The sequence below is a fragment of the Elephas maximus genome, chromosome 3, assembly GCF_024166365.1.
Source record: "Elephas maximus indicus isolate mEleMax1 chromosome 3, mEleMax1 primary haplotype, whole genome shotgun sequence".
Lineage (NCBI taxonomy): Eukaryota > Metazoa > Chordata > Mammalia > Proboscidea > Elephantidae > Elephas > Elephas maximus.
This window is the reverse complement of record NC_064821.1, coordinates 24,791,809-24,855,666: the sequence shown is the minus strand read 5'-3', so window position 1 is coordinate 24,855,666 and position 63,858 is coordinate 24,791,809. Positions and strand designations below refer to the sequence as shown.

Genomic DNA, 63,858 nt, shown 5'->3' with positions numbered 1-63,858 from the left:
TGAGAAATATTGCTTAAGGGTATTATGATTATGAGATTTATGAAATTTGAGTCCTTTCTTGTGAATTCCTTGAATCCAATTAAAGCTGTCTCAGCTAGGATGTTCTCTCCAGAGAGACAAATATTAAATGAGATATGGAAATGGTATAGAAATCCTCATTCTCCCTAAATTAATTGATCAATTTACTGCATTTGCTGACATCACTCACTGAATCTACAAATGAGAAAAAAAAAGAAGTCTGAACTTCATATATAACATCCGTGCAATTTACAGAGAAAAGTGAGAATACAGGTGTGATTCCTCCTGAGGACATTCCAGAACATTCACTCTTTTCCTCACTCATCTGGTAATCTAACAAACCCTCAGAGATTGGTAGAACATAGAACAGTTAGGCTAATTATGAGCTCTCTGAGTTGCAGTCTCAAAACCATATAAATAAGAATTATTAGCCTGTGTCTCCAGCCATTCCAGGAGCCCGTTCCAGTTCAGCAGGCCACATATGTGTCACTTCCTCCCAGAGTCATCATCCTCATCAGGACGCCCATGCCTGAGTCTGTCTTCCTGACATCCTTAAGGAAGGAGCCTCAGCCCTCGTCACCCACCAGCCACAGGAGGAGCAGTGGACACACACTCCTTGGCCATGCCCCAGTGGAGACACCATGCCCAGTGAGTGCTGAGGGAAACAGGAGCACAGGAGGGACTGTCAAGAGCATTGTTTTTCATCATCAGGCCCAACAGCACAGTTAGGGTAGTCAGGATGGAGAACCCAGAATAAAACTGTTCAGCTAAGTGGCTTACGAAGTTTATGTTCTTTGTACTGTTGGTATCTGAACACTTTCACTCAGACTTCTGCTCTTCTCTAACACCATTTCTAGCTTCCATAGGCATTACCCCCATCAAAGCAGGAAATAAGTCCCTCTAACCTGTCCCCTACTAAAAACAAAAACAAAAACCCCTGAGCTGCCCTATAAAGTTTCCAAGGAGTGCCTGGTGGATTCGAACTGCTGACCTTTTAGTTAGCAGCCATAGCTCTTAACCACTATACCACCAGGGTTTCCAAGCTATCCCCTAAACCAAAAAAAAAAAAAAAAAACATTGCTGTCAAGTCAATTCCTACCCATAGTGATCCTAAGCTTTCCTAAGTTATCATGAAGTTGAGGATGATGATAATCATGGTGATGATGACAACAACTGCAATACCACCAAACTATGTTGAGGACATCCTTTTACCAAGCTCTGAGTTCTACGTTATGTAGCTTTTTTTCATTTCATCTGCACAATCACCTCCAAGATATAGATGCACAGATTTTTAGTATATTATAGGTGTGGAATGGAGAACAGCAATTTTATGTAATTTAATCAAATTTTGGTGTAGAAAGGGGTGAATTCAGGTATGAACCTGGGCAGTGAGACTCCACTCACAGGACACCTAGCCAATATTCTAACCTCTTAGCACAACCTTCTATTTATCCAAATGGTTCATCCCAGGTGGAGGGCTTACAGGGAAATGACAGCCTCACTCCTTTCTGCTTCCCTAGAGCCTACAAAAGTCCTGATCGGAATGCATTGACACAGTGGCTGTGACAATGGGCTCAAACATAGCAATAATTATGAGGATGGTGCAGGACTGGGCAGCATCTTTTTCTGTTGTATATAAGGTCACTATGAGTTGGGAAGGACTCAAAGATGTCTAACAACAACAACACAGCGTACACCACACTTGGCACAGTGTAGGCTACCAAAACAAGAAATTTTTGTTAAATATTGATTGTCCTTTTTTAATTCACATGAGCAAAGTGTAGTCAATTTGTTGTTCACATACTGGCTGCTTTTTTGCTTCTGCTTTCCTCCCTTCCAGAGGTGTCCAGCAGGACTAGAGGGAAGAATGAGACTCAGCGCTCTACAGAGTTAGGATGGACTCCCTCCTACCCAGAATTTGGCTCAAATGTTGAGGCTAATGAGACCACACACATACCTACCAAAAGTGGATGAAAAGGCTTATTACTCAAAAAAGAGACTGTCTAGGGAGACTCTGGCAGGCTCCCAAGGTGGTCCAAATGTGGCTTGAAAGAGCAAACAAAGGGCCTGGAAATGGATTTTTTTGTGGTTAGGAGATGAATCTGGCCTGAACGTTCTAGCACATCGGCAGGGCTTTGCCCGGTTTGAATCTATTGCCAACGTCAAAAGAGAGAGCACCTGGACTGTCTTATCAGCTTGCCCAGATGTGGGCGGAAGGCAGGGAGGGTGAGATTTAAGAGCTGTCAGCCATAGAACATTCAAACAGAGGCAGTTTTTTTTTTTTTTTTTTTTAATTAAATAGCTCTTATAGGATGTTTATAAATAGCCCAAACAAAGGATTTTGTTGTTGTTGTTGGGGAAAATGTTTAATATATTTTCCATGCCAATAAAAAATTAGAATCCAGTATGTTTCGAAAGCCTAAAGAAGGTCAAAGGAATTTATTGCATTGAATTTTGACGAAATATAATATGTTTTAGAGTGTTTTAGTGTCCTTTAATTAGACTGATTTTATTCTTACAGGGAAAAAGATATTTTATTCTTACAGGGAAAAAGATATTTCTTATTCCATACATTTCCTTCATTAAGAGGGTGTCTTAGTCATCTAGTGCTACTACTACTATAGCAGAAATACCACAAGTGGATGGCTTTAACAAAGAGAACTTTATTCTCTCACTGTCTAGTGGGCTACAAGTCCAAATTCAGGGCATGAGCTTCAGGGGAAGACATCCTCTGTCAGCTCTGGAGGAAGGTTCTTGTCATCAATCTTCCCTTGGTCTGGGAACATCTTAGCACACGAGTCTCATGTTCAAAGGATGTGCTCTGCTCCTGGTGCTGCGTTAGTGGTATGGGGTCCCCTTGTCTCTCTGCTCACTTCTCTCTTTTATACCTCAAAAGAGATTGGCCCAAGACACTATATAATCTTATAGATCTCATCAATACAACTGCCATTAGTCCATCTCATAACATTATAGTGATAGGATTTACAACACACAGGGAAATCACATCAGATGACAAAATAGCAGACAATCATACGATACTGGTAATCATGACCTAGCCAAGTTGACAGATATTTTTGGAGGACACAATTCAATCCCTGACATAGGGATGATATTTTACTGACTGTATGGATTTGGTGTCTCTAGATGTTCTTGCTCCTCTAATATTCTTCAGTTGAGTGTCTCTAAAGTGGGTATGGATAGAAAAGGATGAATAATAGTACAAAAATGAAGGAGAAAGAGTCCTATGAAGAATGGGTTTGCCACAACTGAGAAACATTGCTGAATGCGGAGCTTGGTCCTTAAGTGTGAATGCTTTACTTGTGAATTATCTGAGTTAAAAATAGAAACACAGAGCTAGGTGACCATTTGCTTGTTTCCTTTTACAATCCTTTATCTTCTTTCCCAAAAGGTGTCTCTGCAACATGGAACCTCAGAATCTTACACGTATCTCTGAATTCCTCCTGCTGGGTCTCTCAGAGGATCCAGAACTGCAGCCCCTCCTCTTTGGAATGTTCCTGTCCATGTACCTGGTCACAATGGCTGGGAACCTGCTTATTATCCTGGCTGTGATCTCCGACCCCCACCTCCACACTCCCATGTACTTCTTCCTCTCCAACCTGTCCTTAGCTGACATTGGTTTTGCCTCCACCGCAGTCCCAAAGGTGCTTATGAATATTCACTCACACCAAAGAGACATCTCTTATTCAGGCTGCCTGATTCAGTTGTCTTTTTTATATCTTTTTGGATGTCTGGACAGTCTACTTCTGATGGTGATGGCCTATGACCGGTTTGTGGCCATCTGTCATCCCCTGCACTACCCAGTCATCATGAACCCCCGTCTATGTGGCTTTTTGGTCCTGGTGTCAATTTTCATCAGTTTTTTTGACTCCCAGCTACACTGCATGATGGTGTCACAACTTACCTTCTGCACAGATGTGGAAATCCCTAGTTTCTTCTGTGACCCTCCTCAACTTTTCAATCTTGCCTGTTCTGACACCTCTACCAATACCATATTAATGTATTTAGTTGGTGCCATATTTGGTGGTGTTCCAATCTCAGGGATCCTTTTCTCTTATACTCGAATTGTTTCCTCCATTCTGAGAGTCCCATCATCAAGTGGAAAGTCTAAATCTTTTGTCACTTGTGGCTCTCACCTGTCAGTCGTTTGCCTGTTTTATGCAACAGCCGCTGGAGTATACCTGAGCTCAGTTGTCTCACATCCTGTCAGGACGGGTGCAGTGGCCTCAGTGATTTACACTGTTGTTACCCCCATGCTAAACCCCTTCATCTACAGCTTAAGGAACACAGACATCAACAGAGCCCTGCAGAGACTTCTTAGCAGAATGTCTTAATTTGAAGACCTGTGGCTTTTTTTGTGGTGAGTGTGTTAGATTTGGCAGCAGAACCAGACATGCGGTGCTGCAATACTTGCTCCTTTGGTCTCATAATTTGTGTAGCCCCATGGATTTCATTCCTCTTGATTTTTCATATCACAATATTATATTGCTTATTCGGGACATTTTTTGGGACTGCACAATGTTCTGGAACCTGCTTTACATCATAGTGTCTCCCCAACTGAGTCATATGACACTCATAGAGCCTTCTGTATTTATCATCTATGACACAGGCATCCTGCGGAAATGCAGTTTCTTTAAAAAAATACAATCCTCCACCCTTTCCACAGTTCATGACCTGTCCATAAAACTTTTATATCTATCTTACTTATTTAAACAATTTGGGTGTGATAATGCTTGTTGTTGTTTTTAGGTGCTGTTGGGTCAGTTCTGACCCATAGTGACCCTATGTACAACAGAATGAAACAATGCCCAGTCCTCCACCATCCTCAGAATTGGTGTTGTTATGCTTGAGCCCAGTGTTGCAGCCACTGTATCAATCCATCTCATTGAAGGTCTTCCACTTTTTCACTGACCATCTACTGTACCAAGCATGATATCCTTCTCCAGGGACTGGTTCTTCCTGATAACATGTCCAAAGTAAGTGAGATAAAGTTTTGCCGTCCTTACTTCCAAGGCGCACTCTGGCTGTATTTCTTCCAAGACCAAATTGTTGGATCTTCTGGCAGTCCATGGTCTATTCAATACTCTTTGCCAACATCATAATTCAAAGGCAGCAATTCTTCACTCTTCCCTATTCATTGTTCAGCTTTTGCATGCATATGGAGTGATTGAAAATATCATGGCTTGGGTCAGGTGTCCCTTAGTCCTCAAAGTGATTTCTTTTTAACACTTAAAGAGCTGTTTTGCAGCAGATTTGCTCAGTGCAATACATTGTTTGATTTCCCAAATGTTGCTTCCATGGGCATTGATTGTGGATTCAAGGAAAATGAAATCCTTAACAGTATCAATCTTTTCTCCATTTATCATGACTTTTCTTATTGGTCCAGTTGTGAGAATTTTTGTTTTCTTTATGTTGAGATGTAATCCATACTGAAGGCTGTAGTCTTTGATTTTCATCAGTAAGTGCTTCAAGCCCTCTTTGCTTTCAGCAAGCAAGGTTGTGTCATCTGCATATCACAGGTATTCATAAGGTTTTCACTGGCCAATTTTTTCAGTAGTAGACTTCGAGGTCCTTCTTCCTAGTCTGTCTTAGTCTGAAAGCTTCGCTGAAACCTGTGCATGAAGGGTGACCCTGCTGGTGTTTGAAACGCTGCTGGCAAAGCTTAGAGCATCACAGCAATACGAAAGTCACCACAATATGACAGACTGACAGACCTGTGATCCTTATTACTCTTCCCTCAATCTTGGCTTCATATTGGTATCAGCTTGTGCACATTAAAAATACACATCGCTGATCCGTAAAAAAAGGAACTACATGAAATCCAATGGTCTATATTTACCCTAAAACAAGGATGAGATGCTAAGGTAGGGAAGGGGAGGTAGATCAACGGAAACAGAAGAAAAAGAATGAAAATAATGAGAATGTTGACACATTGTTAAAAACATAACTAATGTCATGGACAAGTTGTATACAAATTTTTATATAGGAATCAAATTTACTTCGTAAACTTTCACCTAAAACACAATAAAATGTTTTAAAAAATACTCATGCCTGAGCGTCAACACCAGAGAGTCTGGTTTATTTAGAGTGGGGTGTGGGGTAAGACAGAGTATTTTTCAAAGCATCCTGGCAGGTACTAGTGGCAGCCAAGGTTGAAGACTACTGATCTCAGTGAAACCATAGTTCAAAAATGACTAATATGTCTTGTGTCCTTTATTCCTCATGAGAAGATGCTAAAGATCTTAAAGTCATCAGAGCTCACAAGAGAGAAGATATGAGGGAACTTACCCTAGCAACTGGCAATATAGCTTTTCTCTCAATATTCCTGGTAATATTTCTTCATATATCTTCTCCTTCTACACCATATTGTTGTTATTGTTAGGTGCTGCCTATTCGGTTTCTACTCATAGTGACCATATGCCATAGAGCAGATCACATGTGCTGGTTATTGAGCCCTTGTCTCTCTGCTCCAAATTCCCCTTTCTGTACTATATTTTGTGATGCCAGTGTGGAAATCTTTATACCACTGCTCTGATTTTCCACCTGGTTTTCTTGCCAGGCTCTTTCTATAGTCATCTGTCAAGATAACCAACCCCTGCTCCAGAAAAAAAAAAAAAAAAAGTAGCCCAAACTTTTCACTATTCTCCCCAACCTGTTCTCTATTCTCCTTATCCTTTGGTGTGGTTGCTACTTCCTGCAGGTAGTATCTCTGTGTTACCACTTTTTTCTTTTATACCTTTCATTCTTTCAGTAACTGTTTAACTAATTACCTAAATTAAATCATTTTCATTAAAATAACTAGTGTGGTTTCTTCTTGATTGAGCTCTGATTGATGAGTCATAACATGGAGAATAAAGATACATTGTCATGTGCCTGCAGTTGGAAGCTTACAAAACTGCTCAGGGAAAAGTTTGGTTGTAAATTATATGCCTTAGAGAAGGGTGTACAATTGAAGTTGAAGCTGGAGATACCATATTTCCAGTTGTTATATGACTCTAATTGTGCCTGAGAATCATTAAGTTACCCAAGTCACTATGAATAACTTTAATTTTATCTGTTTTTCATTACTCTAAGATAGAAGAGGGTGATGTCCCCAGCAAAGGGGGTCCTTTTATCTATTTGCAGACTGCTTGGAATTCCACTTTGTAACCATGCTTCACTCTCTTCTGTCTTGGTGAATCTGTCTTGGGGCTTCTTCTGTCTTTCCTTTAGAGATGCCACACATAGCTCCTGATACAGCAACGTGGGCTTCGAAAGTCTGTGCAGCAACTACTTTCAATTACTCTGCCTCTTACCACTAAGCTGAATCTCCAGTCAACTTTGCTGATGAGGACCTTTGTTACTGGAAGTGTGCCTCAAGCTGATGCCTGACAGCAGACCTTACAATTTTATCTTTGCATAGTGAGACCTTGGGCAGTTTTAGGGCAGGAACTGAGTACCATTGGTCTTTATACTCAAAAGCTACCTTAGTTAGGGCATCGATTGGGTATATCTACACTTTGTTTAAAATTGAAGCAGTCACTCACTGACTCACAAGAAAAAGTGAAGACGTTTTGATATCAATACACCCAGTACTGGATAGTCTACTAGCCCTTCTATATAGATTTCTGTTAACTCCTAAGATAATAAATGTATGCTTTTTTTTTCATTACGAACATTCAATGACATCAATTTTTTTTCAATTTAATAGTACATGCAAGATTAAAAACCATAGAATAATGGGTGGATTTTTATAAGTTCACAAATAACATCACCACCACCGATATTTGCCATTGAGTTGATTCCAAATCATGGTGACCCATGTGTCTCAGAGTAGAACTGTGTGCCGTAGGATTTTCAACAGCTGATTTTTTTGGAATTGGATCACCAGGCCTTTTTTTCCAAGGCTCCTCTGTGTGACATTGAACTCCCAACCTTTAAGTTAGCAACCAAGCACGTCAACTGTTTGTACCACCCAAGGACTCCATACTGATCATAAGGCGGGGCGGGGGGTGATAATACTAATGATGAGGATGATGATGTTACTACATTATCAGGAGCCTTTGCTTAGGGCTTCATCGTCCCACGCTCTGAGCTAAAAGTTCCATGTAACTTATTTTCTTGCATCTGCACCACCAGCTTCCAAAAGGAGTAACACACATCATTGTCATTTTACAAATGAGAATAGGGACACACCCTTTTTATATAACTTGTACCAGGTCTTGGGCTAGAAAGGGGTGAAGCCAAGTTTGAATCTGCACAGTTTGACCCCAGACAAAGTACACCAGGCCATATTCTGCCCTGTCCACCTACAATGCCATTTCTCTTCCCTGGTCACTGAAAGCTATTAATTGTACTCTTCCAGAGGGTATCCCCTGCTGCAGTAACTATAGGAAGGATATCAGAGATCACAGGTGGCAATCACAGAAAGAATTTGCAGATGATAATTCTGGGCAGACCACTCTCTTTTCCCCTGCTCCTGGGCTTTGTCTTAGCTATCCACTTCTTTTATTCTTTAAATGTAGCCCCTCTCAGTATCAAAGGGAGCCATATCTCAGAGTCTTGAATTCCATTTCTAGTCAGGAATTTCAAATCAATTAAAAGGTGTCAGAGATTGAAAACTTAGTTTTGAATTCTTTCTGCTCTACTTGTGAAATGTGTGCCATGGAGCAAGTTCTTTGTATCTCTAGGCCTTAACATTGTCATCTGAGCCAATGCCTAGTTGGTACAACTTCAGTGAATAATTATTAAATAAATAATGAAAGCTATCTTTGTGGTTTGATATATGATGGATGCATGATGTAATAGTAAAACAAAATTTAGATTTATGGCCTTGAGCTTGTGGCCTTGAGAACTCAATGCTGAGAGCTCGTAATTAACCAAAAGAATTCATGTTATCATAACCCTTGAGGACTTGTTGATAATAATGGATGAGGGAGAAGAGAAAAACAAATGTCCTTTTCTCAGGGGGAACTTGCCTATCCTTCTCACTTCCACATTGCAGGGATCTTTAAATATTATTATTTATATTATTAGTCTGAGATTCATACTATTCGACTAAAATATCTTGCGATCTAAAGGTTTGGTTTTCTCTGGATCCCTAATAGAACATTTTATTTTCATTTTTATACAAGTAGATATCAAATGCTTGAAAGGAAACAACTGAGTTTCATTCATTTCTGATTTCCCAAAGCCTATCCTGTGCTTGGCACAGATTAGGCAACAATAACGACAACAAAGCTGTGTTAAATATGGAATAGACCCTTCCTTGGTTCACGGAGTGTAGGCTGTGTGGAGTTCACACACTGAGCTTTCACCCCTCCAAGTTTGTCCCATAGGACTGGAGACAAGATAAAATAGGACATGAGTGTGTCTATATTATGGACTGTTTATGGGACTTATTATTGCCCATTTAATAGAATGTACAATATTCAATTACTTTTCATAAAGATGAAAAAAAAAAGAAGAAGTAAGAGAAGGGGGAAATAACTTACGGTGTGGACCTAAATGCATTTTAAGATTTCAATGCATTCTATTTTCAACTTCCTTGGGAAATGACAGGCATCCACCACTCTTGTATAATCAAAGGACATTAAATATTTTCTGGGGTAGTATTTCATCAATAAATACACGACTCCCATAATGACTCAAACTCTGATTAAATAAACAACAACCAAATATTTATTAAGTGCCAAAGCTTCATTAGCTGCCACATCTATCTTGGAGATGCGTATTATTCTCCCCATATCCAGCTCAGAGACGTTGAGAGATTTACATGCACTCCAAATGTAATGTCTGAAATATCTGGACTCAGATCTTGGTTTCCTGATTCCTATTGCAATCTTCTGTTTCCTTAGCCGGAGCAGAATGATTGCATTTCTTTTCAAACCTGCTTTGGTTCTAGATGACCAAATGGAGGCTGAATGAATGATTCTTCTTCTTAAACAACTTGGTGAGTTGGTCTGTGAATTAAGAGAATGGGCCAAATGGTTTACAGGGTACATTATAGCTCAAATCTTGTTTATTGTAAGATTGTCTTGAAATAGTAAAACATTTTACTGCATACCTTGATAATCTCTGAGATATGGAAATACTGTTTTGGGTATACAGGATGATAATTTTTATCTGGAGCTATCATGAAATGACCATTAGTAGCGCAACTTCATGGATGTTTGTGATTCTCTGCCTTGAAAAAAAGAACATGTAGTTGGTTGTCTTATTATTCTTTTGGGTAAATAAATTTTGGTAATCCAGAGTAAATTTAGACATGCATTTATTTATATATCTCAAACAACTATACTCCAAGTACACATCATATAGAAATTCTCACTTGTGTGATGTGAAGAGTGACGCAAGAATTTTCATAGGATTGTCACAACAAGAAATGGGCAAGTAAAATGATGTCCCTCTCTCAGATAATACCATGCATCATATGTACTTCACAGGGACACTTTCAACCCGATGATGTAGTAAATGGAGACTTTTGGGAGACGAGGTGTGTAGTATATACTATTTAGGCACATTTTCAAGAAAAATGCTTATGAATACACAAGTCCATACTAATATTATGGAAACATTGAATGGAAGTGTACCCGCCAAATACATGGCAGTGCTTGCCTTTGACAGACAACTACCTGGAGGAAGGGCATCATGCAGGGATATCTACAATATTCAAGTTTTTATTGGTAATATTTTAAGTGCCTATAACATTTGGGCTTTAAAGCAAATACTGTCAAATATTTCTATTTTTAATATAACATTTAACATAATATGGTCAGTGAGTGTAAATCTAAAAAAAAAAAAAAAGAAACAGGTAACATTATTGGAGTGCTTACTCAGTGCCTGGCAATGTTATAAAGTAATGGTTCTCAACCCTGGTTGGGCTTTTGGATGACCAAGGGATGCACATGCAGACAATCTAATTTAACTGGTTCTTGGCTGTGCCCAGATGATTAGTACATTTTATAAGATCTGTAGGTGATTATAACGATCAACTAGCACTGAGAAGCACTGGTTTCAACATTATATATGTATTATTTAATTTCTTACAACAACCGTAAAAGTTAAGTTCAATTAAGATGAATGTTTTTATGAATGTGCAAACTACCCAGGTGTTTTTCGTATTGTTCTCTGCTATTTTCAGCCTTACTTTCCCAAATTAAATCATACTGTGATATTCTAATAAACATGAAGACCTGAGTTGTCATCAGGAAGCTGAAAGGAGGTAAATTGCAATCTCCGTATCAGAAGGGGTTGACTTGAAAAGCTCTTAAATCGGCATAAGATGGCTAGGTTTCGGGTATGGCTGTGGTAACCCCCTGATTCTAAATATTTCAGCTGTAAATACGAGAGTTGGTTTAATGAGAAAATAACGCTTGGCACATATTTAGGATGGTAAATACATTTGATATACTTTTTCAAGCCAATACAGAATGGAGATAAAGTGAACTCAGCACCAAGTTTCCTGAGATGATTTAGCAGTGATACAAATACATTTTGAAACATAGGAAAACAGTGGTTCTTAGAAGTTAATTATTGTTTACTCATCGATATATGTACATTAATGCCATCTTTGCGTTCAAGGATGCTGTACAATTTTGCACATTTCGAAAACACACTTTTATCAAAATATGATGTCCACTCAAGCCAAGGATTAGTATTTATATTTGAGAGATTTTTAGAGACAACCTACATATTTGAGTGAGTACATATCTCTATGGAAGATGGATGTCAGAAAACCAAAGAATGAAGAAAATCCCTGAGGGACAATGTTATCTGCTGTGCCACAACTGCAGTGCAATATCACAAATTTGCAATGCGCTCCCAGGTTGTACCTGATTTCCAAAGAACCAGGAGGACATTAGAAAAAGGCATCAGTAACTAAAATTGATTGCTCTGTAAACAGCATGTCCTTCTAATCAGAGCCTGAACACACATACACACAATAACACATGGAAAGTGGATTTTATTACATACAATACAAAGAGGACAGTATACAAGAGGAGAGCAGGCCCCCTGGCTCAAAAGCTGTCCAGGCAGAGATGATTGCTTTTTCATGCACACTCCATTTTGTGTCATGGCTGAGAGACTTAAACAGGGTAGTGATATGACCCTCCTATCTCCCCTAGCTTCTGAAATTGTCATAGTGGATACACTTTCTTCCACGCCTGCTATCTACCTGCCCCCCATTTGGCATCATAACCGAGGAACAAAATGGAACCTACCTGTAGTTTCCTAGAAACCTGCCTGCTGCCAATCTCCCCCTGGACAGGTAGGGCTGTAAGCTCAAAGGTACACATGCTGCCCATTAGCATCATAGCTGAAGAGATGGAGAAAAAGCCCTCCCCCAGCTATGCTATACCCCCAGTCTGTATGACCTATTACATGGAAATTTTTCTTGCCTGACCACCTAATGAAAAGGCACTCAGATACCTTGGCACCTTGCCTGGGATTCTATCTCCTTAACCCTGCTAACATTTGGACAAACATTTATGTGTGTGGGGTCGTGGTATAATGGTTTGTTTCGAAAGCCCATAGAGGCTAACAGGGGAGGAACAGGGAAGACCACAGGTGTTGGCTCATCCAAAGGACTGCTTACTCACAGTCTGTGAAGAGAATTGGCATACAAAAATGATCTCTGATTAGAAATTCTTTATTTTAACTTAAAATCCAGTTAATGTGGTTCTATCTCTTATTGGTTGTTTATAAATATTCCAAATCAGAAAATATACTGCATTACATATGCATGAAATAAAGCGCATTTGGTCGTGTTGCTGTTGCTAGCTCCCGACTCATGGCAATCCCACCCATAACAGAAGGAAGTGCTGCCTACTCCTGTATCATTCCCATGAGCAGTTGCAGGTGAGACTGTTGCAATCCATAGGATTTCCATTTGGCCATTTTGGAAGCTGATTGCCTGGATATCCTTCCTCCTATGTCTTAGTCTGGAAGCTCAAGGAAATCTCTTCTGTATCATAGCAACACGCAAGCCTCCACTTTCATTTGGGTGGTGGCTGCGCATGAGGTGCGTTGGCTAAGAATTTCAACTGGGCCTCTGACATAGGAAGTGAGAATTTGACCACTGATCCACAAATGCCCTCCTTGACCGCTTCATGGTGAACTCTAATCGATTTTTTTTTCTTAAAGAGAAAAAGATATTAAATATTCTCTATGTTATTAAATGCCAAACCTCCAGCAGATGAAATTTAAGGTACTCAGACCTTGTTCTCCTGACTCCCACCCTAGGCTCCTTCCCCCCACCAGAGCTGATTTAGTGTTTTTCTTAATACATTTGTTCAAACATCTCGATTGGTATGGCATCAATTCCCGGAGCCTCATTTTTTCACCAATGCCTTCAGTGAAGCTTGAACCTCTTCTTTCAGTACCATCGGTTCTTGATCCTATGCTGCCTCTTGAAATGGTTGAACACATGTCAGTTATTTTTGGTACAGTGACTCCATTTACTCCTTGCATCTTCTTTGGATGCTTCCTGCATCATTTCATATTCGCCCTGTAGGACCCTTCAATATTTTAACTAGAGGCCTAAATTTTTTTTTTTTCAGTTTGAGAAATGTCGAGTACGTTCTTCCCTTTTGGTTTTCTATCTCCAGATCTTTGCACATTTCATTATAATACTTTAAATTGTCTTCTTGATCTCCTCTGAAATCTTCTGTTCGGCTCTTCCACTTCATCATTTCTTCCTTTTGATTTAGCTACTCAACATTCAAGGGCAACACTCAGAGCCTCCTCTGAGATCCATTTTGGTCTTTTCTTACTTTCCTGCCTTTTTAAAGACCTCTTGCTTTCTTCACATGTATGATGTCCTTGATGTCATCCCACAACTTCTCTGGTCTTCGATCATTAGTGTTCGATGACTTAAATATATTCTTGAAATAGCCTCTAAGGTGGGATATGCTCAAGGTTGTACTTTGGTTCTTGTGGACTTGTCCTAATTTTCTTCAAGTTCAACTTGCATATGAGTAATTGACGGTCTGTTCCACAATTGGCCCTTGGCCTTATTCTGACTCCTACTGAGCTTTTCCATTGTCTCTCTCCACAGAGGTAGTCAGTGTGATTCCTGTATTGTTGCCATTTACGTTGTTGTAAAAATGTATTTGCAATGAAGTTGTTGGTCATGCAAAATTCTATCATGAGATCTTCAACATCATTTCTGTCACCAATGCCATATTTTATAACTACCAATCCTTCTTCTTTGTTTCCAACTTTTGCATTCCAAGTGCCAGTAATTACAAATGCATCTTGATTGTATGTTTGATCAATTTCCTACTGCAGAAGTTGGTAAAAATCTTCAATTTCTTCATCTTTGACCTTAATGTTTGGTGCATAAATCTGAATAATAATCATATTAACAGGTCTTCTTTGTAGGCATATGGATATTATCTTGTCACTGACAGCATAGTATTTCAGGATAAACCTTGAAATGTTCTTCTTGATGATGGATGCTACACCATTCCTCTTAAAGTTGTTATTTCCAGCATGGTAGACCATATGCTTGATCCAAAATGACCAATACTAGTCCACTTCCATTCACCAATGCCTAGGATATCAACGTTTATGCATTCCATTTCATTTTTAATGAATTCCAATTTTCCTAGACTCATAATTCATGAATTCCACATCCCAATTATTAATGGATGTTTGCAGTTGTTTCTTCTCATTCTGAGTCATGCCACATCAACAAGTGAAGGTCCCAAAAGCTTGACTCCATCCACATCATTAAGGTTGACTACTTTGAGTAGGCATCTCTCCCCCAGTCATCTTTTGAATGCCTTCCAACCTGAGGAGCTAATTTTCCTTCACTATTTCAGACAATGTTCCATTGCTATTTGTAAGGTTGTCACTGGCCAGTTTTTTTCAGAAGTAGACTGCCCAGTACTTCTTCCTAGTCTATCTTAGTTGGAAGCTCTGCTGAAACCTGTCCACCAAGGGTAACTCTGCTGGTATTTGAAATACTGGTGGCAAAGCTTCCATTACCTCAGTAACACGAAAGCCACCATAGTATGACAAACTGACAGACACATGGTGGGGTTCTAATTTAGAGTCCAGCTTATGTGGTTCTAGTTGTTGTGAACACTCTGCAGAATTAGGATGGACACCCTTACTTCCCCAAATTTGGTTCAAGCAGTGTGACTGATAAGGCCACACTCACACAAACTATATGAAAAGGTTTATCACTCATATAAGCAGGCTATCTAGGGAGACCAGGGCAGGATCTCATGCTGGTCTAAATGTGCCTTAAGACAGCAAAGAAAGTGCCTTGTTGGAATTGTTACTGTGGTTATGGGTGGGCCAGGATTGAGAGTTCCAGCACACCAGCAGGGCCTTGCCCAATTTGAATCTACTGCCAGGGACAAAAGAGTGAGCACTTGGGTTGTTTTATCGGTTTACTCAGGGGTAAGGCAGAAAGCAGCAGGAAAGTGAGGTTTAAGAGCAGTCAAATATCCCCAAAAATGAAGGCAGAGGTTTTATTACACAGCTCTTATAGGGTATTTATAAACACTCCAAATCGAAGGAACTTATTGCGTTGCCTTTTGAAGAACTAAAATACATTTTACAGCAGTTTAAAACTGTTTGCCTAACAACAACAACAACAACAAACCCTAAGCCCATTGCCCTTGAGTGGATTCTGACTCACAGAGACCCTACAGGACAGAGTAGAACTGCCCCACAGGGTTTCCAATCTTTATGGAAGCAGACTGCCAGATCTTTCTCCTGCAGAGTGGCTGGTTCAAAGCAAAAAACTTTCAGTGAGAAGAGTGCTTACCACTGCAGCATTAAGGCTCTGTTAAAAAAAATAAAAGTTGCCATCAGTCAGACTCATAGTGACCCTATAAGACAGAGTAGAATTGCCCCATAGGAGCAGTGGTGGATTAGAACTGCTGACCTTTTGGTTATCAGCCGTGTTCTTAGCCACTGTCACCAGGGCTCCAGGGAGCAGTTTAAAAACCTGTTGCCGTCGAGCCTCAACCCTATAGGACAAAGTACAAATGCCCCATCGGGTTTCCAAGGCCTTAATCTTTACAGAAGCAGACTGTCACATCTTTCTCTCACGGTCTGGCTGGTGAGTTTGAACTACTGACCTTTTGCTTAGCAGCCAGGTACTTTAATTACTGCTCCACCAAGCCCCCTTTTATAGCTACTTAGTGTTCACTCCCAACACATCTGTCAGTTTGTCATACTGTGGGGGCTTGGGTATTGCTGTGATGCTGGAAGCTATGCCACCAGTATTCAAATACCAGCAGGGTGACCCACAGTAGACAGGTTTCAGCTGAGCTTCCAGACTAGGACAGACTAGTAAGAAAGCCTCGGTGGCCTACTTCTGAAAAGAAGTATCCCGTGAAAACCTTATGAATAGCAGCGGAACATTGTCTGATAATAGTGCCGGAGGATGAGCCCCTCAGGTTGGAAGGCACCCAAAAGATGACTGGGGAAGAGCTGCCTCCGCAAAGTACAATCAACCTTAAAGGCCTGAATGGAGTCAAACTTTCAGGACCTACATCTGATGATGTGCACAACTGAAAATGAGAAGAAATAGCTGCAAACATCCATTAATAATCGGAATGTGGAATATATGAAGTATGAATCTAGAAAAATTGGAAATTATCAAATATGAAATGGAAAGCATAAACATTGATATCTTGTGATTTTTTTCAATGTTTCTAGTAGATGAGTGTGTACTTCCAGCATTGCATCTGTTTTTTAAACATCTCAGGTAGTAGTCTGTCATTTCCTGGAGGCTTGATTTTAGCCAATACTTCAGCACAGTGTGGACTTCTTTCTTCAGTACTGTTGGTTCTTGATCATATGCTACCTCCTGAAATTGTTGAAAGTAGACAAATTCTTGTTACAGTGACTGTTTATTCCTTCCATCTACTTTTGATGTTTTGTGTGTCCTTCAATATTTTGCCCACAGAATCTTTCAGTATTGCAACTCAGGCTTGGATTTTTTCTTCGGTTCTTTCATCTTGATAAATGTCCAATGTGTTTTTCCATTTTAACTCCAGGTCTTTGCACATTTCATTTGAATACTTTGTCTTGTCAAGTTGCTCTTCGAAATCTTCTGTATGCAACGGGAAGTTTACAAATGTACTCCTGAAAAAGGGTAGTTGCCAATCATATGCCTCAGTTAGGAGTATACATTTGGCGCTTAAGATGGTGGATCATATTTCCAGTTTCTGCGTGAGTGTAATGGTAGCAAAGGGAGGTTCATTCTTTTCTCTAGTAATGGCCTCTTTGGGAATCTACTTTGTAACCATACCTCTCTGTCTTCTGTCATGATGAATCTGTCTTGAGGATCCTTCTGTCTTTCACTACATGGATATCCGACCGTCCTTTGGAGATGCTACACATAATTCCTGACGTAGCAATGCGGATTCTGAAAACCTGTGCAGTAACTATGTTACTCTACCTTTTACGGCTAAGCTTACATCTTCAACCAACTTCACTGATGAGAAACTTCGAGATCTAACGTGTGATTTAACCTAAATGCCTGACAGAAGACCTTACAATTTTATCCTGACAAAATGAGTCCTTATGCAGTTTAAAGGTCGAGACTGAATATCTTTGTTCTATATACTCAGAATTTTGCTTAGATTTGGTACATATCCACTTTGTTTAACGTTCAGTGTATTACTCACTGACTCAAGAAAAAGTGAGGACATTTTGATATCAATACATTAAGTATCTGATGTACTATTAGATCTTCTGTATAGACCTCTGTTAATTCTTGAGAGAATAAATGTATGCTTTGTTTTTATTATTATGAATGTTCAATGACATCAATTTTTTTCAGTTTAATAGAATATGTAAGATTAAGAATCTAAAATTATCATAAGGGGGTGATAATGATAATTGATGAGGTTAATGGTAAGAATGATGATGTAACTACATTATTAGGAACCTTTACTGGGGGTGTCCTGGTGGCAGTCTCTGAGCTAAAATTCCACGTAACTCATTTTCCTACATCTTCACCACTACCTTCCAAAAAGAGCAACACAAATTATTAGCATTTAACAGATGAGGACAGGAGGAAAACTTTTTATGTATCTTGTACCAGGTCATGGACTAAAAAGGGATGAAGCCAATTTTTAATCTAGGCAGTCTGACTCCAGACAAAGGGTACCTATTCAATATTCTTCTCAGCCCATCCACCCTGTTATTTCTGATTCTCTGGTCACTACAAGCTATTCATTGTGCTCTTCCAGTGATTGTCCTTTGCTGCAACAACTACTGGAAGGATAGCTGAGATCACAAGTGAGAATCACAGAAAGAGGTGGTAAATGATAATTCTGGAAAGACCTCTCTCATGCCCCTACTCCTGGATTTTGTCTCAGCTATCCACTTACTCATCCGTTCTTGTAATTAACTCCTCTCAATCTCAAAGAGAGATATGACTCAGAGTCTTGGACTCCCATTTATAGTCAGGAAACTGGAATCAATTAAGATGTACCTTTGAAATACCTTTGATTAAAACTTCTGGTCTAAATTACTTGACTCTTGTGATCTATAGGATTTTCACTGGCTGATTTTTTGATCATTGAAGTTGGTTGGCAGACCTTTCTTCCTCCACTGTCTTAGTCTGGGAGCTTCAGTGAAATCTATTCATTATCATAGAAATATGCAAGCCTCCACTTACAGATGGGTGAAGGCTGCATATGAGGTGTGTTGGCTGGGAATTTCACCAAATTCTAACACAAACATGGGAAGTGATGATTCTACCATTGCCCTCCTTAAGTGATTCATAATGTCCTCTAATTCAAATGGTTTTTTTCTTAAAGAAAGAAGGATATTAAATATTCCATATGTTTCTTTCATAAAGATATTTTACTGTCTTTATAGATTTGTTATCAGAAAATGTCCTTAGTATTCTAACATTCTTCCACCCACTGTCCTTATAGTAGATGTGTGTCAAAACAAATGAGTAGTGGAGAAACCAATGAGGAAAGAGTTCTGAGAAGAATGGGTTTGTCACAGCTGAGAAATACTGCTGAAGATTCTGAACATCATATTTGAGTGCTTTACTTGTGAATTGCTTGAATCCAAAATATAGACCCAGTGCTGGGTGCCTGAATACTTCTTTTTTACAACGCTCTTTTCCACAAACTGACTTAGCTAGGATGTTCTCTTCAGAGATAGAAATTACAAATGAGATATGGGAGTAGTATCAGATTCTCAGTATAGACACTCTCATTCTTCCTAAATCATTCCATCAATTTGCTGCATTTGTTGATATCAAAGTCACTCACTTATTCTTCAAATTAGAAAAAAGAGAGTGTGAACTTCATGCTAAGATCCCTGCAGTTTAGCAGATAGTACTGAGAATACAGGTTTTTTTCCTCCTGGGAAGAGGAACAGCCCTGACTCTTCCAGGACATTCACTTTTTTCTTCCTGCATCTGTTAACAAGGCCTCAGAGACTGGGAGAACATAGATCAGTTAGGCTAATGATGAGTTCTGTGAGTTGCATTCTCAGTACCGTTCGATTATAAATTATTAGCCTGTGTCTCCAGACCTACAGTATGCCTGTCCCAGCTCAGCAGGCTATATAAGTGTGTCTCCTGCTCCCAGAGTTGTCATCCACATTAGGCTGCCTATGCCTATGCCTATGCCTGAATCTCTCTTCCTGCCAGTCCTGAGGAACAAGCCTCAGCCCTCATCGCCCACCAAGCACGGGAGAAGCAATGGATTCACACTCCTTGGCCATGCTCCAGCAGAGACACCATGCAGCCCAGTGAGTGCTGAGGGAGACAGGAACAAAGGAGGAACAGCTAAGGTTATTGTTGTTCATCATCAAGACTAACAGCACAGTTGGGATAGTCAGGACGGAGGGCCCAGAATAAAATGTTTCAGTTATATGGCTTATGAAGTTTATGTTCTTTGTAGTGCAGGTATCTGAGGACTTTCATTCAGACTTCTGCTCTTCTCTAACACCATTTTTAGCTTCCACAGACGTTGCCACCACCACAGCAGGAAATAAGTCCCTCTAAGCTGTCCACTAAGCACTCCTAAATAATCATGAAGTTGACTATGATGATAATGATGGTGATGAAGACAATAATTACAGTATCACCAAACTGTATTTAGTGTTTCCTGGTGCCAAGCTCTGAGCTATGTTTTATGTAGCTTTTTTTCATTTCATCTATATAATCACCCCCAAGATATAGTGCAGAGATTATTATTATTTTATAGGTGAGGAATGGAGCATATCAATTTTATGTTTTTAATCAATTTTTTGCTGTAGAGAGGGGTGAATCCAGGTTTGAATCTGGGCAGTGGGATTCCATCCACAGGGGATCAGATCATGGTGATCCATAGTGTTTTCACTGTCTGGTTTTTGGATCCTCCACTGAAACGTGTTCAACATCATAGCAACACACAAGGCTCTAGCCTATGATGGGTGGTTAATGTGCTTGAGGTACTTTGGCTGAGAATCGAACCCAGGCTTCTGCATGAAAAGTAAGAATTGTACCACTGAAAAATCACTGTCCCTTATCACTGGGCCAAAAACTAAACCCATTGCTATCAAGTTGATTCCAACTCACAGTGACACTATAGGACAAAGGACTTTCCCATAAGCTTTCCAAGGCTGTAACCTTTACTGAAGTTGACTGCCACATCTTTCACCTGTGGAGAGGCTGGTGGGTTTAAACTGCCAACTTTTGGTTAGCAGCTAAGTGCTTAACCACTGTGATACTAAGGAGCACCTACCCAATATTCTAACCTGTCATCCCAACCTCCTATTTCTCTTCCTGTGTCACTCCAGTTGAAGCTCTCAGAGGAAATATGATCGAGTCTTACTCATTTCTGCTTTGCTAGAATCTACACCAACTTGGCACAGTATAGGGCACCAAAGCAAAATGTCTCTGTTAAATATTAATTGTTGTTATTAGTTCACAGGAACAAAGCATAGTCACTTTGGCTTCTACACACTGGGTGCTTTTCTGCCTGTGCTTTCCTCCCATCCTGGGATACCAGTAGGACTAGAGAGATGAATGGGACTGAATCGTTTCCCTCCAATCTCTCTGTCTGGAGTCTCCAAGAAGGAGAAAAGGAAAGTCAGAGTATCTATTAGCTAGGTGCCTGTGAATGGAGTCTCACTGCTCAGATACATAAATAAGATAAAATAGGGCTTGTATGTGTCTATGTCATGAATTTTCTATGATATCTATTATTTTCCATTTAATAGGATTAATAACACTATATTTAATAATTTAACAGATTTTCATAAAAATGAAAACAGAAAAGGAAGAAAGAGAAAGAGAAGGGGAAGAAAAATCTTTCTATGTGGACTGAGATGTATTTTAGGATTTCCATTTATTCATGCTCAAGTTTCTTCAGATAAGATAGGTTTTAATTCTGCAAAATAACTCCAAATAAAGTGCCTGAATCTTTCATGGCATTGAATTTCATCGATAAACTGTTTGCTCCAATAATGATTTCAACTCTGGTTAGAAAATCATGATTGAATATTAAGTGCCATCATTCCAGTGGATGAAAGATATGGGACTCAGACCTTGTTCCTGGGCTCTGTAGCTGAATGTTTTTCCTGCCGCACCTGCTTTGGTTCAAAATAGCAAATGGAGGCCGAGGCATCAATTCTTCCTCTTGGAATTTGGTGAATTCATTGGGAATTAGTTGAACGAGGCCCTAGTTTATAGGATTTTTTTTGGCATGGATATTGTGGTCAAAGGGTTTTCTGTGAGTAACAATTCATTTTACACCCCACTCTGGAAATCTGAGATACAGAAATGTTATTCCCTACAGAGACAGGGACTTTGTGTAGAGCTACCCTGGAACGATGACTACTACTAGCTAGACTTCAGGGATATTTGCGATTCTATAACTTGTGACATAGTAGTTATGCACTTGGCTGCTAACCAAAAGGTTGTTGATTCGAACGAACCCACCAGCTGCTCTATAGAAGAAAGATGTGGCTGTCAGCTTCCATAAAGATTAATCCAAAAAAAACCCAGTGCCGTCGAGTCGATTCCTACTCATAGCGACCGTATAGGACAGAGTAGAACTGCTCCATAGAGTTCCCAAGGAGTGCCTGGCGGATTTGAACTGCTGACCCTTTGGTTGGCAGCTGTAGCACTTAACCACTACGCCATTTTTTTTTTCCATAAAGATTAAGATTACAGCCTTGGAAATCCTGAGGCAGTTCTACTCTGTCATATGGAGTCGCTATGAGTTGAAATTGGCTCAGCAGCAATGAGATATACATTGATGATAAGAACATGTAGTTCATTATTCTATTGGGAAAGAAAATTTAACAATTAATAGAAAAATTGAACACACATTGGTTGTCACAACTCAAACAACTATCCCTTATTCATATATCTTATAGAAATTCTCACTTGTGTGAATGGAAAGAGGCATAAGAATTATCATAGGATTGTCCTAATAAGAAATGGAAAAATAAAATGAAGTTCATCCCCCAGGTAATACTATGTATTATTTAAACTAGATTTTAACCAGATAAATGTGCTTCACAGACAAGACTTAGAATGTCATGGTAAATGACATTTCAGGGACAGTAAGCGTAGCATGATACTACTTAGGTAAGTTTTTAAGAAAACCATTTATGGATATATAAAAAAATACCAACAGTAAGGAAACATTGTCAGGTAGATATTCCCCCTAAGCTCATGTCAATGGCTGGATTTGGGGATGGGTGTTCTTGAGAATGAGATCAGGAGGGATAGGAGAAAACTTAAAAGTTAATGGGACTATTTTAAATTTCTATAAAGTATGAGTTCTGAAGCAAATATTATTAAACATTTACATATTTAATAGGAGCACTGGGAATTAATGATAATAATAATAGCTAACCTTAATGGAGCATTTACTAAGTGCATGGCAATATCCTAAGGCAGCGATTCACACTTGATGTACATTAGGATCACCAAGGGCCTCATGTATTGGGATTCTAATTTAACTGGTTCTAAGCTGTGGCTCCGCCACACGTCTACCAGTTTGTCATGCTGTGGTGACTTGTGTGTTACTGTGATACGGGAAGCTTTGCCATACCATCAGGGTCACATTTGGTGGACAGGTTTCAGCGGCGTTTCCAGACTAAGACAAACTAGAAGGACCTGGCAGTCTATGCACCTGGCAGTCTACTTCTGAAAACACTTGCCAGTAAAAACCTTATGGATAGCAACAGAACATTGTCTGATATAGTGCCAAAAGATGAGCCCTTCAGGTTGGAAGGCACTCAAAATATAACTGGGGAAGAGCTGCCTCCTCAAAGTAGAGTCAACCTTAATGATGGGGATGGAGTCAAGCTTTCAGGACCTTCATTTGCTGATGTGGCACAACTCAAAATGAGAAGAAGCAGCTGCAAATATTCATTAAAAAGTGGAAAGTGGAATGTACAAGATAAGAACCTAGGAAAACTGAAAGTTGTCAAAAATGTAATGGAATGCATAGACATTGATATTCTAGGCATTAATGAGCTGAAATGGGCTGGTATTGGCCATTTTGAATCAGACAATCATATGGTCCACTATGCTGGGGATGGCAAATTGAAGACAAATGGCATCCTGTTCATTGTCAAAAACAACATTTCAAGGTCTATCCTGAAGTACAACTCTGTCAGTGATAGGATAATATCACTGTCAGTAATAGGATAATATCCTTACACGGAAGACCAGTTAATACAACTATTATTCAAATTTACACACCAAACACTAAAGCCAAATATGAAGAAATTGAAGATTTTTACCAAACTCTGCAGTCTGAAATCGATTAAACATGCAATCAAGATGCATTTACAATTACTGCCAATTGGAATGTAAAAGTTGGAAACAAAGAAGAAGGGTTGGTAGTTAGAAAATATGACCTTGGTGATAGAAATGATGCTGAAGATCACATGATAGAATTTTACAAGACCAATGACTTCTTCATTGCAAATATCATTTTTAACAACACAAATGCCAGCTATAGACATGGACCTCACCAGGTTGAATACACAGGAATCGAATCGAGTATATCTATGGAAAGAGATAATGGAAAAGCTCAATATCATCAGTCAGAAAAAGGCCACTCCTCACTTGTGGAAAAGACCACTGATTTCTCATATGCAAGTTCAAATTAAAGTTGAAGAAAATTAGAACAAGTCCACGAGAGCCAAGGTAAGACCTTGAGAATATCCCACCTCTAATTAGAGACCATCTCAAGAATAGATTTGACCTATTGACCAGCAATGACTGAGCACAAGACAAGTTGTGGAATGGCATCAAGGACATAATACATGAAGAAAGCAAAAGGTCATTAAAAAGACACGAAAGAAATAAAAGAACAAAATGGATGTCCAAAGAGTCTCTGAATCTTGCTCTTGAATGTTGTGTAGCTAAAGCAAAGGGAAGAAATGAAATAAAAGAGCTGAACACAAGATTTCAAAGGGCACTTTGAGAAGACAAAGTAAAGTTTTATAATGACATATGCAAAGAGCTGGAGATAGAAAACCAAAAGGGAAGAACATGCTTGGCATTTCTGAAGCTATAAGTAGTGAAAAAAAAAAAAATCAAGCCTTGAGTTGCAATAGAGAAAGATTCTACAAGGAAAATATTAAACGACCCCGGAAGCATCAAAAGAGTCACTGTACCGAAAGGGAATTGGTCAACATTAAACCATTTCAGGAGACAGCATATGATTAGGTACCAATGGTACTGACAGAAGAAGTCCAAGCAGCACTGAAAGCACTGGCGAAAAACAAGGCTCCAGGAGTGGATGGAATGCAATTGAGATGTTCCAACAAATGAATGCAGAACTGGAGGTGCTCACTTGTTCACGCCAAGAAATTTGGAAGACAGCTACCTGGCCAACTTACTGGAAAAGGTCCATATTTGTACCCATTCCAAAGAAAGGTGACCCAACAGAATGAAGAATTATCAAACAATACCATTAATATCACACACAAGTAAAATTTTGCTGCAGATCATTCAAAAGCAGTTGCAGCTGCACATTGACAAGAAACTGCCAGAAATTCAAGCCAGATTCAGAAGAGGACATGGAACAAGGGATATCATTGCTGATGCCAGCTGCATCATGATGACAAGAGCAAAGAGTGGCCTCAAAGACAGTTGTTTTCCTGAGATTGTGTAGGGTTAATACAAAGTAACCTGCATAGAAATGAAAATGAAATGAGAGTGTCCATTAGCAGTTAATTACTATTTAATCATTGACAGGAGGAGCTGCTCTGAATGTCATTTTGAATCAGCCATGTATGATTTTGTGCATTTAACAAAATATATTTATCAAAACATGAAAGCCAATAAAGCAAAAGTTTAAGATTTACACTTGAAAAGATTTTTCAGAGAAAACCCACATATTCAAGTGAGCATTTACCTCTAAGGAGGATGTATGTCAGAATAGAAAACAATGATGAAACTCACGAAAAATGAAATGCTTCTAATAAAATCCTTGTAAAAATGCTAGATGATTAAGAGAATCTGTAGGAGGTCCAAATGGTTAAGCACTGGGCTGCTAACTGAAAGGTTGAAGGTTCAACCCACCCAGTGACTCCAGGAGACAAAAACTTAGTGAACTTCTCCTGTAATGATTACAGCCTAGGAAACATTATGGGGTAGTTCTACTTAGTCACATAAGGTCACTATGAGTTGGAATCGACTAGATGGTACCTAACAGCAACAACTAACTAAAATGTTGGTGTTTCAAACCCACCCAGCAGCACCTTGGAAGAGGTCTGGCCATGTCCTTCTCTAAAGCTTATAGTCAAGAAAATCCTATTTAGCAATTCCACTCTGTAATACATGGGTTTGCCCTGTGTTCAAATCAACTGGATGGCAACAGTTTTGCTATTTGGTGTATCTGATTAAGAATGTTTTATTTTAACTTAGAGTCCAAGATATGTGGTTCTAGTTGCTGTGAACACTCTACAGAGTTAGGATGGACTCCCCACCATTCCCCCAAATTTGGTTCAAATGGTGAAGCTGATAAGGCCACACTCACACACCAGGAGTATATGAAAAGGTTTATTACTCACATAAGAAAACTATCTAGGGATACCAGGGGAGGCTCCCACCCTGGTCCAAATGTGACTTGGGAGAGTAAGGAAAGTGCCTGGCTGGAATTTTTACTGTGGTTATGGTGGGTCTTGACTGAGGGCTCTAGCACCCCGGCAGTGCCTTGCCCAGTTTGAATCTACTGCCAGCACCAAAAGAGGGAGCACCTGGGCTGTCTTACCAGTTTACCCACAGGTAAGGCAGAAGGCTGGAGGGAGGGTGAGGTTTAGGAGGAGTCAAACATGCAAAGAAATGGAGGCAGACATTTTATTACATAGCTCTTATAGGGTGTTTATAAAGAGTCCTAATCAAAGTTATTTATTGCCCTGCATTTGAAAAAAAAATACATTTTACAGCTAATTAAAACCAAAAAATGCAAAACAAAATAATAATAATAAACCCTTTGCCTTTGAGTGGATTCCAACTTATAATGGCACTAAAGGATAGAGTAGAACTGCCCTTATGGTTCCCAAGGCTGTTATCTTTATTGAAGCTGACTGCCACATCTTTCTCCCTTGGAGTGGCTGGTTTGAATCTCAGACCTTTTGGTTAGCAGTTCTGCTTACCACTGCACCACCAGGGGCTCCTTATAGTGCTTAATAACCTGTTGCCATGGAATTGTGACCCTATAGGACGAAGTAGAACACCCCCATAGAGTTTTCCAGGCTGTTATCTTTACAGAAACTGACTGCCACATCTTTCTCCCAGTCTGGCTGGTAGGTTTGAACTGCTGGCCTTTCCCTTAATAGCCCAGCACTTTAGCCACTGCACTACCAGGGCTCCTTTTACATCTGCTTGGTGTCCTTTAATTAGACTGATTTTTTTCTTAAATGGAAGAGGACATTTCTTATCCCACGCTTCCTTCATAAAGAGAGAAATTATATTTTATTCTTTTCTTTATTGTTGTGAAAATATAATAAGACATTTGCTAATTCAACACTTTTCCCATGTTCAATTAAGTGACACCAAGTACATCAGTCATTTGGTGTAACCATCACCAATACCTGTTGCTAAATTTTCGTTCACCACAAAGAGAACCTCAATGCTTCTTAATCAGTGATTTCCCCTTTCATATGCCCTCCAGCCACTGGTCCAAAAACAACAACAAAAATTGCCTTGAGCTGATGCTGGTCTCTATACATTTGTCTGTTCTAGTATTTCATATAAATAAGATCATACAATAGTTGTCCTTTTGTGATTGGGCTACTTCTCTCGGCAAAATGTTTTTAAGTTTCATTCATGTTATAGCATGTATGAGGACTTCATTTCTCTTCATGGCTGAGTAATATTCCATTGTATGCATATACCACATTTTGTTTCTCCATTCTTCTGCTGATGGATATTTAAGTTGTTTCCACATTTATCTACTGTGAATAGTCCTGCCATGATCACTGGTGGGCATGTGTCTGTTTGCATTGCTGCATTCAGTCTCTTGGATATATACCAGGTAGTGAAATTGCTGGCTCATATGGTAGCTCTGTGGTTTAATTTTTTTTGAGAAACCACCAAACTGTTTTCCATGCAGCAGTACCATTTGCATTCCCACCCAAAATGGACGGGGTTCCAATTCCTCCACATCCTAGCCAGTATTTGTTATTTATTTATTCTTATAATCTTAGTCATCCTAGTGGCAGTGAAGTGGTATTTCATTGTGGTTTTGATTTACATCTCTCTAAATTAAAAAAAAAAAATGTCCACATGCATCTGACAGTTTGTCATACTGTAGGGGCTTACATGCTGTAATCTATGCCACCAGTATTCAAATACCTGCAGGGTCACACATAGTGGACAGGTTTTGGCTGACCTTCCAGACTAAAACTAGGAAGAAGGACCTGGCAGTCTACTTTTGAAAAAAAATTAACCAGGGAAAACCTTATGAATAGCAGCAGAACATTATCTGATATAGTGCCAGAAGATGAGCTGCTCAAGTTGGAAGGCACTCAAAATATGACTGCGAAAGAACTGCCTTCTCAAAGTAGAGTAGACCTTAGTAATGTGGACAGAGGCAAGCTTCTGGGACGTTCATTTGCTGATGTGACATGATTCAAAATGAGAAGAAACAGCTGCAAAGATCCATTAATAATTGGAACCTTCGATGTAGTAAGTATGAACTAGGAAAATTGGAAATCGACAAAAATGAAATGGAATGCATAAACCTTGATATCCTAGGCATTAGTGACCTGAAATGGACCGGTATTGGTCTTTTTAACTCAGACAATGGTATGGTCTACTATGCCGGAAATGAAAAGTAGAAGGGGAATAGCGTCCTGTTCATCATCAAAAAATTTTTTCAAGATCTATCCTGAGGTAAAACATTGATAATATCCATATGCCTACAAGGAAGACCAGTGAATACAACTATTATTCAAATTTACGCACCAACCAGCAAGGTCAAAGATGAAAAAATTGAAGATTTTTACCAACTTCTGCAGTTTGAATTGATCAAACATGCAATCAGGATGCATTGATAGTTACTGGTGATTGGAACGTGCAAGTTGGAAACAAAAGAGAAATATCAATAGTTGGAAAATATGGTCTTGGGGATAGAAATGATGCTGGAGATCCTATGACAGATTTTTACAAGACCAACAACTTCTTCATTACAAATACCTTTTGTCAAAAACATAAATGTTGACTATATACATGGACCTAGCTGGATCGAATACCCAGGAATTAAATTGACCACATCTGTGGAAAGAGAACATAGAAAAGCTCAATATCAGCAGTCAGAACAAGGGCAGGGGCCAACTGTGGAATAGACCATCAATTGCTCATATGCAGGTTCAAGCTGAAGCTGAAGAAAATTAGAACAAGTCCATGAAAGCCAAAGTACAATATTGAATATATCCCATGTGAATTTAGAGACCATCTAAAGAATAGATTTGACACACTGAACACTAATGAGAGAAGACCAGACAAGTTGTGGAATGACACCTAGGACATCATACATGAAGAAAACAAGAGGTCATTAAAAAGACAGAAAAGGAAGGAAAGCCCAAAATGATGTCAGATGAGGCTCTGAAACTTGCTCTTGAACATAGAGCGTATAAAACAAATGGAAAAAAATGACGAAGTAAAAGAACTGAACAGATTTCAAAGGACAGCTCAAGAATACAAAGTAGTATAATGACTTGTGCAAAGACCTGAAGATAGAAAACCAAAGGGGAAGAACATACTTGGTATTTTTCAAACCGAAAGAACTGCAGAGAAAATTCAAGGGTTATGTTGCAATAGAAAAGGATTCTTTGGGCAAAGTACTGAATGACACAGGAAGCGTCGAAGGAAGATGGAAGGAATTTACAGAGACACTGTACCAAAGAGAATTGGTCAACATTCAGTCTTTTCAGGAGGTAGCATATGACCAAAAAGAGATGGTACTGAGGGAAGAAGTCCAAGCTGCACTGAAGATAATGGCAAAAAAAAGAACTCTCCAGGAATTGACAGAATACCAATTCAGAACTGCTCACTTGCCTATGCCAATAAATTTGGAAGACAGCTACCTGGCCAACCAACTGGAAGAGATCCATATTTGTGCCCATTCAGAATGTGGAAATTATCAAACAATGTCATTAATATCACATGCAAGTAAATTTTGCTGCAGATCACTCAAAAGAAGTTGTAGCAGTACATAGACAGGAAACTGCCAGAAATTCAACCCAGATTCAGAAGAGGATCTGAAATAAGAGAAATCATATTGATGTCAGATAGATACTGGCTGAAAGCAGAGAATACTAGAAAGATGTCTACCTTTGTTTCATTTACTATCCAAAGATATTAGACAGTGTGGGTCATAACAAATTATGTATAACATTGCAAAGAATGGGAATTCCAGAACACTTAATAGTGCTCTTGAGGAACCTGTACATAGATTGAGAGGCAGTCATTCAAACAGAACAAGGGAACGCTCTGTGGTTGAAAATCAGGAAAAGTGTGTGTCAGAGTTGTATCCTTTCACCATACTTATTCAATCTGTATACTGAGCACATCCAAGAAGCTGGACTAGATGAAGAAGAACGTGGCTTCAGGATTGGAGGAAGACTCACTATCAACCTATGTTATGCAGATGACATAACCTTGCTTGGTGAAAGTGAAAAGGACTTGAAATACTTATTGATGAAGATCAAAAACCACAGCCTTCAGTATGAATTACACCTTAACGTAAAGAAAACAAAATTCCTCACAACTGGACCAATAAGGCATATCACGATAAACGGTGAAAGGATTGAAGTTGTCAAGGATTTCATTTTACTTGGCTCCACATTTAATGCCAATTTAAGTAGCATTCAAGAAATCAAGGATGCATTGCATTGAGCAAATCTGCTGCAAAAGACCTCTTAAAGTGTTGAAAAGCAACACTTTATTGACTAAGGAGCACCTGACCCAGGCCATGGTGTTTTTCTGTCACCTCATATGCATGTGAAAGCTGAGCAATGAATAAGGCAAACTGAAGAAAAATTGACACCTTTGAATTATGGTATTACCAAAGAATATTGAATATACCATGGACTGTGAAAAGAATGAACAAATCTATCTTGGAAGATGTACAGCCAGAATGCTCCTTAGAAGTGAGGATGACGAGACTACGTCTCACAAACTTTAGACATTTTGGACATGTTATCAGAAGGAATCAGTCCCTGGAGAAGGGCATCACATTTGGTACAGGTTCAGCCAAAAAGGGGAAAACCCACACAAGGAAATGAATTGATCCAGTGGGTGCAACATGAGCTCAAACATAACAATGATCGTGAGGATGGTGCAGGACTGAGCAGAGTTTCATTCTGTTTTACAAAGGGTCACTATGATTTGGAACCAACTCGGTGGCACCTAACAACAACAATAACAATGGCTTCTGAATTGACTCAGTGGCAACAGGTTAATGGCTAATGAATGGCACAGTGGTTAAAGAGCTTGTCTGCTAACCAAAAGGTTGGCAGCATGAATCCACCAGCTGTTCCTTGGAAAACATATGGTGCAGTTCTACTCCTTCCTACAGGGGTGCTATGAGTTGGAATCAAATGGATGGCAAATGGTTGGTTGGTTGGTTGGTTGGTTAATGGCTAATGAAAAGAGATCTGGCACCCAATGGTTAGGCACACAACTGCTAATATAAAGGCTGGAGGTTTGAACCTACCCAGTGTCTCAAGGTAGAAAGCCTTGACAATCTGTTTCTTAAACTACTAAAGCCTAGAAAACCCATGACACAGTGCTCCTGTGTCCCATGGGGTCGCTATGGGTCGAAATCAACTTGACAGCACCTAACAACGACAATAGTAGTGGCTAATGAAATTGAGTAATGTTTCATGTGCTTGTTAGCCATATTTATATTCTTTTGCCCATTTTTTTATTGTTATTTTTTTCTAGTTAAATGGTAGGAGTTCTTTTTATATTCTGGCTTTTAAGTCCTTATCTGATACATGGTTCCCAGTCTGTAGGCTATCTCTTCACTTTGTTAATAAAGTCCTTTGCTGTCCAAAGGTTATTAATTATGATGAGATCTCATTTATCTATTTTGTGATTTGTCGTGCTTTTGGCATCATATCTAACAGCCTGTTTTTGAAGACTAGGTCCTGAAGAATTATCTCTATGTTTTTTTCTAAGAGTTTTACAGTTTTAGGTTTAATTTTTAGTTGTTGGATCAATTTTGAGTTTATATTCATATATCGTGTGAGATATGTGTGTAACTTCATTCTTTACATGTGGAAATCCAGTGGTCCCAGCGCCACCTATTAAAGACACTGTTCTTTCCCCATTTGATGGATTTAGTAACCTTCTCAAAGATTAATCAACCATAGATGTATGTGCTTATCTCTGGGATCTCAATGCTATTCCATTTGTCTATATGTCTATCATTATACTAGTACCAGATTGTTCTAATTATTGTAGCTTTAAAATGGGTTTTGAGATCAGGAAGTGCAAGTCCTACTACTCTGTTCTTCTTTTTCAATATTTCTGTGGCTATTTTGGGCCCTTTGCTGTTCTATATAAAATTTAGGATTGTCTTTTCCACTTCTGCAAAGAAAAGTGTTGGAATTTTGATGGGTAGTACATTGAATCCGTAGATCGCTTTAGGTAGTATTGACATCTTGACAATATTAAGTGTTCTGATCCATAAGTATGGAATGTCCTTCCACTTACCTGGATGATCTTTAACTCCTTTCAGTAATGTTTATAGTTTTCAGGATACAAGTCTTTAACCTCTAAAGTTAAATTTGTTCCTAGGCATTTTATTCTTTTAGATGCAATTATAGATAGAATTCTTTCCTTAATTTCCTTTCAGATTGTTTATTCCTGGTGTATACAAACATAACTGAGTTTCCTGTGACGATCTCATAGCCTGCCACTTTCCTGAATTCATTTATTGTAGATTCTTTGAGGTCCAGAAAGTCTCGGGTTTATGAATGTCCAACTGATAGACAGCTCCTATTTGCCCATTGTTGTTCTTGTTAGGTGCCCTTGAGTCAGTTCCGACTCAGCAACCCTGTGCACAACAGAAGGTAATACTGCCTGGTCCTGTGCCATCCTCACAATTGTTGCTATGCTTGAGCCCATTGTTGCAGCCACTGTGTCAATCCATCTCCTTGAGGGTCTGCCTCTTTTTCACTGACCCTCTAATGTTGTGTAAATCTGCAGCCATCTTGAAACAACTGAAGCAGCTTCCACAGGCAAAAAATTCCTCGTTATAATCACCTTCACTTGCTGCACATGCAGCTTTCAAACCATGGAAAAGTCTTTGAGCCGTTTATTGCACTAAAGTAAGGCTAAATATATTGCACTAAAAAGTAAGGCTAAGGCTACATAAGGACTGTATGCACACGTTCTGACTTACCTACAAATTCATTTTAGACATACACTTAGAAAAACATCTCATTTGTAACATGCGAACTCTGTAGTCTATATAGAGAAAAGCTAGCTGCAAAATGGGATAGCTTTACTTCTTCCTTCCCAATTTGGATGCCTTTATTCCTTTTTCTTACCTAATTGCTCCAGTTAGAACTTCCAGTACAATAGTGAATAGCAGTATTGAGAGCAGGCGTTGGATTTTGTCAAAAGCCTTTTCTGGCTTGAACGACGTGATTATGTGGTTCTTTGCCTTTGATGTGGTGTATTACATTGACTGATTTTCTAATGTTGAAACCACCTTGCATTTCTGGAATAAATTCCATTTGGTCGTGGTGTATAATCCTTTTAATATGCTGATGGGTTCAGTTTGCTAGAATTTTGTTGGGGATTTATGTGTCTATGTTTATCACAGATATTGGTCTAGTTTTCTTTTCTTGTGGGGTCTTTGTTTGGTTTTGGTACCAGGGTGATGCTAGCCTCATAGAATGAGTTAGGGAAAGTTCTCTCTTGTAATTTTTGGAAATTTTAAGAAGGATTGGCATCTTTTGTTCTGTAAATTTTGGTTGCATTCCCCAGTGAAGACTTCTGGTTCTGAACTTTTCTGTCTTGGGAGGTTTTTGATATTGCTTTGGTGTCTTTGCTTGTTATATGTCTGTTGAAATCCTGTCTTTCTTCAAGACTTAATTATTTTACTGTCTTTATGAGTTCATTATCTGTCAATGTTGTTGATCCTCTAACATTCTTCAGCTGAGTGTCTCTAAAGTGGGTTTGTATAGAAGAGGGTGAATAGGACAGAAATCAATGAAGAGAGAGTTCTAGGAAGGATAGTTTTGCCATAATTTAGAAGAGTTGCTGAAGGGGATGTATTTCTTAAGTGTGAATGCTTTACTTGTGAATTTTCTGAATTCAAAAAATTGACACAGAGCTGAGTGACTGTGTTCTTGTTTCCTTTTACTGGCCTTTCTTTACTTTCCCAAAGGTGTTTCTGCAGCATGGACCCACAGAATCTAACACGTGTGTCTGAATTTGTACTCTTGGGCCTCTCAGAAGATCCAGAACTGCAGTCCCTCCTCTTTGGACTGTTCCTGTCCATGTACCTGCTCACTGTGCTTGGGAACCTGCTCCTTATCCTGGCTGTGAGCTCTGACTCCCTCCTTCACACCCCCGTGTACTTCTTCCTCTCCAACCTGTCCTTGACTGACATTGGTTTCACCTCTGTCACAATCCCTAAGATGCTTATGGATATCAATACACACCACAGAATCATCTCCTATGGTGACTGCCTGATTCAGTTGTCTTTTTTTCTTTTTTTTGGGTGTATGGACAATCTACTCCTGATGGTGATGGCCTATGACCGATTTGTGGCCATCTGTCACCCACTTCACTACCCAGTCATCCTGAACCCCAACCTCTGTGGCTTGATGGTTTTAGTGTCTTTTTTTCTCAGCCTTTCGGACTCCCAGCTGCACTGCTTGATAGTGTCACAACTTACCTTTTGCAAAGAAGTGGAAATTCCTCATTTCTTCTGTGACCCTTCTCAACTCATCAACGTTGCCTGTTCTGACACCACCACCAAAAACATACTATTGTATATTATTGGTGCCATCTTTGCAGGCATTCCAGTCTCAGCGATCCTTTTATCTTATATTGAAATTGTTTCCTCCATTCTGAGAGTCCCATCATCAAGTGGGAAGTATAAAGCCTTTTCCACCTGTGGCTCTCACCTGTCAGTCATTTGCTTATTTTATGGAACAGGTATTGGGGTGTACCTCAGTTCAGCTGTCTCACCTTCTCTTAGGAGTGGTTCAGTGGCCACAGTGATGTACTCCGTGGTCATCCCCATGTTGAATCCCCTCATCTACAGCCTGAGGAATAGGGATATCAAGAGGGCCTTGCGGAGGCTACTCAGTAGATCAGCATGATACCAACACCTGTGTCATTTTTTTAGTCTGTGGATTATAATAGGCAGGACACCAAACATGTGGAGCTTGGAAGCATGCTCCTTTGGTCACATAATTTTTGTAGCTCTAGTTTCTTTCATTCCTCTTGATGTTTCATATCAGAATACTGATTATTCGGCCCACTTGGATGGGGATTGGGGGATATTCTGAAATCTGTGGTACATCATAGTGTATACCAAATTGATTCCTATAACCCCTATGAAGCCTTCTGTGTTTGTCATCTATGACACAGACACCCTGGTGAAATGCACAACTTTCTTTAATAAAAAATGCAACCCACAACCCTTTCCACAGTTCATGCCTAATATCTATACAACATCTAGATCTATCTTTTTATATAGTTTAGGTGTAATAATGCTTGTTATTAGTCCTCAAACTTGGCTTCATATTGGAATTCCCTGGTGAAATTTAAAGACACTCTTGCCAGAGTTGCACCACAGGAGATGCTGGTTTATTTAGACTGAGATGTGAGGTAAGATTTTTCAAAGTAACCCAAGAGGCACCAGTGGGCAGCCAAGGTTGGAGGTTCTTTATCTAAGTAAGACCATTGTTCAAAAATGGCTAATATGCCTTGGGCCATTTGTTCCTTATCCGCAGATGTTGAAGATCTTAAAGCAGTCAAAACTCACAATGGGGAAGATAGGAAAGAACTTTTGGCAATGTGATTTTTCTCAATGTCCCTGGTAATATTTCTCCAAATGTCCTCTCCCTCCATTTCATAGAGCTTCGTCATATGTTCTGGATATTAAGCTTTTGTGTCTGTGCTCTAAACTTACCTTTCTACACTACGCTTTGTGATGCCAGAGTAGAAGTTGTCCCATCCCTGCTCTGATTTCCATCTAATTTCTTGCAGTGTTCTTCTAATACTCGTCCATAATGATAACCAATCCAATATGCCAACCTTTTCACTATACTTCTTATCCTTTTCATGATCACTACTTCCTGTAGATACTAGCTCAGTGTTACCGTTTTTTTTTCTTTTATGCCTTTCAGTCTTTCAAACCTATTTACCTAATTATCTGTATTAAATGATCTTCATGAAAATTGCTAGTTTTTTTTCTTTCTTCTTGATTGAGCTCTAACTGATAAATTGTAACATGAAGAATCAAAATATGAATTTAAAAAAAAATCAAGGTTTGTTATCATGTGTCTGATATAGTCATTATTATTGTTGTTAGGTGCCATTGAGTTGGTTTCCAATCTTAATGACTCTATACACAACAAACCAAAACACTGCCAGGCCCTGCGCCATTCTCACAATGGTTGCTGTTTGAGCCCGTAGTTGCAGCCACAGTGTCAATCCATCTGGTGGAGGATCTTCCTGCTTTTCCTACTTTACCAAGCATGATATCCTTCTCCAGAGATACAAAAGAGATTAAACAAGCCATTGAAAAAAAGCAGAGATGGGAGAAGATGCCACACCACATGAAGATCGTCCAGGAACAGAAGCTCAAAGAGATAAGGACATTTCTCCAGAGCTGACAGAGAGGGAAAGCCTTCCCCTAGAGCCAGCACACTGAACTCAGATTTCTAGCCCCCTAAAGTGTGAGAAAATATATTTCTGTTTGTTAAAGCCTCCTACTGTGGTATTTCTGTTTCTGTTACAACACCACTAGATAAGTAAGACAGTAATATTAATGGAACATTTACTAAGAGTCTGTCCATATTATAAGTCAACAGTTCTCAACCACAGCTGTACTTCAGGATAACCAAGGAATTCACAGAGAATCTGATTTGGTTGGTTACAGGCTAAACCCAGCTCTTCAGTACATTTTAAAAGATCCACAGTAATTATAGGATAAATCAGGATTGAGAACTGCTAGCCTAGGAACTTTATATGTATTATTTAATTTAGTATCTCACAATTCTATAAGATAGGCTCAATTCATATTCAGATGCTTGTCATATTATCCTATTATTTTCACCTTTGCTCTTTCCCAGATTAGATCAAATTGGACCTGCCAAGAGAAATGGAAAACTGAGTTGTCTTCAAGGAGCTAATATAAGGAAAATTACAATCTCCCTATCAGGAAGGGGGTAAATCCTGGTGACATAGTGGCTAAGAGCTGTGGCTGCTAACCAAAAGGTCGGCAGTTCTAATCCACCAGGTTCTCCTTGGAAACTGTATGGGGCAGTTCCACTCTGTCCTATAGGGACCCTGTGAGTCGGAATAGACTCGACAGCAATAGGTTTGTTTTTTTTTTTTGGTTTTCAGGAGGGATCAACTTGCAAAAAGCTCTTCAAAAGTAGGCATAAGATGGCTGGCTTTGGAATCTCCCTGTTTTTAAATCTTTGAACTCTAACTAAAAGAAGTAGATTTGATGAGGCCTTATTCACAGATGATTAGGACTGGAAACATATTTAAGTGCTTTTACAAAGCCATTAAGGTCTCCGGGTGGCACAAGTAGTTTGCAATCAGCTGCTAACCTAAAGGTTGGTGGTTCAAACTTATCTAGTGGTACTGTAGAAGAAAGGTCTGGTGATCTGTTTCTGGAAAGATTAGAGTCAAGAAAATCCTGTGAAGCAGTCCTACTCTGTAACACATGGAATTGTCATAAATTGGAATCAATGAGCAGGCCATGGATTTGGTTTTACCAATCTGTTACAGATAAAGACAAAAAAAAAAAAAGAAGAAGCAAATTCAACACCAGACATTCTCCTGCAAATAATCCTGCAAAAAATGAAAAATAGAAACAGAGTGTTCCCTGAAAGATAATTATTGTGTAATCATTGGTGGCATTGTACACTAATGCCACATTTGGGGTCTACAACAATGAATGATTTTTTGCACTTAGCAAAAACGTTTCTCAAAATTTGATGTTCACTACAGCCAAGGTTAAAATTTATATTTGAAAGACTTAAAAGACAACCCATATATTTGAGTGAGCACTTCTCTTCAAGGAAGGTGGATGTCAGAAAACCAAAAAATGACAAAAACTTGTGATGATAATTGGCACATAAAAATGCTGTCTGATTAGGAATATTTTATATCAATTTAGAATTCAGCAAATACAGTTCTATCTTTTGTTAAGTCTTTATTGGGTTCTATCTCTTATTGAGTTTTCAATTGCCTCATATGCATGCAAAAGCTGGAAAATGAATAAGGAAGGCTGAAAAAGAATTGATGCCTTTGTCAATGAAGAATATTTAATATACCATGGACTGCCAAAAGAATGAATGAATCTGTCTTGAAGAAGTACAACCAGAATGCTCCTTAGAAGCAAGGGTAGTGAGACTTCATCTCACATACATTGGATATGATATCAGGAGGGATCAGTCTCTGGAGAAGGACATCCTGCTTGGGAAAGTAGAGGGTCAGCAAAAAAGAGGAAGACCCTCAACAAGGTAGATTGACATGGCGGCTGCAACAATGGGCTCAAGCATAACAACGATTGTGAGGATTAAACAGGACCGGGCAGTGTTTGTTCTTTTTTACATAGGGTTGCTATGAGTTGGAACTGACTCGATGGCACCTAACAACAATAACAACAACACCTTCTTTTATCGGGTCCAGGGCTCCTCAAAAACTGAAGAAAGGAGTTTTTCCCTCCACCCTCCACCCCAGAGTACTCTCACCTAGACTCAGAAAGATTGAGAAGATGAACAGTTTATGTGACATGGCTAATTCATGGCAGGGAGACTCACTTGTGAGCAGGGCACTGAAGCCTGTAGGAGGCCTTTCTGAGTGAGCTGGAGTTAGATGGGGTAGGGGACTGGGTCTGCCCTTCTCCATCCAGCAGCAGATGACCACATTCCAGGGGATGGGCCTGCAAAGTGCCTCCAACAACAGCCAGAACCAAATCCCCTTTCTGCCAGGATCCATTTCCAGAATCAAGGTGAATTTCCTTATTTATTATTGCCTTTGTCTTTCTTTTCCCCTCTATCCTTATCCCATTGTGCTTTGAAGAGACTCCAGCAACCAAGAACCAAGTACCTAACAAAAACCACAACAACAACAGATAGATAACTAAGACATCATCCTTGCTTCTAAAGAGCACTCTGGCTGTACTTCTTCCAAGACAGATTTCTTCATTCTTCTGGTAGTCCATGGCATATTTAATATTGTTCACCAACACCATAATTCAAAGGCATCAAATCTTCTTCAGACTCCCTATTCATTGTCTAGCTTTCACATGCATACGAGATGATTGAAAATACCATGGATTGAATCAGATGCACATTAGTCCTCGAAGTGACAATTTTGCTTTTTAACACTTTAAAAAGGTCTTCTGCGGCGGATTTGCCCAATGCAATACATTGTGTGATTTCTTGATTTTAGCATCCTTGGGTGTTGATTGTGGATCCAAGTAAAATGAAATCCTTGGCAGCTTCGATATTTAATGTTTACCATGAGGCTGCTTATTGGTCCAGTTGTGAGGATTTTTGTTTTCTTTGTGTTGAGGTGTAATCCATACTGAAGGCTATAGTCACCAATCTTCATCAGTAAGTGCTTCAAGTCTTCACTTTCAGCAGCCAAATTGCATTATCTACATATCACAGGTTGTTAATGAGCTTTCTTCTAGTCCCGATGCCTCCTTCTTCATATAATCCAGCTCCTCAGATTATTTGCTCAGCATACAGACTGAATAAGCATGGTGAAAAGATACAACCCTGACACACACTGTTCCTGATTTTAAACCACGCAGTAATCTCTTATTCTGTTGAACAACCGCTGCTTGGTGTACCCACAGGTACCACATGAGCATAATTAAGTGTTCTGGAATTCCCATTCCTCACAATGTTATCCATAATTTGTTATGTTCCACACAGTCAAATGCCTTTGCATAGTTAATAAAACATAGGTAAACATCTTTCCGGTATTCTGTGTTTTCAGCCAAAAGCCATCTGACATCAGCAGTGACATCCTTTTTTCTACGTCCTCTTCTGAATCTGGTTTGAATTTCTGGTAGTTCTCTGTCAATGTACGCTGCAACCACTTTTGATCTTCAGCAAAATTTTACTTGCTGTTATAGTAATGATATTGTTCAACAATTTCTGCATTCTGTTGGATCATCTTTCTCTGGAATGGGTGCAAATATTTTTCTCTTCCGGTAGGTTGGCCAGGTAGCTGTCTTCCAAATTTCTTGTCGTACGTGAGTGATCACTTCCAATGTTGTATGTTTGTTGAAACGTCTCAGTTGGTATTCCATCAAATCCTGGAGGCTTATTTTTTGCCAATGGCTTCTGTGCAGCTTGGAGTTCTTCCTTCAATACCATAGGTACTTGATCATATGCTACTTCCTGAAATAGTTGACATCAACAAATTCTTTTTGGTACAGTAACTCTCTATATTCCTTCCATATTCTTCAGATGCTTTCTACATCATTCAATATTTTGCCCATAGAATTCTTCACTACCGCAACTTGAGGCTTGAATTTTTCTTCAGTTCTTTCAGCTTGAGAAATGCTTAGTGTGTTCTTCCCTTTGGTTTCCTAACTCCAGGTCTTTGCACATTTCATTATAATGCTTTACTTTGTCTTCTTGAGCCACCCTTTGAAATATTCTGTTCAGCTCTTTTACTTCATCATTTCTTCTGTTCACTTTAGCTACTTGATATTCAAGAGCAACTTTCATAGTCTCTTCTGACATCCAAAAAAAAAAAAGTTTTTAATTAAAGGATAATAAGATTGCTTCTTTGTGCCCTTTGATTATAACAATTTTAGTTTCTCAAAGGTAGAAGGATATGTTTCCTTCACAAGAAGGAGGCTGTATTTATATCACATTCATAGATTTGTTATCTCAAAATGTCCTTGCTTGTTGTCTTAGTTATTTAGTGCTACTATAACAGAAATACCATAAATAACTGGCTTTAAAAAAAAGAGAAATTCATTTTCTCGATGTTTAGGAGGCTAGAAATCCAAATTCAGAGAACAGGCTGTAGGGCAATTTTTTTTCTCTCTCTGTGGGCTCTGGAGGAAAGGTTTGTCTTTTCTAAGCTTCTGCTCCTGGGCAATCTTCATGTGCATTACTCTTCCCTCATCTCTCCTTCCTTGCTTGCTCTTTTACTTTTTTATATCTCAAAAGAGGTACACTCAAGGCACATCTTGCACTAATCCTACTTCATTCACATAAAAAAGACAACCCATTTTCAAATGAGATTATAACCACAGGCACAGAGGTTAGGATTTAGAACACACACACATGTATATATTGTGCTTTAGGTGAAAGTTTATAGTTCAAGTTAATTTCTCATTTAAAAATTTATATGCATATTGTTTTGTGGCATTGATTGCAGTCCCCACAATGTGACAGCACTCTCCTCCTTTCCACCCCAGAGTTCACTGTGTCCATTTGCCCATTCCTGTCCCTTTCTACCTTCTCATCTTGCTTTTGGACAGGAGCTGCCCATTTAGTCTTGTATATCTGATTGCATTAAGAAGAACGTCCTTCATGTGTATTATTTTTTGTTTTATAGTCCTGTCTTATCTTTGTCTGAAGAGTGGACTTCGTGAATGGTTTCAGTCCTGGGTTAATAGAGAGTCTGGGGCCATACTTTGGGGGATTCCTCCAGTCTCTGTCAGACCATTAGGTCTGGTCTTTTTACATGAATTTGAATTCTGTTCTACATTTTTCTCTTGCTCTGTCCAGGACTCTGTTGTGCTCCCTGTCAGGACAGTCATTGGTGGTGGCTGGGCACCATCTGCTTCATCAGGCCTCAGGCTTTTGAAGGCCTCTGGTTCATTTGGACCTTTAGTCCTTTGGACTAGTATTTTCCTTGAGTCTTTGATTTTCTTCATTCTCGTTTGCTCCGAGTGGGACGAGACAAATAGATGTATCTTAGATGTCTGCTTGCAATCTTTTAAAACCCCAGATGTCACTCACCAAAGTGGGATGTAGAACATTTTCTTTATGAGCTATGTAATGCCATTTGACCTAGAAGTGCCCCGAAACTATGGTCTCTAGGCTGCAATCCAAGCTAATCTGTGCCTCAAAGTGTTTGGATGTGACTAGGAAACTTCTTTGGTTTTTCTTTGGTCCAGTTGTGCTGACTTCCCCTGTATTGTGTGTTGTCCTTCCCTTCACTGAAAATGACCCTTGTCTACCAGCTAGTTAGTGATGTTCCTTTCACCTCCCTCCCCACCCTCATAACCATCAAGGAATACTTTTTTGCTGTGTTTAAACCTTTTCTTCAGTTCTTATAATAATGGTCTCATACAATATCTGTCCTTTTGTTACTGACTTATTTCACTCTGTATAATGCTTTCCAGATTAATTCATGTTGTGAAATGTTTTGTGGATTCATTATTATTCATTATCATTGCATATTATTCCATTGTGTGTTGTTGTTGTTGTTAGGTGCCGTCGAGTTGGTTCTAACTCATAGCGACCCTACGCACAACAGAATGAAACACTGCCCGATCCTGCGCCATCCTTACAATTCTTGTTATGCTTGAGTTCATAGTTGCAGCCACTGTGTCATTGAGGGTCTTCCTCTTTTCCGCTGACCCTGTACTCTGCCAAGCATGATGTCCTTCTCCGGGGACTGATCCCTCCTGACAACATGTCCAAAGTATGTAAGATGCAGTTTCGCCATCCTTGCTTCTAAAGAGCATTCTGGCCGCACTTCCTCCAAGACAGATTTGTTCGTTCTTTTGGCAGTCCATGGTATATTCAATATTCTTCACCAACACCACAACTCAAAAGTGTCAACTCTTCTTCGGTCTTCCTTATTCATTGTCCAGCTTTCACATGCCTATGATGTGATTGAAAATACCATGGCTTGGGTCAGGCACACCTTAGTCTTCAGGGTGACATCTTTTCTCTTCAACACTTTGAAGAGGTCCTTTGCAGCGGATTTGCCCAATGCAATGTGTCTTTTGATTTCTTGACTGCTGCTTCCGTGGCTGTTGATTGTGGATCCAAGCAAAATGAAATCCTTGACAACTTCAATCTTTTCTCCGTTTATCATGATGTTGCTCATTGGCCCAGTTGTGAGGATTTTTGTTTTATGTTGACGTGCAATCCATACTGAAGACTGTGGTCTTTGATCTTCATTAGTAAGTGCTTCAGGTCCTCTTCACTTTCAGAAAGCAAGGTTGTGTCATCTGCATAACACAGGTTGTTAATGAGTCTTCCTCCAATTCTGATGCCCCGTTCTTCTTCATATAGTCCAGCTTCTTGGATTATTTGTTCAGCATACAGATTAAATAGGTATGGTGAAAGAATACAACCCTGACACACACCTTTTCTGACTTTAAACCAGTCAGTATCCCCTTGTTCTGTCCCAACAACTGCCTCTTGATCTATGGAAAGGTTCCTCATGAGCATAATTAAGTGTTCTGGAATTCCCATTCTTCGCAGTGTTATCCATAGTTTGTTATGATCCACACAGTCGAATGCCTTTGCATAGTCAATAAAACACAGGTAAATATCTTCCTGATATTCCCAGCTTTCTGCCAGGATCCATCTGACATCAGCAATGATATCCCTGATTCCGCATCCTGTTCTGAATCCAGCTTGAATTTCTGGCAGTTCCCTGTCAATGTACTGCTCTAGCTGCTTTTGGAGGATCTGCAGCAAAATTTTACTTGAATGTAATATTAATGCTATTGTTCCATAATTTCCATATTTGGTTGGATTGCCTTTCTTTGAAATATGCATAAATATGGATCTTTTCCAGTCAGTTGGCCCAGTAGCTGTCTTCCAAATTTCTTGGTATAGATGAGTGAGCAGTTCCAGAACTGTATCTGTTTGTTGAAACATCTCAGTTGGTATTTCATCAGTTCCTGGAGTCTTGTTTTTTGCCAGTGCCTTCAGTGCTGCTTTGAGCCCTTCCCTCAGTGCTATCAGATCCTGATCATATGCTACCTCTTGAAATGGTTGAACATTGACCAATTCTTTTAGGTACAGTGACTCTGCGTATTCCTTCTATCTTCTTTGATGCTTCCTGTGTCTTTAAATATTTTCCCCATACGATCCTTCAATGTTGCAACTTTAGGCTTGAATTTTTCACTAGTTCTTTCAGCTTGAGAAATTCTGAGCTTGTTCTTCCCTTCTTGGTTTCTATCTCCAGGTCTTTGGATGTGTCATTATAATACACTACTTTTTCTTCTTGAGCGACTCTTTAAAATCTTCTGTTCAGCTCTTTTACTTATCATTTCTTTTATTTGCTTTAGCTTCTTGACATTCAAGAGAAAGTTTCAGAGTCTCTTCTGACATTCATTTTGGCCTTTTCTTTCTTTCTTGTCTTTTTAATGACCTCTTGCTTTCAACACGTATGATGTCCTTGATGTCATCCCACAACTTGTCTGGCCTTCGGTCATTAGTGTTCATTGCATCAAAACTATTTTGAGATGGTCTCTAAATTCAGGCAGGATATACTCAAGTTTGTATGTTATCAGTCGTGGACTTGTTCAAATTTTCTTCAGTTTCAACATGAACTTGCATATGAGCAACTGATGACCTGTTCTTAAATAGTTTGAGTGGTACCCATACAAGCTCTTCTCTGAATGTTGGGTATAATTCTCCAGTGAAGCCATCTGGACCAGGACTTCTTTTTTTAACGTTTTCAATCTCTTTTCTTGTTATGCACCTTCAGATTTTCAAACTCTGTTATTTTAGGTAGGCAGGGTGTTTCTAGAAATTTGTCTGTTTCCTTTAGGTTTTCAAATTTGTTGGAGAATTGTTTTTCATAGTACTGTGGTATGATGGAAACCCTGGTGGCATAGCGGTTAAGAACTATGGCTGTTTACTGAAAGGTCAGCAGTTCAAAACCACCAGGCACTCCTTGGGAACCCTGCGGGGCAGTTCTACTCTGTCCCATAGGGCCGCTATGAGTTGGAATTGACTCGACGGCAACAGGTTTGGTGGTGTTATAGTTTTTATTTCAGTTGGGTCTGTTGTAATGTCCGCCATTTCATTTCTTATTTGGATTATTTGCTTCCTCTCTTGTTTTTCTTTTTCAATTTGGCCAATAGTTTGTCGATTTTGTTAATTGTTTCAAATAACCAACTTTTAGTTTTGTTGATTCTTTTCTGCTGTTTTTCTATTCTCTATTTTGTTTATTTCTGCTCTGATCTTTATCATTTCCTTTTTCTGGTGGCTGAAGTCTTCTTTTGTTCTTCCCTTTCTATTTGTTTGAATTGTATAACTAACATTTTGATTTTGTCCCTTTTTTCTTTTTTGATATGTGCATCTATTGCTATAAACTGACCCCTTGAGCATTGCCTTTCTGTGTCCCAAAGGATTTCCTATGCTGTGTTTTCATTCTCATATTACTCTAGGAATTTTATTATTCCATCTTTGATTTCTTCTATTACCCAATGGTTTATAAGCAAGGTGTTATTCAGTTTCCATGTATTTTATTTTTGTTCCTTGCTCTTCCTGTTATTCATTTCTACTTTTATGGCATTGTGATCAGAGAAGATGCTTTGTATTATCTCAATGTTTTGGATTTCTTTGAGGGTTGCTTTGTGGCTTACAATGTTGTCTATTCTGGAGAACATTCCATATGCATTAGAAAAGAATGTATACCTTACTGCTGTTGGGTGGAGTTTCTGCATATGTCTATGAGGTCAAGTTGGTTGACTGTGGCCTTCAGATCTTCTGCATCTTTGTTGAGTTTCTTTCTACATGTTTTGTCCTTTACTGAGAGTTGTGTGTTGAAGTTCCCTATTATTGTGGAAATGTTTGCTGTGGTTTAAAAATAGCCATTCTATATTGGGATAAGGCAATGGTAGGCAAACAAAGTCACAACCTCTGACTCACAAGTACACATAAAATTACCAGTGTAAGAGGCACATTAAGGTATAGTACTGGATGCTCTATTTGTGGGCCTTACAGGGTCTGTCCTTCCTTGCATTCATTCTCTCCTCTCCATCTCACTGGCCTCTCAAATTATTTCCATTATCAAACTCACTGCCCCATAGGGCAAACAACCCTTCTATTCTCTCAGTTTATCGTGCTTGTCCTTTCCTTAGTTCCTCTGACTAACAATTACCTATTCTTCCTCTCAGCTCAAATAATCCTATTTCAGAGAAGTCTTTCCTACTTATCTGCCCACCATAAATTGTATGTCCTCAAGGATACATTTTTTTTTTGTTTTGTTTTTAATTAATTAGCATTCTTTATGTATGAATAATACTATTTTCCTTTTATGGAAAATGTAAACTTTTATTGTCAAGTTTTAAGTGTGGCTTTTAATTTTCTTTGGTGTGATTTAGAAGTTTTGAATATTTTTAATCTAATCTATACAGCATAGTCTTTGTAATTAACTCCACTGATTTTAATACAACACCTCCTCTTTCAAGGGCATGTACACAACAGCACACTCACACATGCCTTGTATTTGATTTTAATGGTTGCGAGCTTTTATTTCCTCCTCTTATCTACACAGTCCACATGGCCTTTCTTCTTCTTGGAAGAATCCATCTGGCAAATGGTTTCTGAAAGAGGGAGCCATAAGGATCTTCACTAATTGGAAGTGCTGCATAGAGGTCAAAAGAAGTAACAGACCTGTTGTGTTTATAATGATCACAACTCCATCTTCAATGGCTTCCCTAGTTTACGCAGGATATTGATTAATGATAGGCATGCAAGACAGATTTATTGTAATGATAAAAACAGGCCCTCACAATTATCAAGTGCCTACTGTGTGTCACAGGAACCACACTAGAAAAAAAAATGCATCATCACATTTAATTCACTCATCAGTCTCATAGTGTAGGGAATATTTACTATTCTCATTGGAGAAGTGAGGTATCTGCAGCTAAGAGAGATTAAGTAACTTCATCAGTGTCACACAGGTAATAAGTTGGTAGAGCCGAAATTCTATCACAGACAGTATGATTCACTCATTTTTGAAATCACAGTTTTATACTGTAGGTTAGGAGAATTAAGTACCTAAAATAATTGTCATAAAAGAAGAGATTAATAATAACAATAGCTATTATTAACTGGGGGCCCTGTAGACACAGATCTTAAGTGCTCTGCTACTAACCAAAATGTCATTGGTTCGAATCCACTGGACGCTTCTCTGGAAAAGATGTGGCAGATGGCTTCCATAAAGGTTACAGCCTTGGAAACCCTATGGGGCAGTTCACCTTTGTGCTGTAGGGTTGCTGTGAGTCTGAATTGACTCAACTGCAATGAGTTTATTCTTTTGGTTTTGTTTTTTTGGTGTTATTAATTGAGATCCTCCTGTTCAGAGAGGCATTTCAGAACATCACAAAGAAGGTGATAGTAATAGCCATATTTTTAAAAAAATGAGTCACCATGAGGTAACTGTCACATCAATAGGATGTGACAGGTCACATTTAAAAAATGGATTTTCAATTCAGATGACTTTTAATAATGAACATAGAGCTACCAGAATGAAGGAGGTATGGGGATTTTCGGGGAGAAGAACATACCTGGGGGTTCACATAACAGGTTTCCAGTTACTTTGGAACAATCATATTGAAGAGGAAATTGGTTTATGTGCAGATTCAAATAGGAGAATTAGAACCAGTGAAGAGATGCTAAAAAGAGAGAGATTTCTGCTAAATTAAAGTGACTGAGTAATTATACACATTTAAAATGGAAAACGGTTACGTGTGACTTAGAGAATCACTATCATTGTAAGGAGCCAATAACAAAATACAACTGATATTGTAAAAGTGATGACTTGCTGCGATGCCAGTTAACTGTGCATTGAATGTTGCTTTTACCTTCTCCAGCCTACATGCTAGCTACACCGAAGCAGAAAACCAAACAAAAATTTCAGAATTCCTCTTGCTGGGCATCTTGGAGGACTCCCTCTTTTTTGGACTCTTCCTGTCCATGTACCTGGTCACCGTGCTTGAGAACCTGCTTATCATTCTTGCCATCAGCTTTGACCCCCACCTCTACAACACAGATATTTCTTCCTCTCCGACTTGTTCTTTGTTGACATCTGTTTCATCACTACCAAGGACCCAAAATTGCTGGTGAACCCCCAGTCATAGGGCAAGGACATCTCCTATGTAAGATGCCTCGCTCAGGTGTGGTCCTTCATGATTTTTGCTGGACTGGACAATTTCCTCCTGACTATAATGACACTGGCTGGTTAGTGGCCATCTGTCACCTCTGCACTATACTATCATCATGAACTCCTGGCTCTGTGTCTTTTTGGTTCTGATGTCTTGTGCCATCATTTGCTGGGTCTCTCTGCTTCATATTCTACTGATTATGGCTGAACTTCTGTATAGGCACTGAAATTCTGCATTTCTTCTTTGAACTGGCTCAGATTATCAAGTTGGCCTGCTCTGATACCCACATCAATAACATCTTCTTGTATGTGGCAACTGCCCTGTTAGTTGTGTTTCTTCTCTCAGAAATGTTCTTCTCTTACTCTCAGGTTGTCTCCTTCTCCTTAATGAGGATGTCGTCTGCTGGGGGCAAGTATAAGGCATTTTCCACCTGTGGGTCTCACCTCTCCTTGATTCCCTTGTTCTATGGGACAAGCCTTGGGGCCTGCCTTAGTTCTTTGGTAACCCATTCTTCCCAGAGAGGCTATATTGCTTCAGTGATGTACACTGTAGTCACACCCATTCTGAACCCCTTCATTTACAGCCTGAGAAATAAGGATGTAAAGGGAGCCCTGGGAAGGCTCTTCTGTAGAGCAGCCTCTTGTCCATGATGGTCACTGGTCTCAGGTCTAACTGGGCCTTGTGGTCCTCAAAGCCAAATGTCATGAATTTAAATATTCTGATTTTTCTTTCTTCCCCAAAAGACATGCATCAACATCTTCCAACCTCAAAGCACCTATGACTTTGCTTTCTACTTGTTATCATACCATTTTTCCTTAACTCTTTCCTCAGTAATTCCTTTTGATTCTTCTTTCCTATGCTGTCCATAAATTTCTTTGGCCAGCTTTCTTACAGCCATTCTTGAAAACGCCAACCTTAGATTTGCAACATTTATCATGTCAAGTGCTGACATGGTTTCCTCAAAGGTTAATCTCGCAAGCATTGATGCTCTTCAACTTAATTTGATTATGTGTGTGCTTTTCCCTCTAAGAAATAAAATTAAAATCAGACAATAGTCATAACCAAGTGCTTACCACTTCTGAACTGTGCTCATTGCTTTACATATATGATTTCATTTAACCACTACAACATTTCTTTGAGATATATTCTCATTTCTCCCATTTTTCAGAGGAAGAGTCTGAGATTAAGATGGATTCCAACCTGGCAACCTATCATAGAGTTAATACTCCTAACTTTGGTATCCTACTTTTCATAACAATAATAATGTCAGTTTCAACTACAAGGGTGGGAATCTAGATTTGATAGATGGTGTTTTCAGATGGTTCATAGCAATATACTGCCTAGGATAATCTGAAATGTTGATCCATTCTTTGTGGTCCTTACTTGCTTCTTTTCTTCCTTCCTTTCTCCTTTCTCCCTTCTTCTTTACTTTCTCTCTTTCCTTATTTTATTTTACCTTTATGTCTTGTCATTGCAGTTTTAAGATATACTCTCCAAGGTCTGAAAGGATGTAGTAACAAGTACAATGAAATAAGAGTTGTTCCTTCACGTGGTTTAATTTTCTTGAACTCTCTGGAGATGTCATCAGGAATGGTAGTTACACATTTGTGAGATACATTCAGTACTTCATTTTTTGAGAAGAATATTGGTAGAATTAAAGCTGACCAGTGAAAGGTGGGTAGTAAATTCTGTCAGTGCTCCTCCCACATTCCTGGGATCCTCTCCCTATCTCTATTTTGCATGCCGGTCTGTCAATGAACAACACCAGCTGTAACCTACTTTGCACAATGCATGGTGAAAGAAGTGGCCAGGAATTACATATCGCCAGGGACAGCCTACACCGAGAGGTGTGGGATATACCACCTTACCTGGAATAATTCTAGGTGTGGGTTTTGCACATTTTCCAAAATTTCCCCACAGGATGAAAACTCTGCTCGCTCACTGTGGTAGCTGACTTAATGAAAGCTTTATTGGATGTATTTTTTACCTGTGTCACTTCTCCTTTCTCCCAACCACATCCTTTGCTCTTTCAAGTAAATTGCTTGCACTTGAATCCTTGTCTCAGTGTCAGTTTCTGGAGGAACCAAAACTAAGACAGTTGATAAAGACTGTGAGGGATATAAAGGTAGTCATGAAAAGAAGTAGAGACTTTGGGGCCAAAACAAAAGTAAAAAAAGAGGAAACAAACAATTTACTGAAGAATCATAATTTGTTAGTGAGAAAAGACTTGTTCGATATGGCTTCAATTCACTATGATTCCATTAAGTTTTATCAACTATGTATTTATTATCTACTATGTACAAATTTTATGTACAAATTGAGGAGGAGACCAGAGAGGAATACAAAACAAAACAAAACAAAAAAGGATTTCAATTCAGAGTGATAAGCATAATCACTTAGTAGAATCTGTAAATATTTACAACTCACCTTGAATAATTTCATGGACAACTTTCTGGAAATTTGTTTTTAACAACTTTATTGAGGTATAATTTGCATGCCATGAAATCAACCCATTGTTGCAATTCAAAGGTTTAAGTAAATTTATTTAGCTGTACAATTGTCTCCCCAGTACAGTTTTAGAAAGTCATGTACTACAAAGACAGAGACCATTTGGTCAGAGGAATCTTAAGTGGCTTTGAATACGTGACACCCATAATGACATAGGAGTTAGGCAGTGCTCCAGGTCCTGTCAAAAATCTTCCATAAAAATTTTATAAAGCAATATTTTAGATAGTTTTTCCTAGTCTCCTCCGCAACCTCTTGTCTATATATAGGAGAAAGGTAGATAAGAGTGCCCTGCTGTCTGTTCTTTTGTATTGAATGGTTTATTAAAACAACCCCAGGAGTTCTGGATTTATCCTGTAAGACTTGTAACCTGAAAAGTATTTATCATTGGGACTGTTTCTTAATAGTATTTGGAAAAAAATAGTGTATTTTTAAACATTTAGTTAAAGTAGGGAGAATATCTGTTCTACTGGTTTTATTTTCAGTCTCGTTCAATTTTAGGCATCCAGATTTACTCATACATACATTTTGTAGAAGGAAGGTTTAATGAGAATCTACAATGTTTTAGGTGCTGGGGAAAAAGTTGGGCAGAAAAAAATAGTTCCTGTCCTTAACTAGCTTATGTTTCAGTGTGGGAGAAAGAAAACAAACAAGTTAACCAATAAAAATATTTGAATTGCCTGTTAAAAAACCTGCTGCCATCGAGTTGATTCCGACTGATAGCAACCCTATAGGACAGAGTAGAACTGCCCCATAGAATTTCCAAGGAGCACCTCGTGGATTGAAACAGCTGTCCTTTTGGTTAGCAGCTGTAGCTCTTAACCACTAGCCATGAGGGTTTCCATTTGAACTGTAGAAAGTGCTAAAAAAAAAAAAAAAAAAAAAAAGTAGCACAAAATAATGGAGCAAGATTTATTTTAGATAATATTTTCAATACCATGATAAAATAATAGAAAATGGCTGGGATGTTTTAAATAATGTTTTTAATATTATTCCTCAACAGTCTTGACCAGAATTTCTCAACCACAGCGCTACTGACATTTTAGACTGGATAATTCGTTATTGTGGGGGACTGTCCTGTGCATTAGGATGTTTAACAGCATCCCTGGCCTCTACCCACTCTATGCCAGCACTCTGTTCCCCAAGTGTGACAACCAGAAATGTGTCCAGACATTACCAGTTGTCCCCTAGGATGCAAAATAGCCCTGGTTGAAAATCGCTGGCCCAAAAGCTGTAGGAATTGATGGCCTTAGATTTCCAGTAGGCAGAAAAAATAGGAAAAGCCACATTTAATGGAGGATAAAACATCAGTTTATTACTTCAAAGGTTGAGTTAGAGGAAACTACAGAATACCTCATTGATGCGATTATTTCAGAGGTCAAATATATTGGTTTGGCATTCATCAGGCTGCGCTTGTGGCAGTATAATCAATTAATTGCATAGATAGAGGAAGAAATTACTGCTCAGAGAGTCAAAAGACAAAATGATGCTTGGCTGAATCCTACATATGATTCTTCATTTCTCAGTTAGAGGGCCTCTACCAGATACATGATCTCATTGGACACTCTACCCATCCATCACAACATTAGCCACCATTGTAATTAAATGATTTTTTGTACAATTATTTTATTGATGAATGTTCTCCCAAATATTCTTCTGAGCTTTGAATCCCATCTATTCCTAATGTTTTAGGTACTTTGCACTATCATTTATCCCTTCTTTATCCTGTATATTCCAATTTCTGCATACAAGATTATAATTTCCAATGTAGTTAAACACATTCTCATATCTTTCAATGTAAATGAGACTCATTTATCAGCCCATATTTCCCTTTGGGTATTGCTCCAAACTTTTAAATATTTGGTCTGCACTTACATTTCCATTTCTACACTTCTCACTCTCTCCTCAACCAATCTCATCTGAAGTCTTTCTACCTCCATCACAGTCACTTTCCCTGAGGTCTGCAGTGAACTCATGTCCTCAACAAATTCTAAGGGACATTTCCAGTCTTCAAACTGCTTGATTTTTCAGCAGCAAAGTTAGTAATGACTGCATTCTCTTCCTTGAAATAGGGACCTTATTCAGCTTCCATGGTATGGTGGATTCCAGGTGGACTCCAGACGGCCCATAAGCCTGCCAAAAATTCCTTAACCAAAATACATTTCATTTTTGTCACAAAGGGATTTTGAGGGTCAAAGCTATTGAGAGTTCTCGTGGCCTTAACACATCCCTTAGGGAGAAACTCCTAACTTTGAAGTTACACCTTGTTAAACAGAGACAAGAGTTACAGTAATAACTTAAAGAGCATGTAGGTCCTGGGAGACTTCTTTAAACGAAGATGAGGGAATTTGTTTAATCTCCAGGAAAAAGATCTTGTTGAGTACAAGTGTTTCAACATACTAGATAAAGAAGGAATAATTAGAAGAAATTCTCCTTTCTCCACAGCTACCTTCAGGGAGACAGTACAGGCAGAAATTTTCCTTTCTATTATTTCCTTTGTACCCCAAGGAAGCTGAATTGTGTAAATAGTAGAATGACAATAAAACAATTTATTTAATAAGATACTTTGAGAATTCAGCCCCTAAGGGCCTGGAAACTTTAGCTCCCAGGGCCCCGAAAGAAACTATCTTGGGCCTCTAGAGATGTAAGTTAGACATTTTCTGCTTAGCGCACCTCTCTGTTATTTCTGGGGAAAATTATCACAGCAGAAAGAGCAAAAGTACTCAAGGGATTTCATGATGCTATCTCAAAGCCAGTGTATCCTAGTTGGCTATGTGTGGAAGAAGTAGACAGTGAAGAAAAAAATCTTTATTAGGCTCAAACACCAGCGACACAGATAAGAACAGGGGTTCTGAAATTGTGGTGCCTGGACCAGCAGCATCAGCACCACCTGGGAGCTTGTTAGAAATGCAAATCTTTGGCCTGCAGCCCAGATCTACTAAGTCTGAATCTCCAGGGGTGGGTTGCAGACATTTGTGATTTAGTAAGCCCCAGGTAAATCTTATCAAGCACAGCTACACTTTGTGAACAGCTGCCCTAGGATATTTGCTGTAGTGGATCAATGAAGGACTCACACACGGCTGTATCTTCAGAGATTTGAGGGCCCTCCACCTCCAAAAGCTTATCTACAAATAATGACACATTTGTTTTTGACATTACAATGCTTATGTACCCTTTCTTTGTCATTATATTGCATTTGCTTGAATTAGCAGAATAATATTAAATACTTATTTATAGCATTAGTCCTTTGAATACTCATTAATTGCCATTTCTTAATACTTCCATATTGAATGTTATCTCATATTTAAAAATCAACATTCTTTATCATTTTAAAGATTGTCTCAGGAAAAGACAACTTTCAGTGCAGTCACTGTGACGGAGGCATAATATGCTGACCATGCTATCTAATTGTAATCTGGATTTCTAGACTTACAGCTACGTTTTTGAGAAAAATATGTTTTTCCTGGGTAGTCAAAACCAGGACACAAAACCATATGCCCCAAGAGATCTTAACCAAGTGACCATCTGCACTCCTCAAAATACAAATACTCTGGAAGAGTACTGTCTGCATACTGTTGCCAACAAGATATTTTTGAAAGATAGCCCAAAAAAAAAACCCAAAAATACATGTAAGCATCTTGTGAAACTATATGTAATCACTAATTATACTTTTAATGATCAGTAACCAATCAGAATGTGATTATTACACTATTCATTAATTTTCCTGTAATTCTCCCCCATGGTTCGGTTCCTCTTTTTACTCTGTAAGAATACTTATATAACAAAACTGCCCCAGAACTACCTCGTTCCATTTTCGATGGGCTATTAAATGCAATTGTTCTAAACCTTTAATAAACCTCACTGTTTTAACTTGAAACAACGTTCAAGTTTTTCTCTACAACATTTTGGTGTCAGAGCTGGAACTCAAAGGCAATTTGCCTGCTAAATGACCTCAGAGGGGACTGTGGAATGTTGGCTCCTATATGAACCATTTGCATGGTCAATCCACTTTCCCGGTTCTAGAGAGTTTTCTCCACGTAAAACCTCTTGGACCAAAGATCTCCCCTCTTTGTGTTTGAAGTTCTCTGAGGTCTATTAATGATCTTTCATCTCTTTCAGCTCACTGGAGAGCATTTTGGCTAGTTTGTTATCTGGCTAATTGCAGCTTGTTTCAGGTTGTGTGAACTCACTTTTTTTTTCTCTAAACGCCCGTTAAAGTTTCTTCAGGTGTGTTTTTTGGTGAACAGGCTGCTGGGTGGATTTACCATGTGTGGTTGTAGTCTTAGTAGCGATACAGAGTACCATTAGCCACTGTATGTGCTCGTTAAGGGGAATTTAGTGTTTTCTGCACCATGAATTATGATCTAAACTGCTTTAAATTAAAATCAGTTTGAATGGTTTCTCGTAATTTTTAGATGAACACTGCAGTACACTGGCATAAAATTGTCTGAGAGAAACCTAAGTTTTCTTTTAAACTGTGGTGCACCATTTTTGTTTTCTATTGCCAGCAAAATAAACTGAGTTCAAAAAGAATGTTCCATGTGTTGTCTTGTATGTTATTTGAGATGGCCTTAAAAAAAAAAAAAAAAAAATTTTTTTTTTTTTTTTTTTACAGAATGGTAAATCTAAGTAATTGTCTCATTTCATGTTTAAGTTTTTGTGTGTCTTGTCTCAAAAGGGGTGACTAGCAGTTGTTAGTTTTTTTTTTTTTTTCTTTTCTTTTCTTGTAAGAAAGTCTTTTAAATCTTGGAGAAATTGCTTAGTGTGCCTAGTCTTCTAATAGCTACATTAAGGACTTCAATATAAATTCATTCCGGTAAAGTTTTTATTCTTTTATAGTATGTCAGCTTAAATTAGGCTCCAGAATCCTCTTAAGTAACTTAAGCTGAATTGAACATATAGGAAGTTTTTAAAATCTGAAGTCTAAGATTTCAGAGCTAACGCCTGAATTTTTCAGAGTCTAAAACCTGAAAGTTCTTTTAACTCCTGCTTTTTAAAATGTATGCAATTATTCTTTTCTGGCCAGAAGCCATCTAATACCTAAATTTCTGCTTTTCAAACAAACAAACAGAAAACTGGAAAAATTTCTGAGAGCTATCCTACCTGCTAGGGTACATTCCCAAAGGCTATTTCAAGTCTTGATTAATCTCTTCTATCCAAATGCTATAACCCTGAATTCTTCTTGTCCTTTTGACATCACTTCCTAAAAAGTCACTTTCATTTCTCTAAGCACACAAAGACTTTTTCTCATGTGCCGTTTCAGTCTCTAAGAGCAAGCTTTAACATCCTCAAGAATCTTCAAGAATTCATCCACAAAAACAGCAAATGACTAAAGTTTAGGATCGAATTTCACTTTTTTTTTTTTTTTTGCATTTAAATTCTTCGAGACTTTGTGTTTGTTCCATTTTGTTTTGTCCAGGAGAGACATTCCCAAATATTACTTGTATAAATCTAATCTTCATTATTAACAGCAATCAAATATTCTTTATCCTGAGAGATTTCGAGTTTGTAGACTCTCAGACCTTATAAACTGTTAGAACAGTTAACTAATTATTGATTGATTGATTAATGTAATAAGATGTTAATTGGTTGGTTGGTATAGTTGATTAATTGATGATTGCTTGTTGACAGTCCCTGCTAGGATTGTTGAGTCTGAAAGTCCTAAATTTTAAACAAGCTTGAACCTTTAATAGTTTTAATTGGTATTTTTGAACTTTTAAAAAATATTAAGGTAATATTTTTTTAAACTTGTTAGAACTCTACAACTGCTCTTTCTATCTTTGTTGTAACAATTCCTCCTTTTGCTCTTCAGAGACAATTCATCTTTCTTTTCTGTTTGTCAGAAGTTTCTCTTTCTGTCCCTTCAGAGATAATTCCTCTTTCTGTAACCTTGATTCTGAACTACTAAGCTGTCAAAACTGGATTACTAAAAATTACATTTCAAAACTGAAGTTTTCAAGGCTAAGGTATTTAGGGTTATTGTTCTGGATTGTTTTTGAGTATACTTAGTTGGTAACTGTTCTAAATTCTTCCTACTGAGTGTGTTTGGAAATAATTTAAAACTTTATTAATCACTCTGAGAGAATGAATTTCTACTTAATCTTTTCCTTCCCCGTACTTACAACTATTACAAGGAAGCTTGGCATTAGAAAAAAGATTGTTATGTATTAAAACACAAGTAAAAAGAACAATTTAAACAAAAAGTCTCACAAGTACAACCAGATAAGCTTATGGCTTTAAAACTCTAACAATTTCAGACACAACCCAATAACCTTTTGAACTGCGAATCTACTGTTTGTTTTTATTGTAAAAACCAAATCATCTTAAAAAAAAACGTTTTCAGTTTAATAAAGACAGAAAAAGAACAAATTGAACTCCCCAACCCTCACAGGAGGCCAGCAACCATCAGCATAACCAGCCTCCAAGAAATTAACAGAGATCTTTCCTTTAATAACGTTAAAAATACAAAAAGGAGAGTCACTAATTAGAAACAACTCCCTCTACCCTCCAAACAGACATGGTCTTTCAAAATAATTTCATGGGTGGCCCAAGTTCTTTAGCCCACCATGAAAAGGAGAGAATAAATTATCTAAATTAAATTTCTATTCACAATTTGAAGAAAAATTTATAACATTTAAGAACAGGAAGTTATCTTCTATATGCAGACCTTTCTTCTTCTTCTTTTTTTTTTTCCAAAACTCAGCTCATCTAGTTACTTATTGGTAAATGTCTGCTTATCAATAAATGGTTATAGTTTTTTGTTTGTTTCCCAGATTTGCCTTGATTAATTTCTTGAAATTTATAATGGACTCCTTTGTTCTCAATAAATAATAGTATCAATTTATATAATTTTTGTCATGTCTAAGTTTTATATTGTCTTAAAAACCATGAGTTGGGCCTATGGTAGCTACAGGTAGTCTATTTAAAAGTTCACTGAAGAAGATAAATTGGTTGGTTAGTTGATTAGTACAGCCAGGCCTTTAAGTTATTTCAAAACTATCTCTTCACAAAACCTCTCTTTACCAGATACTGTAAAACAAGCAAAAGAGAAGGTAACAGTTTTCTACTTCTAGATAGTATTGTTGAATTTAAGTTATGATGTTTCTAATTGGTGTAATGACAAAAAGCACTTATAAAATCAAAAGGTTTTAGTGTTTTCAGAAAATAATAAAAATTAATTCATTTTGTGAATTAAAAAAGGGGCTTTAACTTTTACTTTTCTGACAATAAACAGCTAGAAGAGAAATTTTAAAAATAAATTTATTTAAACTGGTTAAAGTTCTGTTTTTATCATAACTAAAGATTTGGTATGTTAATTTATAAAAATTTTAAGAGCTTTCAGTGTCAAATAACATGAAACAAAGAAATGAATTTTTCAGGATTAAAATTGAAAAGAAATTCCTTAATTACTAAGAGTTTAATTTTATTCTTATACAAATTGCCTCAAAGACAAGAGTTGAACCTCATTAAATTAAGGTTCCCTGGTGGTTAAGAGTATGGCTGCTAAACAAAAGATCGACAGTTCAAATCCACCAGCTGCTTATTGGAAATGCTATGGGGCAGTTCTACTCTGTCCTATAGGGTCACTGTGGGTCAGAATCAACTTGACGGCATAGGAAAAGGTAAAAAAAGGCTCATAGTTTTGATGGAACTAAGGCTTTTACCTTTAAAACCTTTGCTTTAAATAAGTATTGTTTCTCAGCCCCCACATGTCTGTCAGTTTGTCAAACTGTGGGAGCTTGTGTGTTGCTGTGATGCTGGAAGCGTTGTCACCGATATTCAAACAGCAGTGGGGTCACCCATGGCAGACAGGTTTCAGGCTAAGCTTCCAGACTGAGCTTCCAGACTAAGACAAACTAGGAAGAAGAATCTGGTGGTCTATTTCTGAAAACAATTAGCCAGCAAAAACCTTATGAATAGCAGTGAAACATTGTCTGATATAGTGTCAGAAGATGAACCCCTCAGTCACTCAAAACGCAACTGGGGAAAAGCTGCCTCCTCAAAGGAGCATCAGCCTTAATGACATGGATGGAGTCAAGCTTTTGGAACCTTCATTTGTTGATGTGGTGTGACTCAAAATGAAAAGAAACAGCTGCAAACATCCATTAATAATCGGAATGTGGGATGTATGAAGTATAAATCTAGGAAAACTGAAAATTGTAAAAAATGAATTGGGACATATAAAGATCAATATCCTAGGCATTAGCAAGCTGAAATGGGCTGGCATTGGCCATTTTGAATCAAACAATCATATGGTCTACTTTGGCGGGAATGAAGAGGAATGACTTTGCATTCATCATCAAAGAGAACATTTCAAGATCTATTCTGAAATACAGTGCTTTCAGTGACAGGATAATATTCACATGCCTACAAGGAAGACCAGTGATTAGGACTATTATTCAAATTTATGCAGCAACCACTAAAGCCAAAGTTGAAGAAATTGAAGATTTTTACCAACTTCTGCAGTCTGAAACTGATAAAACATGAGATCAGGATGTGTTGATAATTATTGGTGATTGAAATGTGAAAATTGGAAACAAAGAAGGATTGGTAGTTGGAAAATATGGCCTTGGTGATAGAAATGATGCTGAAGACTGCATGATGAATTTTGCAAGACCAACAACTTCATTACAAATACCATTTTTCACCAACATAAACTGAGACTATACACATGGACCTGGCCAGATGGAACTCACAGGAATCAAATGGACTGCATCTGGGGGAAGAGATGATGGAAAAATTCAATATCCTAAAAAATCTCAGCAAAATAGGAATAGAAGGAAAATTCCTCAACATAATAAAGGGCATTTATACAAAGCCAACAGCCAACATCATTTTTTTTCTTTTTTTATACAAAGCCAACAGCCAACATCATCCTAAATGCAGAGTGCCTGAAAGCATTTCCCTTGAGAACGGGAACCAGACAAGGATGCCCTTTATCACCCCTCTTTTTCAACATTTTGTTGGAGGTCCTAGCCAGAGCAATTAGGCTAGACAAAGAAATAAACAGCATCCAGATTGGCAAGGAAGAAGTAAAATTATCTCTATTTGCAGATGACATGATCTCACACACAGAAGACCCTAAGGAATCCTCCAGGAAACTACTGAAACTGATAGAAGAGTTCGGCAGAGTTTCAGATTACAAGATAAGCATACAAAAATCACTTGGATTCCTCTACATCAACAAAAAGACCATCAAAGAGGAAATCACCAAATCAATACCATTCACAGTAGCCCCCAAGAAGATAAAATACTTAGGAATAAATCTTACCAAAGATGTAAAAGACCTATACAAAGAAAACTACAAAGTACTAGTGCAAGAAACTAAAAGAGACCTACATAAGTGGAAAAACATACCTTGCTCATGGATAGGAAGACTTAACATAGTAAAAATGTCTATTCTACCAAAAGCCATCTATATATACAATGCACTTCTGATCCAAATTCTAGAGACATTTTTTAATGTGATGGAGAAACAAATCACCAGCTTCATATGGAAGGGAAAGAAGCCCCGGATAAGTAAAGCTTTACTGAAAAAGAAGAAGAAAGTGGGAGGTCTCACTCTACCTGATTTTACAACCTATTATACAGCCACAGAAGTTAAAACACCCTGGTACTGGTACAACAACAGACACGTAGACCAAAGGAACAGAATTGAGAACCCTGATATAAATCCATCCACATACGAGCAGTCCAGTGTCAGTTAATTGGGGAAAAGATAGTCTTTTTAACAAATGGTGCTGGCATAACTGGATATCCATCTGCAAAAAAATGAAACAGGACCCATACCTCACACCATTCACAAAAACTAACTCCAAATGGATCAAAAACCTAAACATAAAGTCTAAAATGATAAAGATCATGGAAGAAAAAATAGAGACAATGTTAGAAGCCCTAATACAAGGCATAAACAAATACACAACATTACTAAAAATGACGAAGAGAAACCAGATAACTGGGAGCTCCTAAAAATCAAACACCTACGCTCATCTAAAGACTTCACCAAAAGAGTAAAAAGACCTATAGACGGGGAAAAAATCTTCAGCTATGACATCTCTGACCAGTGCCTGATCTCTAAAATCTATAAGATTCTGTAAAATTCAACCACAAAAAGACAAACAATCCAATTAAAAATTGGGCAAGGTATATGAACACGCACTTCACTAAAGAAGATATTCAAGCGGCTAACAAATACATGAGAAAATGCTCTCGATCATTAGCCATTAGAGAAATGCAAATTAAAGCTATAATGAGATTCCATCTCACTCCAACAAGGCTGGCATTAATCCAAAAAAACACAAAATAATGAATGTTGGAGAGGCTGTGGAGAGATTGGAACACTTATACACTGCTGGTGGGAATGTAAAATGATACAACCACTTTGGAAATCGGTCTGACATTTCCTTAAAAAGCTAGAAATAGAACTACCATAAGACCCAGAAATCCCACTCCACGGAATATATCCTAGAGAAATTAGAGCCTTTACGTGAACAGCTATATGCACACCTATGTTTATTGCAGCACCTTTTACAACAGCAAAAAGCTGGAAGCAACCATGGTGCCCATGAACAGATGAATGGATAAATAAATTATGGTATATTCACACAATGGAATACTGCACACCGATAAAGAACAGTGAGGAATCTGTGAAACGTTTCATAACATGGAAGAACCTGGAAGGCATTATGCTGAGTGAAATTACATGCAAAAGGACAAATATTGTATAAGACCACTATTATAAGATCCTGAGAAATAGTTTAAACTGAGAAGAACACATTCTTTTGTGGTTATAAGAGGGGGGAGGGAGGGAGAGGGTTATTTACTGATTAGTTAGTAGATAAGAACTACTTTAGGTGAAGGGAAGGACAACACTCAATACATGGGAGGTCAGCACAACTGGACTAAACCAAAAGCAAAGAAGTTTCCTGAATAAACTGAATGCTTCGAAGGTCAGCAAAGCAGCGGCAGGGGTTTGGGGACTATGGCTTCAGGGGACATGTAAGTCAATTGGCAAAATAAATTCTATTAAGAAAACATTCTGCATCCCACTGTGAAATGTGGCATCTGGGGTCTAAAATGCTAGGGCCATCTAAGATGCATCAATGAGTCTCAACCCACCAGGAGCAAAGGAGAATAAAGAACACCAAGCTCACAAGGTAATTATGAGCCCAAGAGATAGAAAGGGCTACATGAGCTGGAGACTACATCATCCTGAGACCAGAAGAACTAGATGGTGCCTGGCCACAGCCAATGACTGCCCTGACAGGGAGCAGAACAGAGAACCCCTGAGGGAGCAGGAGAACAGTGAGATGCAGACCCCAAATTCTCATAAAAAGACTAGACTTAATGGTCTAAGACTAGAAGAATCCTGGCAGTCATGGTCCCCAAACCTTCTGTTGGCCCAGGACAGGAACCATTCTCAAAGCCAACTCTTCAGACATGGATTGGACTGGACAATGGGCTGGAGAGATGCTGATGAGGAGTGAGCTACTTGCATCATGGGGACACTTGAGAATATGTTGGCATCTCCTGTCTGGAGGGGAGATGGGAGGGTAGAGGGGTTAGAAACTGGCAAAACGGTCATGAAAGGAGAGACTGGAAGGAGGGAGTGTGCTGACTTATTGGGGGAGAGTAAGTGGGAATATGTATATATGTAGTAAGGTGTATATAAGTTTATATGTGAGAGACTGACTTGATTTGTAAACTTTCACTTAAAGCACAATAAAAAATTATTTAAAAAATTTCAATATCCTCAGTCAGAACAAGCCAGGGGATGACTGCAGATCAGATCGTCAATTACTCATACGCAAGTTAAAGTTGAAACTGAAGCAAATTAGAACAAGTCCATGAGAGCCAAAGTATGACCTTGAGTACATCTCACCTGAATTTATAGACCATCTCAAGAATAGATTTGACACATTGAACACTAATGACCGAAGACCACATGAATTGTGAATGACATCAACGACATCATGCATGAAGAAAGCAAGAGGTCGTTAAAAAGACAGGAGACAAAGAAAAGACCTAAACTGATGTCAGAAGAGATTCTGATACTTGCTCTTGAACATTGTGTAGCTAAAGCAAAAGAAAACCTCATGGCTTGTATCAGATGCACCTTAGTCTTCAAGGTGATATCTTTATTTTTCAACACTTTAAAGAGGTCTTTTGCAGCAGAATTTCCCCAGTGCAATGCATCTTGTGATTTCTTGACTGCGCTTCCATCAATGTTGATTGTGGTTCATTTTTTATTCTATTTCCCCCTCTTCTCCTTAAAAGCCTCATCGTGATTATCCTGTATTGAGTCTTTTTTGGGGGGTGGGTGGGTGGGGGAATAAAATGGCCTCCCTATATGCATACAAATTAGCTTACTAACTAACTAACCGACTGCTTTTGAGTCAATTCTGACTCACAATGACTACATAGGGTTTCCAAGACTGTAGATCTTTTTTTTTTTTTTTTTTGGGCAAAGATGGGAGGGAGGAGTGAAGTAAAGGAAAGACACCAGTCTGCAAATCAGGAACTGAGTGCTGGCTCTGCCTTGCTGTGTGACCTTAGACAAACAAGTCACTTTACCTCTTTGGGCCTCAGCTTCCTCATTATTTGGCTATTGGAAGCATTCACAATTTTCTTAAGAATATTGCCAATTAGGTAAACCTGGCTAAAATGAACTACAGATTTTAAAGTAGAGTTTTAAAATAGTCCAGTTCCTTTTTGTTAGTTTTTCTGATTTTTTTCTCAAAAGTAATAGGTCCTCAGGACAGGAAAAAGGAAGTCAGAAGATACAGCCAAGAAAAAAAAAAAATTGTTCATAAACAATACTTAAAAGGGGCAGCATGAGAAAGAGATTGTAGGGGGTTAATGTTCTGGGTATTACAGCATTGTTTCTACATGGCTTGCATAGTTAGCTTTTGCATACCCTGGTGATTTTGTGATTTGTTTCCTCCCTCGCCTCTCCCATTCTCCACAATTCTATAAAGTTTTAAATTAACCTATGTTCCTCTTGAACAAGCAGAGCAACGATCAATAAGATCTGGGACCAGACAACCAGACAATGGGGGCCTATCTTGTGAGTGAAACCAGGACAGCATCAGAGAACCTGTAAAGAATACCCACAGAAGGTCAACATGTCTGAAATGTGGCCAACATGCTCCCCCTCAAAGGGGAACTGCCATCCTCCAGATTCTTCAAGCCTAAATCCTAACCCTATAAAACCCTCTGGTCGATCTCCAGCAGACAGACAGACTTTGGAGGAGCCCATTCCTCTCTGTCTCTTGTGTACTGGTATACAAAAAAGCCCTCTTGCTGCTTACCTCACCTCTGTCTCAGTATTGGCTTTGCTGCAGGTGGCTCAAATCCATGTTTTGTGGTAACATACTCATAATTCCACCCACCCAGAGACCATGGTGTTGGCATCTTGATGGGGTCCTTCAAGCTAAAAGGTTCTTAACCTGAATCCATGAGTGGGCTTCAGGGGGAGCAGACCCCTGAACTCACTGAAATTATGGGTGGGTTTAGATTTCTACTCTCATTATAAACTCATAGA

General features: G+C 38.6%; 2 protein-coding genes and 1 pseudogene across 2 annotated transcripts; all 3 read left to right on the top strand.

Annotated features, from left to right (window-relative positions):
• The first annotated feature begins 3,437 nt into the window (after nt 1-3,437).
• LOC126071608 (olfactory receptor 18-like) lies at nt 3,438-4,370 on the top strand. The gene has a single exon (XM_049875812.1). It carries the CDS (start codon nt 3,441-3,443, stop codon nt 4,368-4,370), a length of 930 nt encoding a protein of 309 aa, XP_049731769.1. The 5' UTR covers nt 3,438-3,440.
• A 29,524-nt stretch (nt 4,371-33,894) lies between these two features.
• Nucleotides 33,895-34,824, top strand: LOC126071607 (olfactory receptor 7E24-like). The gene has a single exon (XM_049875811.1). The coding sequence runs from the start codon at nt 33,895-33,897 to the stop codon at nt 34,822-34,824; it is 930 nt and encodes a 309-aa protein (XP_049731768.1).
• A 12,651-nt stretch (nt 34,825-47,475) lies between these two features.
• On the top strand, nt 47,476-48,460 carry LOC126071125 (olfactory receptor 7D4-like; annotated as a pseudogene).
• Nucleotides 48,461-63,858: the final 15,398 nt, after the last annotated feature.

What these genes read in the sequence shown, in the direction of transcription:
- LOC126071607 (XM_049875811.1), top strand. Translation starts at nt 33,895, where the DNA reads ATGGACCCACAGAATCTAACACGTGTGTCTGAATTTGTACTCTTGGGC.
- LOC126071608 (XM_049875812.1), top strand. Translation starts at nt 3,441, where the DNA reads ATGGAACCTCAGAATCTTACACGTATCTCTGAATTCCTCCTGCTGGGT.